This window comes from Phyllostomus hastatus, unplaced genomic scaffold (assembly GCF_019186645.2).
Source record: "Phyllostomus hastatus isolate PE091 unplaced genomic scaffold, TTU_PhHast_1.1 phas_contig_29, whole genome shotgun sequence".
NCBI classification, from domain to species: Eukaryota; Metazoa; Chordata; class Mammalia; order Chiroptera; family Phyllostomidae; genus Phyllostomus; species Phyllostomus hastatus.
The window spans coordinates 43,698,332-43,768,558 of NW_025333835.1; the positions used below are offsets into that span (position 1 = coordinate 43,698,332).

The 70,227-nt window shown below is 53.7% G+C and overlaps 1 protein-coding gene across 4 annotated transcripts; it reads right to left on the reverse strand.

Moving 5' to 3' along the window:
* Window positions 1-16,650: 16,650 nt before the first annotated feature.
* On the reverse strand, window positions 16,651-52,150 carry RUBCNL (rubicon like autophagy enhancer). 4 transcript variants are annotated; one of them, XM_045839269.1, is made up of 14 exons: window positions 51,993-52,150; window positions 38,691-39,298; window positions 35,402-35,484; window positions 34,661-34,871; window positions 32,613-32,714; window positions 32,060-32,120; window positions 31,317-31,449; window positions 29,765-29,910; window positions 27,940-28,004; window positions 24,953-25,191; window positions 23,999-24,060; window positions 20,844-20,997; window positions 19,273-19,360; window positions 16,651-18,086 (listed from the first exon to the last, which is right to left on the reverse strand). In XM_045839269.1, the coding sequence occupies exons 2-14, from the start codon at window positions 39,202-39,204 to the stop codon at window positions 17,965-17,967; spliced, it is 1,980 nt and encodes a 659-aa protein (XP_045695225.1). In that variant the 5' UTR covers window positions 39,205-39,298; window positions 51,993-52,150; the 3' UTR covers window positions 16,651-17,964. The 4 variants fall into 4 exon arrangements, with proteins under 4 accessions (XP_045695225.1, XP_045695227.1, XP_045695226.1 ...); XM_045839271.1 differs by lacking the exon at window positions 51,993-52,150 and adding an exon at window positions 50,350-50,478; XM_045839270.1 differs by lacking the exon at window positions 51,993-52,150 and adding an exon at window positions 50,312-50,439.
* Window positions 52,151-70,227: the final 18,077 nt, after the last annotated feature.

A 70,227-nucleotide genomic window follows, 5' to 3' on the forward strand; every position in this document is an offset into this window, starting at 1 on the left:
GGTGCCTTCTCCTGGGGCGCTGCTCCGTGGTCCTCGCTGCTCCGCGGTCCTCGCCCCTCGGGGAGGCTGGGGACCGTCAGGGACTTGCTGCGGAAGGCCCGGTGCAGGCTTTTGGATTTCAGCGATGGTCTAGAAAATTTCTTTCAGAGCATGTTTCCTGTAAAAAGGCAAATGGTAGCATCTTCTGCAGAAAGGCTGCACCTTGTAACTGGCCTGCTCCTGCGTCCCTTCTAAGCGAGAAGATAACACTCCGAAGTCCTCAGTAGGGGTTTTGCTTCCTAGGGTTTCAAAGTCACAGGTCCAAGTTCCCAACGTGTGTGCGTTCCGGTGGAAGTCCATCCAGGGCCAACCATCCCAACTGCAGATCTCTCTGGGGAATAAAAGATCACCTCCAGCCCTGTGTTTACCTATTGGGATTTATTACCCGGGCTCTTAGCAAATGGGCACAGCGTCTCACTGACATTGACCTTCATCTCAGAAAGCCCGACTCCACAGACGAGGGCCGGCATTCAACAGGCCTCGGCGCCGGCCCGGTGGGAAAACACAACCAGACTCCCGCCACTGCCTTGCAAAGCCACACGTGCTCGCGGTGGCGCCTGAGGCTTGAAGAGCCAGTGTTCGGGGACGGGAAGGTAGGACAGCATTCTGATGTAACCGACAGCTTCAGAATGGCACAGACTGTTTCACTTGTGGCGTGACACTTCGGCGCGGTCAGCTTGAATCTAAGATGTCACTGCTAACTAAACAGTGAGGTGAAGCGATTTAAGTGTGTACATCTATCTTATCATCAGAGAACGTCAGAAAATGCACATTCTGTCGGGGTTGCGTGTATCATTTAGCAACGTTATTTAAGTCAAAGATAAGCCAGGCAAAATGATTTTGCTGACTGTTGATTTAAATAAACTGGGATGCTTGTATTCTTCTCCTTGAAACTCAGTTTGATTTTAAGCAGAAATAAGAAAACCTTGCCTGAGAAGTATACACTGTCTTCTCCAGCAAAAAAAAAAAAATATATATATATGTGTGTGTGTGTATGTATATATGTATTTATCTATGAGAAGTAACTACCACATCACACAGGTAGTCTAGAAGAGGATATGTATAGCATGATAACAAGTAAATTCATTAAAAATGTAATATACCCATAATTATAAAGCGAGGTAAACAATAAAATTAAATCCTTGTGGCATATAGCCTATTAATACTCGCACTTGTCCCCGAAATACTCCTTACAGGAAGGAGTACATTTACTTTTAATGTTTAATGAGCTGGTCTTTGGGTTTGAGTCACAGAGTGGAGTCACACTGAGATGGGGCGTGAACCGTAAAGGATGAATTTCAAGGAAAATGAGAGCATCCTAGACCCTGCAGAGGAACACATACACCTAGGCGTTTGGACAACTGTGAAATGTACTTACAGCCCGATTTGACTGTCCCCCCCGGGTAGTAGGAACCTCGCCTCTGAGTGACCTCGTATAGGTCCTTTTAAAGATAGCGTCTGCACCCCCGCTGGGGTGGCTCGGGTGGTTGGGGGTGCCCTGCACACGGAAAGGTCGCCAGTTTGATTTTTGGGCACACCTGGGTTGTGGGGTCGGTGCCCAGTCAGGGCACATACTGGAAGCAACCAGTGGATGTTTCTCTCCCCCTCTTTCTCCCTTCCTTACCCCTCTCTAAATTTTTTTTTAAAAAGTAGCTTGTAATGTGCTTTTATGATAAGACATACTCCTTATAGAAATATTTTAAAATAGAACTAAACCTAAGGAAAAAAATCTCCCTTATAATGCTACCGCGCAATGAAGAATCATTTTGCAATGTATGTGTGTGTAAGTACACATTTATATAATGTATTACCTTTTAAAGATGGGATTATCTGCCTCACACCACACAACAATTAAATTTCAGATGCTTAAAGGTCTAAACTGAAAATATATTAAAAAATAGGGTCTTAATAAAAATTTAGAATGAGAAAGATCTTTTTAAGCAGAAAGGGGAAACCCAAAAGAAAACATGAACAGATTCACTATGTAAAACTTCTGAAATTTCTACACAGTCAAAACCACAATGAATTCACCTATTATGAAGTATCAAAAGGGAAACTAATGAACCCATCCCATTTACAATTGCATTAAAAAAATACCTTGGAATGAACTTAACCAAAGATGTAAGAGACTTATACTCCGAAAATTACAAGACACTGAAAAAATCAACTGAAGGTCATACAAATAAATGGAAGTATATGGAAGCTAATTTTTGCTGCCCATGTTCATAGGCAGCAAAAATGAACATCATTAAAATGTCCATACTACTGAAAGCAATCTATAGATTCAGTGCAGTTCCTATCAACACACCAATTGCATATTTCACAGAACTAGAACAAGTATTCCAAAAATGTATGTGGAACCACAACAGACCCTGAATAACCAGCCCCAGCAATCTTGAGAAAGAAGAACCAAGTTGGAGGAATCATGCTACCTGATGTGACTATACTATGAAGCCATAGTAATCAAAACAGGGTGGTACTGGCATTAAAAAAAAACAGACGTATAGCTCAATGGAGTAGAATGAAATGCCCAGAAATAAACCCATGCCTTCATGGTCCATTAATATGGGATGAAGGAGACCAGAACACACAATGAGGTAGAGATCATCTATTCAATGAATGATGGAAAAATTGGACAGCCACCTGCAAAAAACTGAAACTAGACCTTCTTACACTGAGTCAGGATTTAGAGGTATTCCATGGGAGAGCGGGGTGGGGGGAGGGGGACAGATGTGGCTGATCACAGCCCCCACCCCCCACCCGGTGTGGGTGCCAGGCCTGACCCAGTACTGTTCCCACTCGCTTGGCTCGGAGTGGAATTGTCACGCTGGGCTGGATGCTCTGTGGCTCTTCCTGTGGCTCAAATGGGCGGGAAGGGCCGCTGGGCCTGCCGGAGGTTTCACTCCGAGCTTCTCAAGGGCTGTGGAGAAGAAGGGGCCAGTCGCTCCACACTGGCCCCCAGTGCCTGCACCCCTCGCTGGGCACCACTCACTCAGAAGAGCAGCCTCCACCCACAGGCCCCTCGCAGCCCACACACGAGGCCGGAGCTCAGGGCCCTGGGACCACCCGTCTCTTCGGAGAGACTTCCCGCCCAGCGTCTCTTAAGAACCAGAAAGGATGTTTCCCGAGCCCCGGAGCATGAGACAAATGGGGTCGTCCTTTTCCAAGTGTCACGTCAGACTTGAAGTTGCTGTCTGGCCCTCCGGGGGGACATTTCCTCGGCGACACGCCCATGCGTGGTTGCTGGGTCACCGGGGACGTCAAAGCCAGTGAAATCTCCCCCGGGGTGCAAACACGGAAAGCTGACGTGGGGAGACTGTGCAGAAGCCAGGGAGGTCTCCCCAGAACACTGTTCGGTCTACACGTCCCCTGAGTGGGAACTTGACGGGGTCAGTCGGCATTTTCCTCAGAAACTCAGCCACGCCGTTTACCATCATTCTGCAAACTTTGGTGCGAAGCATGGGCTTCCTTGAAATGGTACAAATAATGGCTCGGTTTTCCTCTTTTCTTCTTCGCTGGTTCAGTTTCACCTAGCTTACGGGCTGCACACATTTCTTGGACGAATGAGAGATGCACACAAATTGTACTTTGTGATCCCTGAGTCACTCCTGCTTTTCTGTCATGCAGTTTTAATGGAAAAAACGAGGCCCTAAAAAGTAAGAATTTCTCAGCAACATGCAAGTAAGTCATTTGTAGTAATGCAAAATTTGGCTCCAGGAGCTGATCGATAGTCTGCGTAAGGCCTGGGGCGGGTACAGACGCAGCTACAGAAAGCCATTATCTGATTGGGAAGTATCGCCCGGACACCAGATTTCCACTGACCTTGAGGGGAGAGTCTCCTGGCCCAGACAACCGTCTCAGAAGCAGCGTCCAGACAAGACAGATTTTTTGTCATTTCATGCATCATTAAAAAACTGCCCCAACGGGAACTTTCCAATTTCATTTTCCCTCCTGTCATTTGACAATACGCGAAGAAAGAGACCCGAAAAGATCTATAGTATTTCTCCTGGCAGAGCTCAAAGAACCTTTCAATGCCCCTGCAATCTATATTCCAGCTGCATTCTCGCCACTCCGATAATAGAGGGTGTTTGTTACCTTGACTTCCAGATTTAGCTCCTGTCCCCCCTCCGACGAAACAAACAGTATTAAAGCTATCTGTGATTGTCCAGGGACAAAGTGGATACCGTGGAATGGGTACAAGACGGATATGTTTTTAAAGAGCAGGAAAACAGCGGCACTTTATAAAGGTGATGGGGACCCCAGGAAGCCTCGGCCCCACTGAAGCGTCTAGACCTTGCTCAGCTCAGCAGGACCCCTGCCCAGCAGAGTCCCCCGCATCTCTGGTGGGTTCACGGGCATCCTGAAGGGTTGTGTGGGAAGGTACCTGCACCAGGCAGGTGGACAGAAGCCAGCCTGGTGGCACTGCTGGGGGTCGCCCCTGCCAGTCTTTCCTCCAGCAGGCCCTGAACAGTGAGAGCCCAGGTTTCCCCTGCGCTCGGCTCGGAGGGGGCGGGGAGGGAGGGCCCCTTCCCTTAGAGTGTTCGGAGGCTGGGCGGGCAGTGATGCAGTGGTGGAGGCCCCATTCGGGGCAGAGGCCCCGCACCAGGCCTGTGGGTCTGCTCCTTCAGACCTCCTCTGGGTCCCCCAACAGCCTCCCCTCCCCATCCTGACTGCCCCTTCTTACTCGGGTCCCCGGAGCTGGGTCTCCATCCCATAACCACTGCTGGCAGCTCTCTCCTCTCTGTTCTCCGAAAGCAAAGGTTCCTATTGTATTCTGTCTGAACGCCATGGTTTCCTTCACCAAAGACCTTGCTTTGCCCACACCAAACACAGTCCAGGGATTACCGGCAAAGGCCAGTCTGAGCTCCCTTTGCCCTGCGGCCAGACGGGCTCTGTGTCCAGTGACATTTTTCTCTGTTCTCAGAGCTTCTGATAGACCCAAGCCATAGTCCTCCAACAGGGCCCGGTGAGAAGGGTCGAGAAGCCCACACTAAACACACAAGTCCAGGCACCGAGCGCCACTAGAATGCTCCCTAAGGAGAACACTGTTTGCCCAAAAGTAATGCGTAAAATTAACACGCAGTGTTCTTAGGTCAAAGAGTCCCTTAACCTATTTTTTTTGATGTTACGTCTGAATGAAATAGTTAACTCCACTTTACCTAACTCGGAGACATTTTAAGAGAACTGTTTTTCAGAACTGAAAAGAATAAATTCTTCAACCTGTGTCTTAATTGGCTGGATTTTTCATGAGGAAAGACTCGTGGGCATTGTGTTACCTACGCTGGCAGAGTGGGTAATGATCACCCCACCAGCACCCCTCTACCCCACCCCAGGTTGTCTACGCCCCCTCCTTGGGGTGCCCGAGAGTGTACAACGTCAGACTGCAAGACAGACTTGGCTAATGGAGTTGCTTAAAGTTGCCAGTCAGCTGACATGAAGATTGGGCGAGTACCCCGGGCCACCCAGGTGGGCCCAACGCCATCACAGGAGCCTGCGAGACTCTAACCAGAGGACCAGCCAAGCTGCTCGGCCTTTGGAAATACAGACAGTGTGAGATAATAAGTGTGTATACTGTTTAAAAAGGACAGAGAGAGAGAGAGAGAGAGAGAGAGAACTGAATGGGAAGTGGGTGGGCCGAAGCTCTCCCTGAAATGGTCCTGAGCTGTCTTCAGGCACGTGAACTTCTCAATGCCCCAAATTATTTCTGGGCCCCACTGAGGTAGTAACTTTCACCTGGGAAGATCCTTTGTATTTTTCATCAACAATTATGCCTAAGAATTGCCAGGCACACATCGTAGGCCGGTTGTCCATTGTTGATTTCCCACGTCCCTCTATGAACTAGTTTGTGCCCTACAGGCAAGGAAGCAGCAAGGACGGGTTTTTTAAAAAGGAGAGATGCTACACAAGTTTAGGGTTATAAATATATACACGTTTAAGGCTCTTGATACAGAAAGCCAATTTGCTTTCTGGAAAATGTGCACCCCAACTCCTGGACACCCCCCAGCAGACTCCAGCACCCTTACCACCACACCTTTTTAAAATTATTTAATCACTTGATAGAAGAAAGAGGTGCTTCATTGCAGCCATTTTAATTGCTATTTTAAATAGCTTTATTTAAAATTCCCTGTTTTCTAATGGTTCAGTTAGGCAATACTTATGAATTTTGTGGGGAGTAAATATGGCATAAATCTGAAATAAATGGATTAAATGCTTCACTATTTTTTCAAAGTAAAGAAAATAATTAGGCTGCAGCTGAAAGGACCCCACACTGCTACAGGTCGTTCCAGAAAGTTCTCTGTTCCTCTTCTCGCAGGCCAGCAGCGTGCGGGCACCCCTGCGGCCCCAGCAGGGCGGCTGAGGCCTGTGGGCAGGACCGTGTCAGGACCAGGTCGCACCCCACTCTAGGCCTCCTCCCCCTTTCTTGCCTAAACCCATCCCTGGAGTGGTCCTGTTTCGGGGTCTCCACATGCTGAGAATTACGTGCAGCTTGATGCCTGCGTGGCTGCCAAGTGCCCCAGTCCCGGTACCTGCGCTCAGGTACGAGGAAGCAGGTCAAACAGGAGATGGAGATCATTGTACTTGAACAGCAGTAAACAAACAAACAAACAAACAAACAGAAACAACAAAAAAAACAGGCGCTCGTACTGCTGTAACGCCGTTCACACCGCATCGGTAGGGTTGCGTCAGACAGGGGGGTGGGTGTTGCAAGGGGCAGAGACCACAAACCAGCTGCCACGGCCGCCAGGCCCTGCGGAACCTCGTGGTTGCCTCTCTCTCTCAACCTCTCCCTGGCAATTAGCATCCGACTCCCTGCGGGAGGGCAGGGCTTTCTGGAAGGCCTGCCGCTTTAAATGGTCTAGGATCAGGCCGGAGCGACAGAAAAATCCGATTGCCAGCGACAGCACCCCAGGCAAACCGCCGACTGCGACTCAGCCCCAAGCCACGACGCTGGAAGACACCGAGACGCGGCGGGAGAGGAGCCACCGTCTCAAAAGAAACCGCCTTCCGGCCTCAGCGGCGGGTTTGTGCGAGAGCCGAGGGCTGTCCCTCCCCAAGCCCCGTCTCCCTGACGGTGATGCGAAGACCACCCAAGGGTCCCCATGCAAAGCGTCCTCATTTCCGGTAGCTCCCGTGACCCATTTCCACGAAGCAGCGGCGTAAAACAACACAAACATTACCGTATTACAGCGCTGGAGGCTGAAGGCCGCCACGGATCCCACGGGGTTGAGGCCAAGGTTCCTGCTGGGGGTTCTAAGGAGGGAGTACATCGTCCTGCCTTTTGCAGCTTCTAGAGGCCACGTGCACCCCTGGGCTCGTGGCCCCATCCCTCCACCTTCCCGGCCAGCGCCGCTGGGCTTCCTCGCGCCGCACCCTTCCTCTCCGACCTCCCTCCGGGAGGGCCCCTGGTGATGACGTCAGGCCCACCCAGCCGATTCGGGATAATCTCCCCGGCTCACGCTCCGCTGATTGGCTACTCAGTTCCACCTGAAACCTTGTCCTCCCGTTGCCTGGGACACAGCTTCCAGGGGCTAGAGCAGAGGCCTCTGGGGGGGGTGTTCTTCTGCCCCCCCTCCCCCCCACGGGCAGAATCACTGCAGATAGGTAGGCATCCTGCGCTCCCGGCATCCCAGATGCGAGGGCTCTGGTTTGAATGTGACTTAGTGAGACTCTGTGGATCTCTTTCGTCCCGGCCCACTACCAACGGGCTTCCTCCACTTTCTGTGTTTGATGCTTGACAGCTCTGTCACCGTGTCGACGTTTTCAGCAGCACCAACGGACTCCCTCTCTCCACACTCTAAGTTCAGATTTTTAAAAAGATTTTATTTATTTATTTTTAGAGAGGGAAGGGAGGGAGAAAGAGAAAGAGAAACATCAACGTGTGGTTGCTGGGGGCTGTGGCCTGCAACCCAGGCATGTGCCCTGAATGGGAATCAAACCTGCGATGCTTTGGTTTGCAGCCCGCACTCAATCCACTGAGCTACGCCAGTCAGGGCCTAAGTTCAGGTTTTTAAGACAGAGCATTTGATCAACCCAGTTTATGTTAATGTCCCAGAGGTTGCTGGCTGGTCAACAGATAGCCTTCTTTTGGGTCTGGTGCTCGTTCCAGATCAAAGCAGTGGAGGACAGGGAACGAGCATGACATGTCACAAGCTGTGGCTAGGCCACTGCTGACAGGGTAGGGGACGACTTCGGTGCACAGTTGTAGGGGGTGGGGCAGCTTCCTGTAGCAGGAAACTTGGGCAATGCCGATGCCAAGATAAAGCAGCCCTGTCTTCAGACAGACTTTGAAGATTGACAAGTTAGTGATTTATTTATTGCAATCTGAAAATATTCTTAACGCTATTTGTTTAACTGGCAAAGACTAAACCTGCATTGAAATCAGAGATGGGACACACCATTTTGGTGCATTTGTAAAAAAACCTGATGAATCGGAGTGCAGAGAGGGCGGGCTCTTTCTCAGTCAATAACGATCATCCAACAAGTGAGCATTTATCGGGCACTTACTGTGTACCAGCCGCAGTTCTAGATCTGAGATGACAGAAGCGATAAGATAGGTGTGGCTCCTGCCCTTTTGTATATCAACTATGGACATTTTAAGACTCTTAAAAACATATTAGTCCGTTCTCTTAAGTAAGTAGAACAAGCAGAATTGTTCTTTGTTTGTTTGTTTTTATGGCTGAAAATGTTAAAGATGACCTTACTGAAGACCTCTGTAGATCAATACAATAAAGATGAGGAAGACAGAAAGCAGGACTATCTTTGTAAAAGTAGCGTGTCACATTTTTAAAAGGAAGAGTTGTTTTTCCTGCCTTTCCAGTCATTACAAAGCTCTGCACTGTACCCTGAGCAGCCTTCCCGGGAGCTTACCGGGAAGTGAGCCCGCAGCGGTGACAGGGAGGCTCCCAGCGCTGCCCTCTCAGGCCCGCTGTGGGGTGGGGGGAGGGGGAGGACTGGGTGGTACAACCGGTAGGAGCCTCTGGACCCAGACCACGTGGATTTCAGAACTGGCTCTTATGTTTACTAGGCCTGGGCAAGGCCTAGGGCAAGTTATTCAAACCCTGCACCTCGGTTTTCTCATCTGAAAAATGGGCACAGTAATAGCGCCTGCCCCCTGAGGTGCTGGAAAGATTCAGTGAGTGGTAAGTGTAAGGCTGCAGAGCGGCGCTGGCCACACAGGAAACACAGTACGATGACTGATACTGTCCACATTGCACTTGCATTTGGGGGTGAGAACAGCTTTGCCAGGTGCCAAGCGCTCATCACCGCAGCCAGGAGCAGTGGCCCTCGGTATCCCTCCCAACTTCCCCAAGAGCAGAGTCTAGGTGGCCAAAACCCAAACTTGAAGTGGACTGAGAAAGGCATGTGGTGTGTCCCTGCTTCTAGAAAAAGCACTTACTGTGCTCCACACCCAGGCAGAGGCTGGGCAGGACCTAAGAGGCGAGGGGTGTGTTGAACGCAAGGCAATGCTGCCCCCTGCTGTGCAGAGGCATCATTTTTTTTCCTCTTTTTTTTTTCTTTCCTAAAATATTCTAACAGTGTTAGAAATAAAGGAGATGGAAAGGAGGTACTCATCTTAGCCGATCTCCCCAGAGGCAGACTCGGTGTCTAGTTGCGACCCTGGCCAGCAGCAGAGTTCTGTTCCCCAGTCCCTGCATGTCACACCAGAGCACCAGGAGATGCTGAGGTCTCCCAGGCCCAGTGTGAATGCCCAGACCACAGGCCGCCAACTTCTCCCCGCCCCACTGCCCCCATGGCAGTGCCAGGCCCCGTTAGGGGGCTTGGACCTGAGGCCATGGGTCGCTCGGCCACCACTTGTCCCCCTCAACGCTCCCTTTCCCGGAGCGGTCACTTTCAAAGGTACAACAGAGCCCGCCGCCCGCCTTCACCCCCAGCAGAAGCAAACGCAGACTCTCACCATGGCCTGGCAGCCTTGTGTGATCCAGCCCCTGCCCGCGCCCTCCCTCCCCGGGTGCCTCCGCCCACAACCTCCTTTCTCTCCCCCGAACGTTGGTACCTCGGGTCTTTTGCGTTTGTGTTTCTTTCTGCCAGAGGATCCTGTGGCCCCAAATCCTTGCACGTCCGTCTACTCGTTGTTCTTTAAGGCTCAGAACTCATGTCACATCCCCAGAGAGACCTTTGGCCATTCATTTAAAAATACAGAACCTCAGTCTCTGCCACGTAACAGATGCGTCATAAACAGTCATGCCATTCTTTTTCCCAGGCAGCACAGGCTCCGGTGCTGCGGATGAAGAAAAAGCCACAAGCACTAAGCAGCGTCATTGCGATCCTCACCTGCCCGCAGCTCTGAGGTTGGTACAGGGCTGGAGGGAACACGCTAACCCGTCAGCATGAGCTGGTGTAGCCGGAAGATGGAGGGAGCAGTAGCAAGCGGGTGAGTCCGGCGTGTGGCGATGTGGTGCTGAGTGTCCGAGGACAAGGAGGCCTGGCCGAGCCGCATTTATGCCTAAAGGACCTGGGCCCCCCCGAGGGAAGCCTGGGCTCCAGCCGTGGTCCCCAATCACCCCCTGCCCCTGCCACGCATTTATCCTTCAGTTACCCACACCTCGGGCGCGTCTCTGCTACCACAGACCCACGTTCCCATAAAAACAAACCCCTCTGCCCTGACCAGTATGGCTCAGTGGGTTGGGCATCGTTCCACAAAGCGAAAAGTCACTGGTTCGATTCCCAGTCAGGGCACCTGCCTGAGTCATGGGGCAATACCCGGTCAGGGCGTGTGCGAGAGGCAGCCGATCAATGTTTCTCTCTCCCTTTCTCTCTTTCTAAAAATAAATAAAATCTTTTTTAAAATTAAAAAAAAAGACTCCTCCAGATTATCTCAGATTGTCTCAGCTTTCTGCTCTCAGGCTGAAGGTCAGAGGGGGAGCTCAGGCAGAAAAGCCACCCAAAGGTGGCTCTTCCCACATTAGAAGCCACCTTCCTGATGTCTTCATCAGAGCAGTGCCCACACGTCGGGGGGCGGGGGGTCTGGGAGAAGGCCGCACTCGAACGGCATTCACAGGCTGTAAATGTTTTCCTGTGCGAGGTCTCAGTGACGGGTGAATGGGCCACAGACCCAGCAGCAGAACTCAAATCCCATTCCCAAGGCATGAAAGTTGTGAGATGTCTGTTGTTCATATGTGCTTGAAGATGTCACTTTTCTCTGCTTAGAGACATCGGTGAGCAAGTCTTGGGGGGGAGCTGTGTTCTAGTTCTGCTCCAGAGCTGGAGGAGGGGCCTGCCGCTGGACTCTCTGATTGCACAGGATTTACTCTCCCACAGGTGTCGATCCGGGACGCCTCTTTCCAGGAACCAGTACGTGCCAAAAACAGACGTCCAAGTTTTCAATCCTTGGGCATATAGTCGGGGTTTCGTGGCTCGCCACGTCTCTGATGCATTCCTCCACATGCGCGTGTCACACGAATTCTCTGAGCGTCCTGTTTAGAATGAAATTAGTAGAGCCTCACCTACCCCTGTGGCTATGACGAGCCGTCATCGAGACCTGGTACAGGAGAACACCTGCAAACTGTGGAATGCCACCTAAGCAAAATCTCCTGTTAGGTACCCTGTAAACGATGTTTGGTCATCCAGGTGAGTCTAATCCAGTCCCTGAAAGGCTTTAAGAGCAAAACTGGGGTTTTCTTGAGCACGAAGGAATTGCACCTGTGGCTGGCGGTACTGGCTCTTCCTCATGGCCTGTCCTCCAGGTTTCAGATTTGCCTTGCCAGCCCCACAATCAGGCAAGCTAATTGCCTACGATCAGGCAGCCAATCAACAAACGTGTGTGTGTGTGTGTGTGTGTGTGTGTGTGTGTGTGTATTGCTGGTTGGGTTCCTCTGGGGGGAGCCCTGACGAGTGCGGTGACCCAGAGCTGCCTCCCCAGATGGTGTCCTCTTTCCCCTTGGGCCCTTGCTCACGTGAGGGGAGGGTGCCGCAGTCCCAGACAGGGCCGCCCTTGGCTCTGAAGTCAGCCAAGCACTTGGGGAGGACACCGACACCCTCACTTGAACTCTGGTTTAATGGCTTGTCCAAACACAGGTTTGTGCATGAGGAGCTGCCATCAGTCTTTAGGAGAAAGACTAACAATTAAGTGGAAAATGGGTGATGAAACAGACAACACATAAAATAATGTTCGATGGCCACAGGCTGAGATGCTCCGCCCCCACTGGTAATTACAGCGGGGAATTAGATCCGGGAGGCCTCATGTCCCGGACACGGAACGACGATTTAAAAGAACAGTGGTGAGTTTGTGTGGTTTATTATTGTGTGTCGATCACACCTCAGCATAACTAAAAAAAAATGAGAAAAAAAGAATGGCATTTGGGAGGCAGCCAGGAGTGGGAGTTCTCAAGCACATATCCATGGATTCCTCAATTCAGGAGGGCAATTTGTCGACACTCACAAAAACATTAATTGTGCTCACGCTTCGATGTAATGGAGTTTTCCCGCCAACTGCCAGTGAGCCCTTATGCATTGGCTCTGGACCGAGGGGCGGTGGCCCAGAGCCTCCGGCGCTCAGAGGGAAGGCCTGTGCTCTCCATCCGCGCCCGTGGAGCTGACGGTGAAGAGGGCGGGAGGAAAGGTTCAGACGACCACAGGCGTCCCCCTGCGTCTGGCAACCGCGCTTGCTCAACCAACAACAGCCTGTCGAACGGCCGTGTTCACGTGCTTTCAAGGTTGACATCTGTTGCAAGTGAATGGTCCCGAGGATGCACAGTGTCAGGCAGAAGCAGCCACGGATGCTTCCTTCCCCAGCCTGGGGCGGCGGCAGGAGGGCCCCGCAGGTGGACGGCCGTGACCCCAGGTGTCCAGGCAACGTCCTGGTCTTGCTGCAAGGACGCTGTGGACACGCCCAGGGGGAGCAGCCTGGGACTTCCATCCCGGACACCGGGCCACGTGTGACTTGTTAACACCAGCCACACCGTCCACAGGCAGTGTGTCGGTCTCGAGCCGTCCGAGGTCACCCCCAAACCGGGGGCGAGGGAGGGCGCTGCACGGTCTCATTCTGCAGCGGCGGCGCCTGAAAGCTGCTTCCCCAAAACAAGCCCCGAGAGGCCTGGTTCCTGGAAGAAAGAACTCCCCGGCTGGCCGGCCCGCAGTCCCCTTTCTCGCCCTGAAACCTGAAGCGGCCCTTCCACGAGTGACGTCACAGGATGTGGCAGAGGGCGCACAGCACTGGAAAATAGCGTCAGACCGAGAAAACGAGCTCCCCAGCTTCCTCGCACGTGGGAGGGCCGCTCTCCTGCCCGAGGGGACTGAGGACCTAGCGGGCTGATCTCAGAGCCCAGGCGAGTTCTCCGCAGGCCTCCGAGCCTTCCCCGGCCTCCGCCTGCGCCCCCAGGTACCCCTCCCCCTCCCCTGCATCCCGCTGGGAGTCCCGCCAGGATAGCTCCGGCTCTGCCCCTGTCCCTGCCCCCTGCTTGGGGACCCTGAGGTCCCAGAGCTCAGGCCCCGCTGTGGCCTTCCCCTGGCTCAGTCCCTCCTCCCAGGTGATGGGACAGAAGCCAAGGGGATGCGCCCACCCCAAGTCCCCACCGCCTTTTTTAGACAGAGCTCCAAGTGTTCCGGAATTCCCTCCCCGGTGGCCCCTGCACGCTTACAGGGGCTGCTCGAAACCTTCCCCTTGGCCCGCTGTCCTGCAGGTGAGCTGCGCTGTCCTGCAGGTGAGCTGCACTGTCCTACCGACACCGCAGGCAGCCAAGGGCAGCAGCTTGCTGGTCGGAGCCAGCAGTGGGCGGAGACAGGGCAGCCTCAGCCCTTCTCCAGATGTCCCTGAGCCATCGTGTTCCAGAGCAGAGTGCCCGGGGCTCTGAGAGTTGGAAATTCACACCTGCCCGCCTCCCGGGGTCTGAGGAGGGCGGCTGGCTCCTCGTGGCAGGAGGGTGGAGCACATCTGATTTTTAAACACGGAGCCGTATAGTTAGCGAGCCTGCATTTGGTCTCCTGCACGGGCTCTGCCGCTGTCAGGGGCGGGCCTTTCCCATGCCAGCCTCCCTCCCACCTGTCTGCCTCCCGCCAGCCTCCCTCCCGCCAGCCTCCCTCCCGCCAGCCTCCATCGCTTTCTCACCGAGTTGCACGTGGTCGCCAGCTCGCCCTCCCTCTGTCGTTCCCCCGCTCTCTTCCCCTTAAACTCTGGCACCTGCTTCCACCCCTCACGCCACTGCAAACAGCTCTCAGAACCCGGAGCAGCCAAAACAAATTCTCTCTCTCCCTCTCTCTCTCTCTCAGCCTCCCCCCGCCCCACTGCTGCACCTCCACAGGATTCAAAACCCCACCTTCCAAGTTCACGGCCGTGCCCTACCACCCGGGAGTAGGCGGCTCTCTCTCATGCTGGAGAGCGGAGGTAGAAGAGTCAGGTGTGTTCACTCACTAAGGCCCTGTGTTTTGGGGATCTCGGTACTGACACCCACAAACCTACAGGGGTAGGTAAAGTGGGTTTACAGTGGCAAGCACACGAGACACAGTTTATTCTTGTGTTATTATTTGTTAATGGTTGTGTTACCGCCCGTACGAACTGCTGTGACCCGGCTACTGCCTTGCCTGGTGGACACGGTACAGGCTTTCCTGTCGTTTATCTCTTCCAGAGTCCGGTTCCCGAGTCCTGCCGCCCGGAGGTGAGACGTCTGGAACTCAGTGCGCCTCTCCCGTGCCGGGCACTGGGCCAGCTCTTATCCTCCAGCGACTTAGTCATCGTTTAACCTAAGAACCCCAAATGGGAGATGCATCGGTTTCTTAGGGCTTCCGTCTGAAATTCCCGCACACGGAGTGGACGAAAACAGCGGGAATTTATCCCCTCCCAGCTGCGGGGGCAAGAAGTCTGAACTCCAGGTGGCGGCGGGGAGGGCTCCTTCCTGGGGCCCCGAGGGAGAGCCTGCTCCAGGCCTCTCTGCCCGCTCCTGCCGGCTGCCAGCCGCCCTCGGCGTCCCTCGGCCTACAGACGCATCGCCCCAATCCGTGTCCCCTCCTCAGGACGGCCTCCCCGTGACACCCGACTTCATCTGCGCCCACATTCCCATCTTCTCATGAGAACACCCGTCGCTGGACCAGGGTCCTCCCCATCCAGCACGACCTCATCTTAACTTAGTTGGCCTTCAAGCCTCTATTTCCACACCAGGTCACACCTCCAAGGAACCTTCAGTCACAACTTCAACATTTCTTTTTTTTTTTTTAAGATTTTATTTATTTTTTAGAGAGGGAAGGGAGGGAAGGAGGGGGAGAGAGAGAGAGAGAGAGAGAGAGACATCCATATGCAGTTGCTGGGGGTCATGGCCTGCAACCCGGGCATGTGCCCTGACTGGGAATCGAACCTGCATTGCTTTGGTTCGCAGCCCGAGCTCAGTCCACTGAGCTACGCCAGCCAGGGCACAACTTCAACATTTCTTTTGGGGGACACCACCCGTACCCGTAAGCATTGTTCTGGTTCTCATATTAAACGTAGACTCAGAGAGTGACTTACACAAAGACATCAAAAGGTGGTGGCAGAACTCAGTTTTTCATTTGTTGGGATGTCATTGTTTCCACCTACTGGGTGCCTGCGTGGACAGGGCCGTCCACTAGCTGCTTCTTTCTCATGTGACCCTCATGTCAACTGCATGTACTTGTTTTTCCCCCATTTTACAAGCAGGGGCTCAGATACGTCAAGTGTCTTGCCCAGAGTCACCCGGACAGGAAGCAGCAGATCTGAGAGTCTGCCCCACAGTTCTCACCCCAGCCGACCTACCCCCACCGGAACATCTGCGGGATGCCTCACGCCCCTCGCTCCCTGCACCCCCCCCACCCCGTACCATATAACGCCCCACTTGCTGCGGGGGGGGGGTCGTGACGATAAAGAACACGCCACTACAATGTCCCAAGGCAGGAAACGAATCACTGGGGTCACAGCACGGCAACTCCACGCCTCCTGGTGGGTGACGGTGTGACGAGAAAGTGCAAGTCTTCCTCCTCGTTGGGGCAGCCGAAGCGTCGCAGGCAAAAACCACATAAGGAGCGAATCCCATTAAAGAGCAATATGGGCCACGATGATCACTTCCCCGCAGGGCGCTGCCTGTGGGCTGCAGCCACTTCTCTGTTCTAGCACGCATGCTCGAAGCGGGAGGGAGTCTCTGCTGCCCCCAGGGGGCGGGGGGAGTAGCTGCCTCTCAGCCAGATCCGAGGAGTGGCTGTTTCCATTGCTTTGCTTGTGCTCCAGATTAAAAGTCAAGAGCATCGCTTCCTGGGAGCTGCTGTGCATCCCTCCTCACATCAGAGATGTGCCCCCGAGACCCAACACCCTCAGCACCTTACAAGCACAGACACCTTCCAGTGATGCGGATCCCACAGACACATCAACACCCGGCGAGGGGAGTGAGCACTCAACCCAATGCTGACTAAGGTTGGAGCAGCACTGACAAGTTCAAGTTGCTTCGGCTCGTATTATTTCAGAGGGGGAATGCAGAAGAGGTGGGGCGTAGGAGCACGGGCTTTGGGGGCAGGCCGAGTCCAGGGCCGAGCCCAGCTCTGCCATGCACCCCTCGGGGGCACCTGGGTGCGTTGTGGCTGGTTCTGAAGCCTCGGTTTCCTTACCTGTAGAATGGGGATACGGACGTGAACTTCATCAAGCTATTAGAAGGAATATCGAGGTACACCCTGCCCCTTGATTCCTAACATGGCATAGAAGGTACAGGCAAGAATAAAACATTGTTTTAATTTTGATCCTTTTCAACGTATCCCCTGTGACAATATTTCCATTTGAAAGAGACACGGCTTACATCACCAACGGGGGCACAGAGCTGGCAGAGGCGGCGGGAGGGGAAAACAAGGGGCAGGGCGAGAAGATACTGGGACGATAGGGGACACTCACGTCTTTCAAGTGCTCAGCGGCCTCCAACGGAACGAAACACACACCCAGGACCGGATGGGGGTGGGGGCGACCTTTATCACATGGCTATTGACGATAGTTTCCCACATCTTATATAAGTCTTCGAATATCTCACATTCAATTTTGCATCTACGAGACGACCTCCCAAAGGGCAGGGATGCGTTCTGCTCACCCAGGCGTCCCCTTGGCTTAGTGTGTTGGATGCAGGTGACAGAAACAGCTTTGATTGGAGCTGGGGGCTGGGGCGCCCTTGGGGGTCATTTCCTCAAAGGGTGCCTGCCAGGTGGTTAAGCAACTCGGACTCATCTTGAAACAGAGGAGCTACAGAGGAAATGGGACTTCTCTGCACAAACCCTGGGGCAATAAAAAACGGGACATCTCTACACAAACCCTGGGGTAATAAACATGGGACATCTCTGCACAAATCCTGGGGCAATAAAAACGGGACCTCTCTGCACAAACCCTGGGGTAATAAAAACGGGATCTCTCTACACAAACCCTGGGGTAATAAACATGGGACATCTCTACACAAACCCGGGGATAATAAAAACGGGGCCTCTCTAAGCAAACCCTGGGGTAATAAAGACCAGAGGGCCGACACAATACAAAAAGGCACCGAGGCCGAAAATCCAGCCTGAGCAAGGGGATTTGATTCGGGTTGTGTTTCAGTTCAGTGGAAGTTCCAACCCAGCTCACAAACAAGCTTTACAGGAAGAGGAACTGAGTAATTCGCCTTGTCAGTTACAATTCATAAAAAAAAATAAGCTCCCACATGCGTTAAATACAACCATTCAAATACAATATAAATATTTTTTTACAAAACGTCTTAGAAAAAACAGTAGCAGCGAAAACACTGAACATTTGTAAACAAAGCCGCCAGTCACAACCCTTCCGTCTTGACTAAGAGTCTGCATTCTTTGAACATATTAAAGACACAAGGAAGAGAAAATTGGCCGTCTTTCTTCTCAATATGCAATCCTCAGCATCTGAAACGGTCCTGGCGTCCGCAGGGGACGCACGCCGGTGTGCGAGAGGGCGTGTCGCGGCCCGCTGTCACAGGGCTCTGGGCGTCACGTCGCCGCCGCCGCCGCCGAGGGCAGGCTTTCCGAAAGCCGTCTCCTGGCTGCGATCCGCACGCAGCGGGGGCACCGGGAGGCCTGGAAACAGTCCTTGTGGAAGCAGGCCCTGCACTCTGCAAGCACAGAGGACGGCCGTCAGCCAAGGGGACAGGAGGGGTCCGAGTCCAGAGACCGGACTCTTGCGGAAAGAAACCAGGCAGGTGGGCAGGGGCCTGGAAGGTCTCGGACAGGTCACGAGAGGAGGGGACGCTGCAGCTCTGCCCAAGGGGCATCCCCCCGCCCCCTCCGCCTCCACCCCCCCCCCCCGCCGGCTGCTCAGCAGGTGGAGCCCCTTCTCTGGGAATGGCCCTAATGGGAGGGCACTGCCATGCTCAAGGTCATGTCCCCTTGGTAGCGCCAGTCTGTGTGAGGGATGACGGGCTGGTCAACGTGGGGTTTAAAGACTCGCTGGCCCCTTGTCTTCAGCCTGAGACGATGTGGCTTCAGAGCTCCCCATGATACCGGCTGGGCCTTCACTCAACCACAGCCGGGTCAGCCTCCCCTGCCGCCTGGCCCCACTGCCCTCTCACCATGGTGTATGGGTGCAGAGCCCAAGCACACGCCCCAGGGGGCCCTCTGCATGCAAAGCCCTGCCTCCAAGTGTCCCCGCCGAGGAGCCCCCACTGTAACCCTGCCTCAAGAGCCAGGGGAGACGCCACCTGGGCGGCCTGAGAGGAGGGCCCGCCCACATCACGGACGGAAGCAGGTTTCCGGGCCAGACCTCTGCCAGGAGGCAGGTTGGAGACCACGGGGTGTCCTGGGGTGCACAGGCAGCAGGAGCGGCTCTGCCAGCCTCTCCTGGAAGCAGCCAGACAGCAAACGTTTTTTAGGCTCTGCGGACCTTATGGTCTCCATGACAACTACTGGGCCCCGCCATCGTAAGGCAAGAGGAGCCAGAGATAGCCCTTCAGGGCTGGGCGTGATCAGGGTGCAGTCACGAAATGGGATGCTGTAGCTCATCCTGATGTCGAAGAAACAAGGCTCAGGCAAAACAGGGTCCACCTCTCTACAAACCCTGCCCCAAGAGACATTGCACTTGACCCCTGTCCCAACCAAATACTTCTCCTCCCTGTGCCCCCTAAACTCGATCAGCTCCAATTCAGCCTGTAAGCACACACCAGCATCATTATCATTGACATTAGTGTTACCTGGCTATCTTGAAGCTTAAGTTAATTCTGTGCTTGTTAATACACTTTTGTTAACTGTGCACCTCACTATTAAGCAAGCTCCAAAGCTTATGTTACTAATTTATTACGATACCTGAACACCTGCACGTTGCGGTCTGAAACGGGAAGATGACGGCTGTACTCCGGCAGAATTCGCAGATGAAGCCCTTTCCTTGACACAGCTGTGAGGGGGCGACAGTTCAGATCGTCATTGGTAATGCTTCTCTGGATGGAGAATCGGAGTCACCGCTTTTACAGAACTCTAAAGGCATCGATTTTTAAGTGTCTACACTTCCAGCATCCGGGAGGAACAGGACGTTATGTTCCACAGTGGATGGATCAGAAGCACCAGTGTGCTTCGGCATGGAGAAGTTTCACGTCGAGTTAACGAAGGCACCAGAGCAAGACCATGATTTTTTTTAAGTGTATTTTGTTGGTCATGCTATTTCAGTTGTACCACTTCCCCATCTTTATTCCCCTCTGCCCTGCACACCCCCTCCCACCCACACTCCCCCCCTTTAGTTCACGTCCGTGGGTCATACATGTAAGTTCTTTAGCTTCTGCATTTCCTGCACTATTCTTAACCTCCCCCTGTCTATTTTCTACCTACCATTTATGCTACTTATTCTCTGTACCTTTTCCCCCTCTCTCACTTCCCCGCTGATAACCCTCCATGTGACCTCCATTTCTGTGATTCTGTTCCTGTTCTAGTTGTTTGCTTACTTCGTTTTTGGTTTTGTTTTGGTTTGGCTGTTAATAACTGTGAGTTTGTTGTCATTTTAATGCCCATATTTTTATCTTCTTTTTCTTAGATGAGTCCCTTTAACATTTCTTATAATAAGGGCTTGGTGAGGATGAATTCCTGTAACTTGACCTTAGTGGGGAGTGGGTCTGTGCACGTTCTAGGACCCCATGGGTCTCTCCCACAGACTCTCCTGTGAGGCTGGGAGTTTCTCCCGCTGCTGCCGCTTCAACCCCCACAGGTGTTTTCACTCAGAGGTTTGAGGCTTTATTTCCCTGTTGGGACCTTGGGTTGCAGGCCTGTCTCCCTCCCCAGTTGTTCCTCCCAGTTTATCCGCACACGGATGTGGGACCCCCAGTCCTCCAGCCGCTGCCTCGCCAGGACCCCTCCACCCAGCTGCCCGGCTCCGCCCCTCCTGCCGGTCTGGATGAATGTTTCTTCTTTAACTCCTTGGTTGTCAGACTTCCATACAGTTTGATTTTCTGGCAGTTCTGGTTGTCTTTTGTTTTTAAATTTGTTGTTGTCCTTCTTTTGGTTGTGCGAGGAGGCACAGTGCGTGTCCACCTACGCCTCCATCTCGGCCGGAAGCCCAAGAGCGTGATTTTAAACACGGATTCTGAGTCAACCTGAGCTCCTGCACCATTGGATGCTCAGTCAACGCCGCTGTGTTTGGCCTACCAGGGCAGATGGGAGTCTGCCCCAAGCAGGGCTGGGCCCAGGTGTGCATCCCAGCCCTGCTACTTACCAGCAGGGTGACCTTGGCCTGTGACCTAACAGCCATGAACCTTGTGTCTCCCGTCTGGAAGTAGCACTGCCAGCACTTCCATCAGGGTTCATAAGGGTTAAACAATGTTCAGTGCAGGCCTTGAACACATGAAAGGCAGCTCAGGGACCCCCGCACCCCCCCCCCCCAGGAACCTCACCTCACAGTCCTCCACATGGGCAAGGGCAGCTTTCAAAACATCCTTGAGCGAGGGGGCCAGCAGCCCTTTCTTGACCTTGACCAGGTCTTCCAGGGAGAACAGATGGAGCTCCTCCGTCAGGTGTCTGGGCACCTGCTCAAACGCTTTTAATGCCCTGCCAGGGAGGAAACACGGAGGACTCAGGGACACACCCCACAGGGGCTGGGGTGGCGGCGGGGGAGCTGAGCGGCCCTCACACTTGAGTCTTTAGCTCAGACTGTTTAAAAACAGCCCCAAGAATGAGTGCACCTCACCCATCCCTTGACATCTGGCAAATTTGCTTTTGCAGGCCAAGCAGTTAAAATGCCACAAACACTGACTTTAGGCAACGAAGCCGGGAGAGAAGCGTGCCCCTTGCAGCCTGCCCATGCACGCACCGAGCAAGAGAAAACTGGATGTTGTTTCAAGTCTTAGAAACGCGTCCTGGGATGAACAACTCACTGCCTTACTGATCCTAGCTCCACTTGCAGTCTGCCACTGACGGGTGCCCCAGCTGGTGCAGAAATGACTGCTCACGCGCCGGCACGCAACTTCCAAATCCTCAAGCTCAGGATGGGCTTAAGACGTGGGCATTCAACTGCGGGCTTGTCATAGGCACTTGGCTGTCCCACGGGCTTTTGAAACCGAGTGTAACATTCCCTAGACCCTGCTGAACCCCTCCCGAATTCTCTAAATCGGGGAGCAGCACCACCACACACTGCATTCCCAAGCCAGCCACTGCCTACACCGGACTGCCCTTCTAGCCAGAACGAACCACATTTAATGCTCCGTCCAGCTCGGGGCGCCTGCTCACACTGCTTCCTCTTCCAGCTCAGCTTTGTCTCCGGAAGCCTTGGCTGCCCGCTCCCCGCCCCCTCCCTCATGAACTAAATGCCCTTCTGCACCCTCAGGGCTCAGTACACCGTTGTCGGACTCGCACCCAGCCAGGAGCTGTCGTGCTGATTTTCTTTCTGAATGTCACATGAGTCCCACTGATGTTTTAGTGTGAAGTGCAGGATGGATGTTCAAGAAGCTGCTGTGGATGGTAGGACTGTGGGCATTGGTGCATGTTACAGACAAGAAAACGAAGCATCTGAGGAATGATTAACCTGTCACCCGGTGCCACGAGGTAGACCTCAAGGCCAAGTGACAACAGGAGACACGCTCCTCCCCAAGAAATTTCACTCCAAAGTAATACATCGTCATGACGTAAAAGATCAGAAATGGAAAGAAGCCTTGAAACACAACAAAAGGACTTCAAACCTGTGCTCCTATTACAACAAAGAGTCTTAACTCCTTGAGTGACCTACTCTGTCTCCACTGAAAAATCTGTCTCTATAAAAAACTCACACCTATGCCTTTATGGGCATCACCTCCTGAAAGCCCACCCCCAGAAGTTTACCCTAAGGACATTCCTGTGGGTGCGGGCAGAGATTCAGCTACAACCTAGGTTTTTTATTTTTTTAAAAATTTTCAGTGCCACTTGACATTCAGTATTGTATGAATTTCAGGTGTCCCGCATAGTGGCTCATCTCCCTGACACGTCTAGTTTGTTTATTTTTAGACTCCACACGTAAGTGCAATCGTATGGTCTTTGTCTACTGCTGACTGACTCATTTCACAGGATGGAGGTTCCTCAAAAAGTTAAACACAGACTTTCTGTATGACCCAGCCATCCCACTTCTGGGTATTTATCTGAAGAAACCCAAACCACCAATTCAAAAAGAGGTGTGCACCCCTGCATTCACTGCAGTACTAGTTACAACAGCCAAGCTATGGCAGCAACCCAAGAGCCCATCCACAGACAACTGGACAAAGAAGCTGAGGTACATATAGTCAATGAAACACTACTCGGCCATGAAAAAGAATGAAATCTCACCATTGCAAAAACATGGATGGACTTAGGGGTATTATTCTAGGTAACTAGTTTTTTAAATAACAAAAGATTAGAAATATATTTAAGTATCTATTAAATATTAAAACCCTATTAGGTCTAATATAAAAATATTAAAATCTATTTTAATATTAAGAGATTTAAAACCTATCTGTCCTAATTGGACAATAGCTAAATGATCACCACATCACCGTCTAGAATACTATGTGGCCAATAAAAGTTTGACATGCTGCTCTCTCCGGGGCTTTGAAAGAGCCATCGGAAGCCCCATGCTCACAGAAACACTAGTCACAATTGCCGAAAAGGGAAAGCAGCCCCAGATGGACGAATGAACAAAAGGTGGTGTGTATCATACATACAATCCACCTTAAAAAGGAAGGGCATTCTGACACGGGGACAACTTGGACAAAGCTCGAGGACATTATGCTGAGTGAAATAAGGAGCCGTCACATTTGTGGATACATAAAGCAGATCGGTTATTGTCACGGGCTGCGGGGAGGAAGGGCTGGCGGGTGAGTGTTCAAGACCACAGAGCTTCAGTTTCTAGAGGCGAAAAGATTTCTGGGCATGGATGGGGGTGACAGCTGTACAGCAATGTGAGTGTACTTAACCCCACTGACTGTATACTTAAACATGGCTAAGATGGAAAATTCTATGTTATGTCTATTTTACGACAATTTAAAAATAATACAAAGGCCACTGGCTACGGTCTCTTTGTCCTTGCACTGACTCGCTCGTCTTAACAGAGTAGATGGACTCTTAGTGAGTCAGAGGGTTTAATAACTTTAAAGAGAGGGTTTGGGTGCCCAAGGAGAGAGTCAGCCCTCTGTATCCGCAGGTTGGGTTTAGCATCCAAGGAAATTCCACCAAGCCAAGATTAAAAATATTCAGGGAAAAAACCACAGAAAGTTCCAAAAAGCAAGACTTGAATTTGCCGTGTGCCAAGCACTATGCTGAATTCCAGTGAATGAAGTGATTTATCTGTAGGCATACCCAGCTATAGCCTATATACAAATGCAGGTTATATGCAAATACAGAAGAGATTTGAGCATTTTGGTAGTGCAGGGGGCAGGGAGGGTGCCTGGAACCAGTCCCCCACAGACACCAAGGGACAACTGCGCTGTGCTGAGAGGCTCTGTGTATTGGAGGGGCCGGACCAGGAGGCACACAGAACATCAGCCAGTGTGCAGGGTACGGGTCCTCCCACCTCACAAGCCCAGACCGGCCCAGCCCACAGTGGTACCTTTCAGCAAATCGGCAGGTCTTCAGTAGCTTCTTGACATGAAACAGCTGCTCCTGGATTTCCTAAGGGAAGACACGGAACGGGGTCCTCACAACATGACCAGAGACACTGGACACAGTTCTACGTCACACTGAGGTGTTACTTCTAACCTTGAAACGCCGCAACTCTGGAACCCAAGCCTTTGAAACCCAGTCTACGCAGCAGGGATGCGTGGCTGAGTCAAGATTCACGGATGGGCCAGGATGGACCCAGCTGTTGTGGACCCTGAAGTTCATACCTCCTTGAGGCCTCTAAGAAATATACATAATTCTGTATAAAAGAAGGGGGCCTTGTGATTTCCAACAAGGCAGAGGATCCCAAAGTGGAATAAGCCAGACAGAGAGAGAAGAAAAACTGCCTGGTCTCGCTGGTGTGTGGAATTTAAAGATGTTAACCTCAGAGAAGCAGAGACTTAAACGCCAGTTGCCAGAGGCAAGGCCGGGGGTGGGGGGGGTAGGTGCAGGGAGTGGGGAGACCGGGGTCCTAGGGCACACAGTCGCAGTTCTGTAGAATGAGTAAGTCTGGAGATCTGATGCACAGCGTGGGGACGCTAGTTAACACCACCGCATGGAACACTGGAAATTTCCTAGCAGAGGAGACTTCGGGCGCTCTCGCCACGCTCGGTCACTGTGTGGATATGGGAACTGGCCAACAATCATTTCACGATGTGCTTCAAGTCGTGCTGTGCACTCAGACACACCCCACTTTTATTTGTATAAAATAATAAATGAAAAAGCGCTGTGTACATGCATAACTGTCCATAAGTATAAAACCTGGCACGCGCCTTTGCACCAGCCAGCGCAGCCAGGGCCCGAGGCGTCAGCTCCACCCCCTGGACAGGCGCGGTAAGCCCGTCCCTCCGAGGGTCTGTCTGGACCGATCCCCTCTCATCCGCCCAAAAAACCAGCTGCTCACCGCGACGGCGTCCAGCTTCCTGGCCTTCGCGCACGGGCTGCGGCTGACGTTCAGCACGTTGAAAAGGGGCTGGTGCCAAATGCTGTCCAGCAGCTGCTTGGAGAAGTCGCTGACGTGGTACTTCCTGAAGTCCCAGCTGGCGAGGATGCGCGCGGGGATGCAGGACTCGGCGTAGGAGTGGCAGCAGTCGCAGAAGTACTTGCCCAGGTATTCGCAGTACCGCAGCCGCTTCACGAACTCTGCGGAGGTGAGCACGGATCCGTTGTGGGGGGCACCGAAAACCCACCTTCGTCCCTGCTGCTGTTTCCACCCAAGGGCCAGGCTCAGGGTGCTGTGGTAGCCGTCCTGCCCCCCAAGGCAGCTGGGAGAGCTGAGCAGCGGCTGCAGGCCCCAAATCCCCGCCATGCACGAGCTTTGCTCTGGGGGCACAGACACGGGGAAAGCAAAACCCTCCCAAACTACAGCGGGATTGTCACGTCTCAAGACATTTTGGGTTGAAAAGCTGCTAGTGGCCTCTGGAAAAGCTGCTACACATCCTCCCGTGCGCCAGAGGGCAGCCTCCACAAAACAACAGCGCTAAGGCTAAGAAACCCGGCTGTCAACCACGGTGGTTGTCATCTTGGGAAAAGGCAACATCCCAGGAAAAAATAGGGGGCAAAAATTCTAGGCCATTGCTGTCCAGCAGGACTCGGTGAGGATGGAAATATTCTCCACCTGTGCCGTCTGATGCAGTAGCTACCAGCCACGTGAAGCTATTCAGCACTTGAAAAGTAGCTAGGGTCGCTGAAGAACGGGATTTTTAATTCACATTCTTTTTAATTTGACGTTAAGCAGCCACAGGGGGCTGGTGGCGGCCGTACTGGACAGTGCAGTATGAGAATAAAGCCGACGGAAGAGAAATGCTAGCTGAATGCGATGGGCGAGACTTGGTGGAGACCGGGGAAGAAAACATGAGGAGCTGTGAATGACATCTGCAGGACAGCAGTGAATAAGGACTAGTATTGGACCATGTTAGAGAAGCGTTATTTCCTCTGGCGTGGTAACTGCTCACGATCCTACTGTTAGAGCGCGTTTCAGTATGAGGTATTACAACAGTTGTCTGCTGCTCTCTTGTCAAACGTCTGTGTGTGTGTGAGAGAGAGATTGGAGATGCGTCAACTAAGTTCAAAGGTGGCGTTCTGGACGGGACCCTAGAGCAGGTAAAGGTCATTCACGACATCCGGATCCAGCCTGTAGTAGCTTCACAGGAGGGCAACGATGCGTGTTTCTCAGATTTAAGAACGACACTGTGATTATTACGTTAACATAGGGAAGCTGCAGGAAGGGTGTACGGGATGTCTGTGCTGTTTTTACAACTCTTCTGTGAGCCTGAAATCATCTCAAAATGAAAAGTTTTTAAAAATGATCCCAAGAACTATGGGGACTTCACATGAATGAAAAGTCCAGAATTGTTTGCCCTGTGGACAATGCCCCTTGAGTCTGTGGGCTGCCGGCTACCTGGCTTCTCTCATTCGCATCCTCCGTGGCTCAGGTTTGCTTTGCAGTGGGCTTTGTGCGTGGTGGCTCCTCCTCCACTCCCTACCCCCCCACCCCCCACCCCCCTGTTCTGGGAATAATCACTTCCTTCCAGAACTTCTCACTCCCCCCGCCCCCCCCCCCATCAATTTCCCTCGCTACAAATCCCGGCCGGGCACTCTCGACTTTCTCTTTCATCGTGTGAGTCCTTCCTGATATTTACTCGGCTGATGACTGTGCCTTCCTGTGGGCAGGTTCCCCGAGGGAGGGACCACGGCTACTGTGTGCACAGTGCAGGCACACGTGTCCGAGTTTGAGTGGATTTGGGGAAGTACATGATGAGTCGGGGGAACCAGAGTCCTCTGTTCCTCGTTTCCGACTCAGTGTTAGGGAGGCACCCGCATGCAGGGGACCAGAGAGAGAGGGTCCCTGCCAGACCGGGAAGGTGAGGTGTTTCAGTAAAACTAGTCACAGCAGTGAGGTTTGGGGGGCATCATCCGTCACCATGGTGGAACGAAGCCCGGAGAGATCTTTAGTTCTCAGGGTGGACTCCCTCAAAGTCGCTTTCCTCCAAGACTGCTTCTCAACGGTCCAGGGGGCCCTCCTCTGCGGAGCCCCTCTTCCCCGTCTTCCTCGGGCCAGACCCGTGGGCCGCGTGACTCCCGGTCTCGAGTGGGCCACCTGCATTTCTGACTCGGGGAAGCCTGAGTTTCCAGGCCTCCGCCGGCCCAGGAATGATCCCCTCAGGCCCCTTTGCAACCCCCCTTCCTCGAAGGAGTTTTGGCTAGCTCCTTGGTGAGCTGTTCCATCCTTCAACAAATTTATCTTTTGGGGACCGACTGTGTGCCAGACACCCTTGTTAGGAGCCGGGGTGAAAGCCACGAGTGACACAGACAACTCTCCTGTCCTGGTGGAACTGAGAGCCCACGAGGGAGAAGGACGACAGTGACAAACCCCGCTAACGTCTGGGAGGGCCGTTCAGGAGGACGAGTGGTGCTGGGGTGAAACAGAAGCAGGGAGGGTCGTACAGCGTGCACATGTCTGCGGGGGGCCAGCCGGGGACACGCCAGGGCTCCTGAGCGAAGATGGAAGGAAGGAAGGAAGGAAGGGAGGGAGGGAGAGAGGGAGGGAGGGAGGGAGGAAGGAAGAAAGGAAGGCAAGCTGCCTTGGGGGTGGCTGGCATTCCAAGTCGGGAGTGAGCCTGCCGCCTCCGAGGACCGAGGACCGGCAGGGAGGCCACGGGGCTGCAGCCGAGCGCCAGGTGGGCAGGGAGCTAGCAGGTGAGTCTGAGAGGCCAGTCCCATCCCTCCGGAGGTCCCAGTGGCCCCTTCAGGAACCAGAGGGCCACAGTCTGAAGCTGTCAGACTGGCTCGCCACCAAAAGGCCTCTCTCGCACCATCAGCGCCCGGCCCGCCTCGGCCAGGCTCCGCCCTGTCGCCGTAGAGTAAGCCGGCGGTCATTCCCACACTTACTGGGTTCTACTGCAGTTCCGCAGCCTGCACACGAGAAATTCTGGGCTGCGACCACGAGCTCCCTCCTGAGGACAGAAGACAATGACAGGGGTGTCTCAGAGAAGACCAAGGGAGCGGGTTTTACTGCTTGGAACAATACACTGACATCCAGGTACTTTTCTCGGCTTGGGCCCTTAATTTTGTTGTTTTTCACTTGTGAAAGAAATAGAATCGCCCTGGCTGGCGTAGCTCAGTGGATTGAGTGCGGGCTACGAATCAAAGTGTCGCAGGTTCGATTCCCAGTCAGGGCACATGCCTGGGTTGCAGGCCATGACCCCCAGCAACCGCACATTGATGTTTCTCTCTCTCTCCCTTCCCTCTCTAAAAATAAATAAATAAAATCTTAAAAAAAAAAGAAATAGAATCATTCAGTCACGTTTTCTGGGTCTGTTAAAAGCCCCAGCTACCACTAAGGTGGAAGTCAGCACCACACAGAACACGTCCACCAGGGGGCTGGGGGCTCCCCACTGTGTGGGCGCAGGACTCCCCCTCCAGAGGGAGCTGGCAGCAGGCAGTGCAGAGCAGGTGCAGGGCACAGGCACCGGGAGGGGGTGTACTTGGGAAGTTCACGGGTGGTCCGAAGAAATTTAGATAAATGAGAGACCATGGAAGACAAAACTATACAACATTTCCGGTGAGAGACCATCTCATGAAGTGTTTTTTTCTATTGAACTTTGGTGCCATGCTTCACCCGTGATTTGGAGACATGCGATTAGTTATGAAATTTTACTATAGTTCAGTGTCATCAAAAATGGCCATGGTGAAAACATGCAGAACCCTACCCGTCAGCCTTTTCTCAACGACGGGAGCGCTCCCTGAGACTGAGTTTTCTTAAAAAAAAAAATTACTCATTGATTTTTATTTTCCAATGCATGGAAAAATAGGGAGGACTAGCCTTTTAACATTATGGTGTATGATTTTTCAGGTTCAACATTCACCCGTTTAAAAACCCCCTTCACGCCTATTGCAGTTGCGAGGCCATGCTCACAACTGAGGTCTTGTAGTTAAGTTCCCCATTTACCAAAACTCACAGAGTCCCCCCAAAGCCCATGAGAAACAGGTGCCAAAGGAAGCTGAGAGAAAAATATGCCCAATTTAGCTTTTCCTAAAACAAGAGTTTTTTGTCCTTCAGTGTATTGTTTTGTTCTTTCACCGACTTCCACAGAGCCGGGTGGGAACTGAGGCAGTTTAGGCACTTGGGCCCAGGGAAGAAAAACAATACCGGGTGGCTAAGGAGCCAAGACCAGGTGTCCGGAAGGAATGCCGAATGAGCTGACCCCAGGAATGTCACCACCCCTCCACTCCCTACTCAAAAAACACAGAGGTAGCTGGTGTTATCTCCCTTCTAATCACCTGCTCTCTCACAGGTGTTAGAACCACCGACCCACATTCACAGGGGACCAAGGTTTGACCTCTCTACGGCCGCCCTAGGATGGAGTCTCCCATTTGCCCTGGCTCAGCACAGGCGGGCACACAGTTACCAGGCAACTCAACTGCAAAATGGAGTCACTCCCCAAAACCTGCCTTTTCCCCCAAGCCTGCTTTGTGCCCAGCTTCTACGAGGGGCCGAGCAGAGCCAGCCCCCCGACCCCATTCACAGGACCTTCCTGTCCTCTGTGCTGCCTCCCTTGTGTTGGGGCATAAGCTCAATAAAATCTGTCTGAAATTTCCCTGGGGTTCCTCTCCATCTCTGTCTCGGGGACCCCAGGAGCCCCAGTGTGGGTAACAGAACCACCACAGCCTGTGTAACTGCATTGTCGGCAGCGCACACGGCGACCCGACTCACTTGGGCGGCGGGTGAACATTAAATATGACTTGAAATCGAGGGGGCGCCCAGTCCTCCGTCCCTCTGATCCTGGACTTAAACTGAATTTCCTCTCCGAACTCCTCGCTGGACTCCAAGTCTTTCTGGGCACGCTCTTCGTTCACAACCTGCAGGACACAGAAGGGGGTTTAGAAACAACTCGAACGGGCCCGTTACAATGTACCACGAGAAACTGAAACTGCCTTCAGCTGAACGAAAGGACGGGGCGAAAGCCCTGCACGCAGCCAGAGCCGTCTGCAGAACAACTGCTTAACACCCCGTCCAGCTGAGGTCGCTTCTCCTCCTTTCTGAGTTCTGTTCGTCATTTCATTTGTTTCCAGACCTCGGGTGACTGCAGGCACTGGGACCTAGGAAGCCGTTATGGGTGGCAGGAGCCGGGCCCCTTTAAATCCACCAGATGCTGCCCGTCCAAACCCTGGGGGCCGGCAGACTCGCCCAGACACAGCTCGTTTAGGAGCACTCCCCTGCTGGGCTCCCCTCTGAGCCAGGAGACGGTCCTGTTGTCATCCACCGTCCACGCTCCTGCGACGGGCATTCCGTGTGCTCTGTAACTGGGCCACGAGCATTCCACCCTCGTTTCCCAGGAAGATCAACACTGTCTTCCCCCTCCCACCCCCACTGACTCTCTCTCTCACACACACACACACACACACACACACACGCACACACACACACGCACACACACACACGCTGTCCAACCACAGCAAATCACTCTGCTCAGGAAGCACCTCACACCTGCATGGCACTTGCTCCGGCTGGCCTTTGCCTCCTTTGCATCTCCAGAGTGCTTTTTGACTACCTCTATTTCATTCATTCATTCATTCATTCATTCATTCATATTGAATTTACTGGGTTAAGGGGGCCTATTTCTGTTTTAGCCTTTGCACTGAGCTCTCCATCCCCAACGAGCGGCACGCAGTCCAAGGGCAGAGTTCGACAGGGAACCGGACTTTCGAATGAGGCCACCTGGCCCTGGCCGGGTGGCTCGGTTGGTCGGAGCACCATCCGGTGCACCAAAAAAAGGTCACGGGGTTTGATTCCCCACCAGGGCACATGCTGGGGTTGCACATTCAGCCTCCCTAGTTGGGGTGCATACAGGAGGCAACCCGATCCATGTTTCTCTCTCACATTGATGTTTCTCTCTTTCTCTCTCTCAAATCAGTACACATCTCCTCAGATAAGGACAGAAAAGAAGTTAGGCAGCCTGGGACATGACTCCTGCTCCACACTGACCACCAGCCCTGCTGGGTCTGGAACTAACACCTTAAAATAAACACGACGAGAGCCTCTGCCGCACAGGACACATCTGAGGACTGACACGGGAATTGCAGCGCACAGTCCCTGGCGCATGACAAGTGCTCGGTGGGATTGAGATTCACCCTCACCCTGCCTTTGGAGCCCTCCCGCGGCGCCCAGTGACTCTAAAGGAAACACCTCCGCGTCTGAAGCGAGCAGCAGGTGAAACGCGAATTTGGGAGCTCTCCACTCAAAGCCGGTGTACCCCGGTACTTACTACCGAGCCCCCCGCCTTCAGTGACACGGCCAGCTGATGGTGAGCGTCCGACAGCACCCAGCACCTCCGGAACACCTGGTACAGTTCTCGGGCTATGAGCTCCGCAGAATTGAAGTCTGGCTCATAAATTACACTGAAATGTAAGCGATGCAAAAAAAAAAAAAATTAAGGCCTATCTGCACGAGGAGGAGAAGCGTCTTCCTCAGGTTTTGACTCTCCTTCCCTCTCCGAAGACACAGAGGAGGTGTCGTGAGAGACCAGCACCAACCGCGGCACCAAAAGGGGTCTTTCTCCCTCTCCACGGTCCTGCCTTGCTCCACAGGGCAGCTTTATTTATTGGGGGGGGGGGCACCGAGACTGCGAGGAATGGTGAAAACGCGCTGGGTTTAGAGGGAGGAGACCCGAGTTCTGACCCCACCGCTCTTATTTCACAGCACCGGGCCCTGAGGCTCACCCTGTCCAAACCTCAGCTTCTCCACCTGTGAAATGGGGCTTTAAAACCCCCCCTGGCAGCCTATCCCTGAGGATGAAATAAGAACGTATCCTGGCGAAGGCTTTCAAACACTATAAACACACTGCAGAAACTGGAGTGGTGTTGGTGTCATTTCTACGTGGTAACCCCCTGTCATGGGAAGTGGCTGAACTTGGCCCTGGAGGTTCCGGGAGGCCCAGCGCGCAGAGCGCCCCAGAGGGGCCGGCCCAGGGGTCTGCGTGCGGGTGGACGCGCCAGGGAGACACGGTACCTCTTCGAGGGGCGGCGGGAACGCTGGCAGGTTTCCGCGGGATCTCTGAACGCGGCAAGCTCTGTGGGGGGGAGAAATCAGAGAAAGGGCGGCCAGGTCGCTCAGTCTGCTTCACGCAACCACAGTCGGGGTTCTAAGAGGAAGGCGCAGGCAGCTCCCTGCATTTCGGATAGGACGGATGCTGCAGCACCGCCACGCTCGGGGCTCTCCGGGGGTCTACCCGGAGACTCCAGCTCGGAACCCAGCACGGGCTGCCGGGACACACTGCTCTGAAACTCCACCAAAGGAGCTGGGACGTCACACAGTCGTCAGCCCACCAGGAGCCTCTGCTCCTGCACCCCGTCCTGCACGTGAGACGGGAGGCTCCCCGCCAGGACATTTGAAACACAAGAGCCTTTTCTTCGTTTTTTCACGTCGGGGACACGCTCTCATTTGGGGAGGCCCTTCTCGGAATGGCTCCGCCCCGTGGTGTTGCTCGTGAGGCCCATCGACGGTGGGGGGAGGGGGCAGGAGGGCAGTATCCGATCCCCTCGGAGGGGTCCCCGCGTCTTACCGACAATAACAAAATCTTCAAAGTCACGTGCGCAGCCCTCCTTCACCTCGTCACCGTCGGCCGGCGTCGCAGCCACCGGGCTGACCTGCAACACGGCACAGCCTAGAGGGAGAGGGGGAGGGGGTTTCACCGGCAGGAAAACAGGGGCGCGGCCTGCCTCACCCAACCGCGCAGGAACTAGGAACAAAGGGGGCTGGGAGGTTCCTTTAAAAATAATTTTAAAGTGCTGCTGCAAGAACGTTTTAAAAACGCAAGGAGCTACGTTCTGCTGTTCCTACGTTAGGATGAGTGCATCGTCACTATAAAACTGCACCCACGGAATACGCATAGACAAGGACACAGGCGTTCGTCCCGGCTGGGTAGCTCGGTTGGTTAGAGCCTCGGCCCGACTCGCCAAGGCTGCGGGTTCGATCCAGGTAAGGACCCGAAGGCTGCTGCGCGGTCCAGGTAGAAGGCAGGTGCGGGGAACGCACGAGGTGGGGGGCACCGTTCCTGAGAAGTGGGGGGCGGACTCGTGTGTGCACTGCACACAGGGGCGCCGGGGAGCGGGAGGAGTCAGAGGTCGGGCGCGGCGGCGCGCTGGAACGTCGTGACCCGGCAGCCTCTTCTCCCCCCGGGGGGCCTCCGAGGGAGGGATGGAGCAGAGTGCGTTCCCTGCCCCCGTGGGCACACCTCGCCGGCCACACAGCCAGCTGACTGGCTGCGGACGCCCGGCCGAAGCGCACCCCCCTCGGTGTTCTTCCCGGTGGCCTGGCCCCGGGGCCCTGCGGGCCGAGGCTGAGCTGCGAGGCCCCGGCAGAGCGGGCCGGGAGATGCTGGGTGACGCCGGGGCTCGCGTGTGTGTGTGGGGGGGGGCATGGAACCCGTCAGGCTGAGGAGACGGAGACGGGGGGGACAGAAGCAACTGCATGCAGAGCAGCAGCTGACGGTGGGAGGCCACAGAGCCCCAGAGCGGACGGAGGCCGGAGCTGCCCCCACCCCGGTCAGCTTCGTGCTCCCCACTGCTGGGGTCCCAGGAGGACGCTCTGCTCGCCGTCTAAAAGGTCTCCTTTTCACCTGAGCCGGTAGTGCGTCCCACGGCACTTTACTGTACACCTGTTTCACGCCCGGCGTCTGCTACACATGTACCACCGGGACTTGAGTTCCTCCCTCCTGAAAAGGTTGGCTCTGGGGTTTGTTTTGTTTTGTTTTGTTTTTGCAGAAAGGGGCTGCTCGGGAGTGACAGACATGACTAGTTCAGACGCGTTAAGTTAGAGGCCCTGGGGGGCTGTCCAGGTGGCCGTGGTGGTCCCCGGGGCCCGGTCCCAAGGAGCACGCTTGATAAGGGAGGTGCAGGACTGAAAACACACCTTGGAGAGGCCAGCAGACAGGGAACGGCGGGGAGATGCCGCAGGAGTGGGCGGGGCGGGGGGGCAGGGAGTCTCCAGAAGGTGAATACAGGGAGAGGAGGAGGTTCTGGGGCTGACAGGAGAGGACAGAGCCCAGCAGCAGGACAATGACCAGCCCTATCTGCAGTTCTCAGCTGAGGGACCCCTGTCCCCTGCAGGACAGATACCCGGAGCCTCTTCTGCTCTGCGCCCCAGCACCGTGCCAGCCCTGCCTGCCCCCCAGGGTCCCCACAGCCCCCCGGCCCCCCTCTGCCTGTGCCCCTGCGGGGGGTGAGCCCATCCTGTCGCCCGCTGATGCCCAGCACCCCACGGGCTCCCTGTCTGGGGGACGGAGGAAAGAGGACGACTTGGAAGAGAAGGAGGAGCTAGGAGCATGCACGTGAGGGACAACAAAGGGAGGGGGGAGGTCAGCCCCTGCCAGAAGGAAACGCAGGAGGAAGTCCAAGGGGGAAGACAAACCATGACAAACACACCCATCGAACTGCTGAGTGGAGCAGGCTAGTGGGTCCCCAGTCCAGCGGCAGAACTGGTGAGGGGGGAAGAGGTGGTTCGAGAAGACACTTTGGACGGAGGATTTAAAGACGCACCTCCAGATTCGACAGAGGAGGTGGGTGGGCATGCAGAGCACAGTGTGCCCCAGTCCCCGACCTGCCCACTTGCCTTCAGAGCCGCTGTCCGAGGAAGCGGACCACCCGGCCTCCTGCGGTCCGTGGGTGTGGAAGGCCGCTTCGGAGCCACGGCGGTCATCCCCCGGCAACCCGCCGGCTCCGTCTGGGCCGCAGTTCTCCTCGGGCTGTCCGCTCAGGAGGTCCCACTTCATCGTCTCCATGGCGGAGATAATCACGTCGGCCGCCTGGAAGTGCGCGTTTTCCTGCGGGACAGCGAGCGTCAGCTAAAACACCCGCCCGATCAGCTTCTCCCCATCGGGGGGTCCTAGATTCAGAGCTCAAGAAGCTGCGTTTAAGGGGAGTTAAGGCGCAGGGATGGAAATGTTCCTTTAACTGAATTATCATTGGTCGCTGAATGGAGTCTAACCCACTTCCTCCGGAGACATAAGGGTTAGCCCACTTCGATCCGATCGACAGGCAACCCGCTTTGAATCCCTCGTGGGATGAGACCCTAGGCTGCAGGCGGCCGAAGGCTGACCTCACGCCTCCACCGTGGCAGCCCTTCCAGCAGAGCGCGGGCTCTGCCTCCGAGCCTTCTCAGTTTGGGGGTGCCGGCAGCAGCCCCCACCTCTGCACGCATCACATGCTGGGCAAAACCTACTGGCCGCGCCTCGTCAAGTGATATTGCCTAATTTAAACCATGACAGCATTGTCTAAAGGATTAACACTTGCTGTGGTACAAAAAAAAAAAAAAAAAGAAGAAGAAGAAAGAAGAAGAAGAATATATACTCACCTTTTCTACATCCACAGGGAACATGAATGCTTCTGGGGAGAGGGCATTGAAGGAAATGCTTCTCCTACCAACTGGAACAGCGCCTGCCAACACAGTGAGTTATTAAAAATGGGGAATGAAGCCCTGGCTGGCACAGCTCAGTGGATTGAGCGCGGGCTGCGAACCAAAGTGTCGCAGGTTCGATTCCCAGTCAGGGCACATGCCTGGGTTGCGGGCCATGACCCCCAGCAACTGCACATTGATGTTTCTCTCTCTCTCTCTTTCTCCCTCCCTTCCCTCTCTAAAAAATAAAAATAAATAAAATCTTAAAAAAATGGAGAATGAGAGGTCCAAAGTTTATCTAAGAAAACAAAACAGTTCTAGGGAATGGTTTTTCAATGCTGCCTTTTTTTTTTTTTTAAAGCAGGATTCTAGGATGCAAAGGGTGACGGAAGGAGAATGGCCCTCCCAGTGTCGGGCCGGCAGATATGGCCTTAATGTCCACCCTTTCTACGAGAGGCCCTTGGAACGACGGGGAAGACACGGAAGAGCCCCTGCAATGGAGGAGACCCATGAGGCGAGGAGGGCAGAGAGAGACGAGGGAAACTACCCAAGGGAGATGGAGGAACAGTCTAGAAACAGAGCCATGAGGATTATGGAATCACTTCTCCACCTCGCTGCCACTGACCCAAGACTTCCTGTTGGCACAAACAAATGCCATGCTGACACATGCCAGCATCGCTTCTCTGAAATGTTCTTCCTCCCTTGAGCCACTCCATTACTGGCAGGGAGCACCAGCAAAACACCAGCGATTTCTCTCACGTGACTCCTTGCGGCGGCGGCATGTAAGGCAGAACATCTCTGGGAGAGCCAAGGGCTGGGCCGCCCCAATCGCTAAACGGGAACAAAATTCTGCCCACATCCTGAGGACTGCACAGCACTCGGGGTGACAAACGGAGAGGCCAGGGGGTCCCCCCAATCCCTAGCCTCCTCTCCAGAACGCAGCTGCTCCACGGAGAACTTTGGAGCTCTTGGCTTTGGAAGCCATCGGGGGTGGGCACGCTTCTCTGGAAAAGGATGACTACGTAGTGCATCGCGTGGGACGTAGTGCATCGCGTGGGACCTGAGATCCCTACGGCACCTCCTCCCCCTGCTGGGTTCTGCCACCGCAGGGAGAGGGCAGGGGCGGGCCAGACGGACAAAGCTTCATTTGCAAAGTCAGGAGGCTGGCTGGGTTTGCCCTGGGCATAATTTCTGGACCCCGAACACGCAGAGAAGAGCACAGAGTCGGATCAGACGGTGTGGGTTCCCGTCCCAGCAGGCCCCACGCCCCAGCTGTGCGTCTGCATTTCAGCCCCCTCATCCCTTATGGGGGTGGGGGGTTGGGGGGGACTCTCTGTTAGATTAAAGGAGGCAAAGGATGTGAAAGTGCTTTGTCAGTGCATAGACGTGATGCAGACACAGGAACTGGGGACGCGTTCTGACCGCCTCGGTCAACACGCACTAGCTCACGTGGTCTTTCCCTGCGCTAATCCGGGAGAGGAAACCCCACGTTGCCCCTGGAGACACAACGGGCGCAGGGAAGTCCCGAGTCCTGGTGGCGAAAGCCTGCTTTCCCCACTGCGGCCCCGCACCAAAGAGGGAAAGAACCAGATGGCTCAGCAGTTTGGTTTTTTTTTAATCCCATGGAATGAACCCCCTCACTGAGTTGAAGAGGCACTCCCAAAAGATGGAGTGGCTTTTTAAAGGAACTTTGCAAGGTTGCTGGGGTCGCTGGCTTTGGACGGAAGGGGCTGGGGTGCCTGTTTCCTGTAGAGCCAATGCTACATACAGACCCACTTCCTGTGCAGTGAGACCACGGAGGGTTTGGGGCGGGGGTGTCCCGCGCCTGAGGATGTCTTCTGTCACCGTCACTCTTCACGGGGGACGAGGGGTGCTGTCCCTTTTCTCCATGTTCTCCTCCTTCTCCCCTGGGAGACCACCGCTAGGAGGAGACTAGTCTTTTGCTCAGCAACCACTACATTTGCGAATCACTCTTTTCCCGAGAACCTTCCCAGCAGACGAGCAAAAACATAGAAAACAGGCCTATACTCAAGAGTGTTTCATTTTGCTCCAACGTGGATCTCATCTCAAAGTTAGCCCACGGAAATCTCCTGTTCTCAAGCGATGAATAATAAAAGACTATCATCAATCGCTGACTTTTCGAAGTTTCCAGTAGAACAGATAAACCCCAGACTTTAGGAAAGGGGGAAACTGGTTTCTGCCATTGAGAAACAACTATTCTGACACATACACACACACACATACATGCACATAGGAAGGCAGGCAGCTTTTCAAATGCTATTGACTATTTCAACTAGTGTTCTAATAGAAATATAAATTAATGCAAAGTGTGCATACAGCCCAGCAAAGATTTAAAAATAAGCATGCTGCAAATGATCACAAGAACAACAGCTAGTCTGTGGACTCTTGACTGGCATTTGCATGGATGATCTCCTGTTAGGAATGTCAGTATTTCAGAAATTCGTGCATTATGACCTCATAGCAACGGCAGCCCTTGATTTAATAAAAATAAATTTGAGAAAGGTTTTGGAGAGCCTCTGGGGAATTGCGGTTACTGTTTTTACATCTTACTCTTTTTAAATTATTATTTATTTATTTATTTTAGAGAGGGAAGGGAGGGAGAAAGAGAGAGAGAGAAAAACATCAATGTGTGGTTGCTGGGGGCCGTGGCCTGCAACCCAAGCATGTGCCCTGACTGGGAATCGAACTCGCGACACTTTGGTTCACAGCCCGCGCTCAATCCACTGAGCTACACCAGCCAGGGCTACATCTTACTCTTTCCTACTCATGCTCTGGCCAGGTCAACGTAACAGGTGAGGGGAGCCTGGCTCCCAGTAAGCGCTGGCGTGGGGCGGAACCCACTCTCCGCGAGCACCTGCCGCCAGCGCGGTGGATTGAGTGTGCTTCCAGTGCCCTCCCTGGCAGGCAGTTTAAAAAGCGGGAAGTCCCTGCAGGCACACACCTGCTCAAAGGTGGCAGGCGGCACTGGTTATCAACTAAGTTGAGCAAAGGTGGCATTTCCCTGCAATCGAAGGAGAAAGGAAATGCTGGACGCCAGGGGCTGCGGCGGCCCAGGTGGCAGCCAAAGACAGTGTTGGATGGGCTGATGGACAGGCTCCCGGTCAAAGGGACACCCACGGCCTGTTTGTCTCCTGAGGGAGACAGGGAAACAGGCTTCCGACCTTTAGACCACGGCGAGGCAAGTGTGGGAACGCACAGGCATGAGGGCAGCCCCTGACCGGCTTACCTGCACCGGCGGGAGCTGTCACGTAGGGAGGCTCGGGACACGGGCCGCCAGCCTTGGGACTCGGGGCAGCGGCCGACACCATGTAGCTTGGGGGCAGAGACATCCGAGGACGGCGTCCTGGGAGCACGACCGGCTCTCGCGTTGAGGTGAAGGCAGAGTCCCTGCTCTGCTTGCCCAAGCTGCCCGCGGAGCCCACGGTGTCCTTCCGCAGAGATGTCTCCACCGCGGAGCTCTCAAGAGAACCAGGGGAGGTGCCCAAGAGAGCGGTGGCATCCCACACAACGAGGCCGCCGCCATTCCCCACCGTGGGCACCTGGAGGGGCAAATCCTGCCCCTGCGTACCCTGGGGGTTAATCCAGGCAGCTGTGTGCCTTGCGAACTTGATGTCTGATTGGCCAGGCAGGTGGCTGGTGTCCAGGAGGCCGGGTGACCCATCAGTGTCACCAGAGTCACTGCTGACCCCTTCCAAGGGGTCCACAGGAGAATCTTGCTGGCCCGAAGACTCTGACACCATCTTCCCGGGCTCAGGGCAGATGAGAGTCTCGTTGTCCGAGCAGATCAGGGCCTGGACCGCACCACGTGGCCAGCAGGAGGGCTGCGGAGATTATCTGCAGTGAGCAAGAACCGGTCAAGATAAATAAGGGCTCCGTCACATTTTTAACTTCAAACTCCTTGGAGGATAAAAAATAAAATTAAATTAAAAGTGTGTACTTTGCCCTAAGCAACACAGTAAATCCATTTGGATTTATAAGTAAAAAAAAAAATCAGTCATAAACTAGCAGCAAACATAGAGGGTAAGAAAGGGTTTTCAAAGCACAAAAATCATAGGAGATTGCTTTTGTGGAAAGGATGAAGTCGTATAAGGATACTATTGCTAAAACAGATAAAAATGCAAAACATCTGCGTGTTAATCCAACAAAGTTAAATGTCCAACCCAAAATGGGAGTATTATCTAAAAGTTAAGACAACGTTTTCCCAGTTTCTTATTTTTGTTTAGTTTGTGTTTATATTTCAACAGAATAGACAATATCACGGGAGACTAAGGACAATCAGCTGCAGTAAAAACTTTGTTTCAGGTAACTTACATCAGCTTATATAGTACTTATTTATATCACCATGGCAATATTACAATTAGACCATAATATCGAAAGAGCACTGTAAATCTAGAATCTAAACCTAGAATCTAAAACAACAGCCCGCAAACTTTAAGCTCAGCTTTTACCTTTAGTAAATGTCAGGAGCTACACAAATGGGAAGCTCTCTGTAATTACAGACCCACACAGTGTCTTGCTACTGTTCTCCTGCTGTCCTTGACATTGGAAAGCTCCAAGCAAGCATCAACAGCAAGGTCAGAAAGGGGAACGCCTAGAGACAGAAGCAGCGAGCTCAGGAGACTTCAGCCTAAATAAAGGGCGGGTGCATGGGTAGGTTGAAGGCTGCCACGGAGATCTGTTTCTGACCTGCCCTTGAACTCTGGGCTCGCATATCTCACTGCCTATTCGACACATGTCCAGTGGGCATCACATCGTGATACGTCCAAACCGGACACTGATTTCCCCAAACCTGTTCCTCCCCAGTCCGCCTCATCTCAGAAAACACACTTTCCAACAGCTGATGTTACCAAACCTCACAGGCACCTCCGATCCTCTAGGTCCTTATCTTTAACCTCCTAGCAAGTTCATTTCTATAGTGATGCCACCCTGCTCTAAGTCACCGCCTTCTCCCGCCTCGGCCTCTGGCTATTTCCCTGGGGGGTCCCCCTGCTTCTACTCTTGTCTATTTATCGTCAAAAGGTATCTGGGGAGAATTTTTGTAAACTTCAAAAGCTGCCCATCAAATCTGGAACAAAATCTCAAAGTCTTACCTTGTCCTCACTGCATGCCATGTCCCTGACCCGCAGACGTCTGTCTTTTATCTTCGCTCCCCCCACGCAGCGAGCTCTGGCCCACGCTGTGGGAGCCGTTCCCACCCACCCCTCTGCCTGGGATGCTTCTCCTGCAAACGATCCCACGTCTGGCTCCTTTCTGTCTTGTTATGTGCCTCGGCTGATGAATTACTTCCTCAGGAAGTCTTTCCTCACTGCCTGTCTTCGAGCAGTTCCCCCGCTCCGCCCTGCCACAGCACCTTGCTTAATTGCCATCATGGGAGTTCTCACTTCCTGATGCTTGTTTAGCTCCCACCGTCGCTCCCCCTCCACCCCCCAGGCTCTAAACCGAGGCCGCAGCGGCCTTATCTGTCCTCGGCCAGGTCCCGGGGTTGCCCACGGGGGCTCAGTCGAGGTTATGGACTAAAGGGTCAAATCCAACAAAGGGGAAGTCAAGTCACGGGCTGGAGAAATCACTTCTGTGATGGGCACAGCTGCTTTATCACTGCGGCAGAGTGACTCACACAGGGATGGAGGTAAATCCGTGTTTGCTAAAGATATGCAACTTTCCCCACCGAACACTCACAGATAGACCCCCCCAAAAAGCATGTGTGAACATTCTATGAGAAATCCTTGGGTGTTGTTGATTGGGGGCGTTCGTGTCGAGGTCGTTTCTTTTGGAGAGACGCACACGTGTGTACCTGCCCCCCCGAAACCACGGCACGGACTCCGACCCCTCATGCACAGAGCATCCCAGAATGCAGCGGGAACCGGCGGCACTTGCTGCCCCAAGGGCTCAGTCCTCCTCCTCCTCCCGACTGCACATCTCCCCGCGCATGCCCATTTCTCTCCGCCGCACAACCTTCCCGCTCCAGTCATGTTTGGTGTTATTGTTGCAAAAGGAAAGCATGACTCTGTTTTTTATAAAATGGCAGAAGCCTACTCAGGGTTTCCCACTGGCAGACAGACGTGGGGTCCCTTGCATGAGAGACGGTTAGGTACAAAGATAAAGTCCGTTTCCAAAAACATTTTCAAGGTCGAGCAATCGAGTTGCAAAGCTTACCATCATTCCTACCGAGATTTTCCTATGGAGGGTAAGCACAGGCAGCAGCGAAGGCCCTGGAGACAGAGAGAGAGAGAGCCCAGAACTCCCCCGACAAACCATTGCAGATGGGCCCTCGCCCACCAGGGGGTGGTGCTGGGTGCCGACGAGAGCGACTCCACCGCCAGGGCCGCCGCGGGGCCGGCTGCAGAGATGCAACCTGTTTAAGCGGGGTGGGCGACTGAGTTGGGTGTGAGCCCCCATGACCTAGAAGCACCCCACAAAAGTCTTTCACACCATGAGCGGCCTGCACTTCCAGGGCAGAGGTGCAGCTTTAGCTCCTGACACGCCTCACGATGTCCAAGGCACTCCACAAACACTCAGATCCAGGATTTCGGATTTTCTCCGCCCAGCGCTACCAACCGAAGACGCAAGCGGGACCCTCATAGCAAAGACTCATCTGAAATGTTGCTTCCCAGGGAGGCCTCCCAGCCACCATAAAAGTAACGGCAACTGTCCCTGCCTCCCAATAGTTCCTCCCCGCCTTGCTAACTCTTACTGTTCTCTTTACTCCTTAGCACGTGCCCCCGTTTGATTTAACCTCAATGACGGAGGACACCCCTTAGAATGTAAAATCCCAAAGAGCAAGTTTTTTTAATTTTTATTTTGGAGACTAATGTGAACAGAGGTACATAATAGGTGCTTCATAAATATATTCTGAGTATCTGAGCAAAAAAAACACACAGACACGTGAATGGACAGTCTCAAAGTACGGTTATGTCGAAAAGAAGTGAAGGAAGGACGTCACCCTGTAGACTAAGCCGGAGACCACCAGCTGTCCGCCAGCCGTTCCCTGAGAAAGGATGTTGGGGGTTAGAAACCGCACACCTGAGTTGAGGGGAAAGGTAAATCTCATTGCTGTGAACTTGATGGTGTCCTCCTGAGCGTGCCCAGCAATAAACAAGCGCCGGCGGCCAGAGAGGGAACAGGTCTCTAACCACGGCGTCTGCGCCTCCGTTTGGTGGGCACGGCTGGCTCCCCAGAACCTCTTCACCTCTCTTCGTAACCACTTCCCTTGGTGCGCTGGCCTTACACAGAGGACCACATCCCCGAAGACGCTGACACACTCAGACTCGCGCAGATCCAACAGAAACCGGGAAGATGCTCAGAGGTGGGACGCCACCGCTCCCATCGGAGCGGCCAGGACTCCGCGTCCGCTGCACTCCCACACGCCTGCGCCTTCACCGCAGCGTGTGCCGAACACCGTGTCCTCATACGAAGGACCCAGGAAGGAAACACCGCAACGGGGGCGTCACGTGGAGTCCTCCACGGCCAGTGCACCCTGGGGCAGGGACCCTCAGCTGTGAGGCCTGCTGTCGGAAGAGCACAGAGGGAGGGCAGAACGCAGGTGAGAGAAATGGCGGGGGGGTGCGGCAGTGAGACAGGGAAGACCGGATGAAAGCAAGGATGACAGAATGCTGGATATTTTGTCTTAAAATACTGCTTGGTTGCCCAAGACACACAAATGACAACTTCCCGTGGTCACTGACCAGGTCACGTTTCCTGCTTGCTCTCTGCGCAATGACAACTTGCACTACTTCAGGTTTTATTGGGCCCATTTGAGAGCCGACACAGTCAGGCACCGTGAGGGGACGGGCCCAGGGCCTCACCATTAGTAACCAGCTGCTGCAGCAGCAGCAGAACACAAGTCTGACACCTGATCCAAAGCCCTTTGCACTCCATTTACATGTTCCATTGGGGCTAAAATTAGCAGGGAAGTCTCCACGTTTTGTTAGCAAAGTTATTTTAAAAGTGCTCCCCATCAGATTTGTCACAAAACAGGATTAAGAAGCACACAGTTATTTTTGATTTTATGTCGTCAGAACAGTTTTCCTTGGAACGTTATGATCACACCTTCCTATTTATAACCTTGGCACACGCATCTCTGATGCAGAACTATGTATTGATAAGCCTCCCGGATGCACCGCTATTCTAAGGCATTCTGTCATTAGCAGGCAGCGTGGCAATGGCCTTGGTTCTCACTTCCCAGTGAATCAATCGCCTCGTGCCCTGAAGGTGCACGCCGTCCACTTCGCAGACCACCGCTCAAGTCATGTCCCCTGGAAACATTTCACATAAAAGTGTAATAACAAACAAAAAAAGATGTACATAATAAGAAAACTAAGCCTTAGGAAAATTATTAATACAAAAATGTATCCAAAGTAAGGTAGGTGCCTGCACTGGAAAGATGGCTTGATTCCCATGTTTGGGCAAAATTAAAAGGGGAGCCATATTGAAAAAACTGCCTGTAGCTCCCCAGGTGGTTAAACATACGGTTTCCGTCTGACGTAGCAATTCTGCTCTTTCGCATGTGCCCAAGGGGAATGAAAGCATGAGTTTACACAAAAAGTTGTGCATGACTGTTAACTTGTAAGTTGTACAAGTTGTACACGGCGTTATTCTCTCATACACACACACACACACAATGAATATATATATAATGAATATATATATATATATATATATATATATATGAGAAATATCCAGAATAGGCAAGTCCATGGAGACAAAAAGTAGATGACCGGAGGTTGCTCAGGGCAGGCAGAGGGGGGTGGGAAGCTAGGGGGTGACGGGCAGAGGGTACAGAGTACCTTTCTGAGGTTCTAAGTGTTCTCAAACCCACCCTGGTGACGACGGCACGTAGCCGTGAGTGTGCTAAGACCACTGCGCTGTACCCTTTCCGTGGGTGAATTATTACTTGTATGTTATGTGAATTCTGTATGAACCTCAGCGATGCTGTCAAAAAATGAAACGGGAAGAAGTCCCCATCTCCCTTCCAAACATGTGGGAAGCCTAGAGGGCACTGGCATGTCACAGGTTCGGGACACCAGAGGGCCACCAGCTGGGCGTCAGGCGGTGGACGAAGGTGTTGGAAAATGGAGGGGGAAGCAGAGACCAAGTAAAGGCCGTGGACTTCAGAAGGAAGATTCACTCGACATGAACCCCAAGAGGGAATTTCTCTGCTGAGATGGACTCCCTGTGGTCAACCGAGGGACCCTGTTTTATGACTCATAAGATCCTAGGGCCACGTGCCAGCCAGGGATTCTCACCTACTCTGTGTGCCAGGAAGACCTCACGCTGAACTCTGGCTTCCCTGGTTACGCCATCGGAGTCAGCTCTTACGAGAGAGTTCCTGGCTTCCCCTTTCTGACCAGGGGGCCAAGGCTGCCCCGTCCAATCAGAACTGCGTAATTTGCATGCCTCATTCACACCAGACAGACGTAACTGGGGACTCGGATGGCAACCTTAGCGCCCATCCTCTCCTTTGCCTTGATGGAATGCAATTCAGGTTTCTGTCGGGTTGGCCAAAAAGTTTGTTTAGTGTTTTTTTTCTCTACAATGGCTTTAGCAACGCGTAGTTACCTTTAACTTCATTCGAAACAATGTTGTTAGATTGTATTGCGACAGTTGTCATATCAGCGTGCATTTTAAAAACTTAACCAAAATTGGTGAATTTTTGTGCAGCCATTTTAATATTGAAGATGGAAGGAAATAAGCAACACATTTGGCATATGGTGCTTTATTATGTCAAGAAAGGTAAAAATGCAACTGAAATGCAAAAAAAAGATTGGTGCAGTGTGTGGAGAAGGTGCTGTGACTGATCAAGTGTATCAAATTGGTTTGTGAAGCTTCTTGTACTATTGACATTTTGGCCAAATCATTCTTTGCTGTGGGGCTGTCTTATGCATTGGAAGATGTTTAGCAGCAGCCCTGGCCTCTACTGTCTAGAAGCCAATAGCAGGAGAGTAGCCAACATATGCACAATATCCAAATTAATAAAGTTATTGGTAAAAATGAAAAATGTGTCTTTTATTTTATGGAAAAAAAACTAAATGGACTTTTTGGCCAACCCAATACCAGAATCATTTGTGTCTTCTGGGCTATAGTTCCTTTTGCTAAAACAGATACATTTTTTAAGATTTTATTTATTTATTTATTTTTAGACAGAGAGGAAGGGAGGAAGAAAGAGGGAGAAAAACATCCATGTGTGGTTGCCTCTTGCTTACCCCCCACTGGGGGACCTGGCCTGCAACCCAGGCATGTGCCCTGACTGGGAATCGAACTGGCAACTCTTTGGTTTGCAGGCTGGTTCTCAATCCACTGAGCCACACCAGCCTGGGCAAAACAAATGCTTTTTATTCTTTCTTAGAATCTAAATTTCAGTGTACAAGGGAATAGTTAATAAATGTGCCTGAAATAAGACACTGGCCAGGAGGCTCAGTTGATTGGAGCATAGACGCATACACCAAAAGGTTGTAGGTTCAATTCCCTGTCAGGGCACCTGCCTAGGCTGCAGTTCAAGCCCTGGTACAGAAGGCAACTGATAGATGTTTGTCTCTCTCTCTCCCTCCCTCCCTCTCTCTCTCTCTCTCTCTCTCTCTCTCCCCCTCCCTCCCTCTCTCTCTCTCTAATCAATAAACAAATCCTCGGGTGAGGGTTAAAAAAACATGTGCCTAAAATATTTATAGAGAGGGGAGAGGAAGTCGAAGTAGAAGTGAAAATGCCACGATAAAACTGTGCAGAAAAACAAAACCAAAATGCAAGGGCCGGTGCAGACAGGCCCCCAGCATGGTGGCTGTTGGCCAGAACTGGGCGCTGACTGGCAGACCCTGTGTGATGGCTTTGGGCACCTTCCTCACCTTGAAACCGGAGCTGCTAGAGAGGTTCTGGGGTCCCGTGTGCAGGTGGGCAGCAAAGTCAAAGAAGTTAGTGCTGTGGTTACGTTTGGTTAAGTGCCTGTCTTTTAAAATGGATTGACAGAATGTCTTGAATTTGCTTTAAAATAACACAGCGCCGGGCAGTGCTGATGGGGGTACCAAGGAAACACAATTGGTCAGAGTGGTAACTGTTGAAGTTGGGGGAAGGGAGAAGTTCAGGGCTTTTCACCTACACGATTTCAAGTGGCCATCTGCACCAAAAGCTGTCTTCCAAAAAAAAAATTTCCACATAAAGAGGAAAGAGGGCAGTACTTGATGTATATTTTCAGGACTCAGTTGTTTTCTGGCCCACTATGCCTTGGTGGTGTAAGGATGAAAAGACCCCACCCACCCCACAATTTCCGTCGCTTGAAATCAACCTGAAATCAACCAGGGAGAAGCACCTGCAGGCTCTGGGCGCTCCTCCCACGTGGTCTGTGGAGGGGAGCCCAGTTCGCCATCCCACAGGCGCCCCTTTGGGACTTGGACTGTTTTAGGGCTGGTTAACTTCAGGAAACAACAGAGAAGGAGAAGCTCGGAAAAGCGGGCTGAAGTTACTGCCCTTTATGAATGGGCATGTCCCCAAGGGCATCTGTAGGGGAAATCTCCATCTTTAAAAGCGTTTTCCTCCCAGGGGCCAGGAAGCAGGAGATACCTAAATCTCTACAGAAGACGATCAGTGGGAAAACCAGGGACTGGAGTCTGAATAACAGTCTTACTCCTGCCTTCTCTGCTCTTCCTGGGAACCACCCCCTAGCTGGCTCTTCACCCCCACCGTATTTGTCTGCAGCTGAAAGTGGTCTTTAAGGTGGTGGCTTCTGCCCTGCTGGGAAGTTCCTTGGTTTTCCCGGGGTCTCTCCTGCCGCTACAGAGGGCGGACGTGTGATTGAACTTCTTCACTTGTCTTCCTCGGGCTCAGCTGTCTCGGGTCAATTTGATGACGAGACCAACCAGAAGAACCTAGAAGGGCAGAGGAAATGTTTCCTCCTTGATATGTAGGGGGAAAAGAACTTCGAGGTTTAACTTATATTTATCTCTTATAATAAATGCAGGGCAAAGGATCCTAGAAGAGAAGTAAAGTTATTTTGGGGGGGGGGGATTTTTTTTTCAACTTAACTCTTAGGCAAATCACATGAAGCGTGTCGTTGATTTTGAAACTGTGCGGAAATTTCCTTTCTTCAGTAATAACTTGTTCTCTGTTCTTTCCTCTCGACTCAAAACGGCCTGGTCCAGCCCAGGAGCCGTGGGACTCAGCCGCCGCCCTCTTTCCTCGCGCGTCCACTCCCTGAACCGCTCGGCCTTGAGGGTGTGAGAGTCTGGCCGGCATCACACAGGCTTAGGAACAAAGGCTCGGGCCCGTTGACCACAGAGACAGGGTTTTGGTCCGAGTAAGGTCAACACGTAGGCCTCCGTGGTGTTTCGGCTCCACACCCAGAAAGGCAGAACGGCCCCACCGACCGCGTCCTTGCGCAGCCAGACAGCAAGACGCCACGGCTGACATCAGGACCCAGTGCAACGATCAGCCACCCGCTCCCCTGGCTCGGACCCACCCATAGAGCCCCTGACCCCAACTTCCTCAGTCACTGTGATTTGTGATTTTTGCCCCTGTGTGACCTACCTACCCCCTAGAACCCATCAGGCAGCCAGTTTTAGAACACTAGCTCACCCGCATCTCCGAGTTTGCTGCCATTCCCTTAAATACACCTTAGCTCTCTTGGGTGCAAACTCCTGTTCGCATTTTACTGGGCTTTGATGCCTGCACGCCAGCAAACCCCTTCCGTTGGGTGATGATCTCAGCCTCTGTTCATTGGCCATTCTCCAGCCTCAAGTGACAGATGACAACAATACTGGGCCCTAAGACTTCTTTTTATCCCTGAGAATTACCTGAGAGAGATCACTAGCTGCGTCATCGTGGGCAGGCTTCCCTGTGCTTCAGTGTCTTTACGGGGTTATTGTGAGAACGCAGTGAACTGTAACACGCATCGCTCAGTCTGACACACAGTACACTCTCACACGTAGTGTTATCACCACCAGTACGACTTTATGAGGACTCACAGTTCAGCTCAAGTCAGCACAATTTAGGAGGCCTAGTTTTATTCCCCAACCTCTTTTTTAAAAAGAGATTGTATTTATTTATTTTTGGAGAGAGGGGAAGGGAGGGAGAAAGAAAGAGAGACAGCGAGAGAAACACCAAATGGTTGCCTCTCCCGGGCGCCCCCTCCAGGGTCCGAACCCCCGACTCAGGCACGTGCCCTGACCAGGAACTGAACAGTGACCCCTCCCTTTGCAGGGAGACGCCCAACCAATCGAGCCAGGACGGTCAGTTCCACACTATTTTCCGACCTCCACTGACCCTTGAACTCCTGTTTGTTAAAGGCAATGGACACACCAACCAGAGGCCGTGTGCGGAACCGGGGACAGATACAATGTGTCACTCAGGCGCCATTTCCAGCGGGCTGGGCAGGCTCGTCTGTAAATAACTGCTTACGCTTTAACAGTAGCACCGCCGACCCGGTGAATCTCTCCTTTCTCTGTCTGCGAACCTAAACTTAGTAACAGGGGAAACTATTCAAATCAAAGCGGTCAAAGCTACTGTTATCTGCACGCCTTCGGAGGAGTGAGGAGGGGGCGTCCACCCTTCTGGAGCTGTTTCCATCAGCTGTCTTTCCGGAAAGTCCACGCAAATGAAAATGTTACTCTCGGATATTTAACCGTGGCGCTGACGGAATTTTCCAGATCCGAAATCAACAACTCCAACCTCAAAGCGTTAACAATGGACTTCAAGTGTCTCTGGGGAACAGGCCTAATCAAATCTAAAGTCCCCAGAGGCCACGACTCTCAATTTCCCCTGAGTTCCTAGCAGCTCGCTGGTCTGCACAGGCCCTCGGGGGGCGGATGGAAAAGACCGAGTGTCTGTCCCCTGGTGGGGGGCGCCGGGGGGGGGGCGGCGGTTTCGCTGGGTAGTGCGTGAGGAGGAACCGAAACAAGACAAGGGGAAACAGGCAGGCCCCGCCTCTCTGCACAGGTGATCTGGAAAACTCCAGCCCCGCCCCGAAGCGGCTGCCTTTACCGTGCGCTCCCAGCAGGGTTCTGTCGGCGGCCAGGAGGCAGGTGTGGGCCGCAATGCAGGGATACCCGCATGTGTAGAGAACAAAATGTTTACTTTTCAAAACGCGCGCCTCCGTCTAGTTATCCGCGTCTCACACCAGCAACCGGCGTTCAAGTGCACACTGAGGTTCACTCCTAGCCCGCCTGAGGGAAGAGTCTAAGAAACCGAAGTGCCTGGAACCCTCCGTTCTTTGGGCTCCCCCCCCCGCCCCCCCAGCTCCAACAAAGAGGTGCTTCCAAACGCCGCGGCAATGACACAGTAAGGGCAGCTCCTGAATGCACCCTTCCCTTTGAGCCTTAATTTCTATTAGGGCTAAGTAGCTGCTCCTCCGAAAGTTCTCCAGGTTCCTTAAGCGGTCTGTTAGTTTCGCAGGGGGTCTGCCGCCAACCCCGCCGCGCGGTCAGGGTTGGCGGATACGAGGCAGCAAGCAATTCCGCTTTTTCGGCTGCAATCTCAGCAGGTGCGCTCGGTCCAAACCAACACCGCGTGCTTTCGTGCTCCAGCTCAGCTCCGTTAAGCTCAGGAGGGGGTCCTCCGCGGGCGCACTTTTGAGGAACCGAGAAGAGCCACCCAGCCAAAAGCGCGGCACCTGGAACCACGCCGGGCGCGCGCTTTGTGCCGAGAGCCCTCCTGCGCCAAAGGGGCTGGCGTTCGCGCTGCGGCCCCCGCGCACCCCAGCCCAGGCCAGCAGAGTCGCCTCCCTTGCAAGTCGACCCCTGCAGAGGGCCCGGTGCTCCACGTTTCCCCAAGGCCCTCAGAACAGCCCCGACCTACCCTGGGCCCCCGCGGGGATCCGGCGCCCCGCTCAGCACCCCGCCTCCCCAGCCACTTCTGGTGTCTACCCCATACCTCCGCCCCTCTCTCAACACCAGCCCCGCGCCGGTCACCTGCAGGCGGAAAACCGCACCAGGGGCGCCGCCGTCCGCCGCCGGCTCGTGTCGGCCCGTAGGGGCAGCGTGGCGAGAAGACGCTGCTCCCCAGCGGCTCAGAGACGGACGCTGCGCCCCGACGCCACCACGCCCCGCCCCGCGCCAGCCCCCCGAACCCCCGCCGCCCCGGCTGGCCGGCAGAGACGCTCCCCGGGAAGCAAGAAGCGAGAAGCGAAACACATCCGCGCGCCGCCAGCTCGGGGGAGGGGGACACTCTGAGCTCCCGCCCTCTCCCCTCCCCAGGGGAGCGGGCCCGGGCTTGCTCCGGAGAACCGCTGGGGCTCGGTGGAACCAAAGCCCATCACACTTCCCTCGGCTCCCTAGCTTCGCCCCTCGTCAGTCCCGGGCGGTGGCGCTACATCACGGGCACCTCGGGCTTGGTTTGCCCCGTGACCACCCCCCTCCCTGACAGAGCTTGGCCTGAAGAGGTCAAGGCACAGTGCCCCGCGGTGGCTGCGGCTTCCCACGGAGACAGCAGGAACCGATTTCACAAAGGCAGGTGAAGGGTGGTTAGCTGCCAGTCACCGGGGCTTGGAAGAGGGCAGATGGGACCGAGCTCAGACCTAACGTGTGGGGGGTTCCGTCGTCTCAGGAATTCAGATCGGCCCAGGACCCACGGGGGGGAAGGGCTTGCGTTCCTGAAACCAGACAGAAGGGGGCGTGGGTGCGCGCCTCTGTCTGCCCAGGATCCGCGCTGCCAGGCGCTTCCCCTCGCTATCCTCAGCGATCCTATATCCACACCCCGGAGAAAGACAGGCCCTCCGCTCCCACTTGGCGGGGGAAGCACCTTAGAGAGGCGAGGTGACTTGCCCACGGTCCCGCCACTAGCGCGTGGCAGAGCCAGGCCCTGAAGGCACCTGCGTGGAACACCAACACCCGTCCTCGCCGGCAAGACGGAAGAGCAGGGAGACGCAGGGGCCGAGTGAGAGCCCGTGTCAGGATGGCAAAGAGACGGCTCCAGAAGACGCCGAGAAAAAGAACCTTAAAACACGAGCAGATGTCACGCAGAGTAAATCGTGGGGGCGGGGGGGTGCTAGCCAGACAACGACCGACGGCACCGGGGTAGCAGGCTGGGCACCGCCAAGGCCCGGGCCGCGTGCTCGGAGGGAGACCAGGAGATTTGGGGCCCTGACGGTCAGATCCAGTTAGTTCCCTCCGAAGCGGCTTTGAAATGGCCTTAAGCAGAGCCGGCACGGTGGGGCCTGTGCCCTGCTGTGTGTGAGGCACCCTGCACACTTGAGCGTGTACACACACACACACACACACGCACACACACGGCCCCGAGTCTGGGAGGGCAGCTCTGGAACTAAGCACGGACAGTCGAGGACACAGTGTGCCAGTCAGGAGCACCCACTGGAGATCCACTCTGTCTCCCGTGGGGTCTGGGAGCAGCACTTTCCCCGCACGCTGATTGCTGAGGGGCGGGCTGTCCGAGGCAGCCCGGTGGCTCAGTCGACTCCGAGAAAGCCACCGGTCATCAGGCACCCGGCACCACGCAGGGAAAGCGGAGGCTGGTTGGGTTTCTGTTTTCACGGGGAAAGTCGTCTTCCAGAGCTCAGCGCGCTCCCAGAGGCGGGGCTGCAGGGTCGGGCACAACTCACCGCTTCAGCCAGGCCGGCCGGTCGCGCACAGGGCTCCGTGGTGGCCGGGACAGCCTCCTAGGTGACAGGAGCTGCCCGCCCAGACCCCGCCAGGCTCCAGAAGCCGCGGTTCGTGCCGTGAGCGAGCAGAGACGCGACCCTGCGTCGGAGTCCGCAAAGGGGAACTCGGTCTCTGAGCAAAACAGGAAGGCCGGGAAGAGACGCACTGCACAGTGAGCTGCAGGAGGGAGCAGTGCTGACACACGGCCATCCCACCCGGCGGCCGGCCGGGCGGTCCCGCGTGGGAGGGAAGCCCGGCGTGGGCGAGGGAGGGAGAGAACCGGGGAGGCTGCCTGTGGCTTGTCTCTCTGCCTGCCCGTCAGTCTGAAACACCCGGCGTCCCCAAGACGACACATTCGTTTAATGTTGCTTACTTGAGGGACCCAGAATTGGCAAGTGCTTAGAGACAGAAAATGCAACGGCATCGCCGAGGGTTAGGGGAGGGCCGTGGGCGTTGCTGGTTTCTGGGCACAGGTTTCTGCTGGGACGAGAGAAAGTTCCGGGGCTGAGTCGTGGTTCCGGGTGGGCATCACTGCGCGTGGACTTCATGCCATTGACGCGTACACTTAAAAATGGTTAAAATAGTAAAGCTATATATATATATATATATATATATATATAAAATTTTTTTTGGTCTTAAAAAAATTTTTTTTAAATATTTATTTATTTATTTTTAGAGAGGGAAGGGAGGGAGAAAGAGAGAGAGAGAAACATCAATGTGTGGTTGCTGGGGGCCGTGGCCTGTAACCCAGGCATGTACCCTGGCTGGGAATCAAACCTGCGACACTTTGGTTCCCAGCCCACGCTCAATCCACTGAGCTATGCCAGCCAGGGCTTATATATATATATAATTTTATGTTATGTATACATCACCACAATGTTTAAAATCTACTATCATGATGTAATACTTCTTTGGAGTGAGAGCAGTGTGATAAGAGAGGGCCCCCACCGCGGGAGATTCTTTCCTTGCATTTTTATCAGTCTTGCCCTGTTCTGCGGTCCTTTCGGGGTGTCTGAGCCCAGTTTATGGTTGTGGCACTCCCCGTTCAGGAGGGACCGTCCTGCCATCTTGCTGTTTGCTTCTGCTGGTGACAGGTCGTTCGGGGCCAGGGGGGTGTATTCAGAGAGACCACGCCCTGAAAGAGGCTCTTGACCTTTAAGAGGTAAAGTGAACGCAACCAGGACTGGGGACTCAGGCGAAAATGCGGTTCACTTCCGACCACCCCGGGATCCCAGGCACGCCAACCCCGCCGGGTGGGGAGGCCCTGACCCGAGGGCCGGCCTTCCCCGTGGAGACGGCAGGGCAGGACGGGGGCCACGCGCCTGTGGTCTGGCGGATGCGCAGCCTTGTCCTCTGTCCCCCCTGCACCCCTCTCTTGTCCCACAGTTCCACCGTTTCCCTTCGAAGGTGCCTTCCGCCGGGCCAGCAGAGACACCAGAAGCTGCTCCTGTTCTGGGGTCTGCGTTCTCGATGACCGCTGCGGACCACAGGGGACACTGGGGGTCTCGCACGTGTGTGGTTGTCGGCAGGGAGCTGCTGTTCGAGCTGCAGATACTGCGGTGTTCGTCTTCTGTCCTGCCCACTAGCTCTCCGGCCCCGGAGGGCCTTACTCAGCTCTGAATTCCTTCCCCTGCACCCCACCCCCCACCTCCGCCCCAGGACCTCGCCCTGTACTTCATCTTGGGGGGGACTGTTGCTCTCAAACCAGTGTTCAGTTTCTTCTTTCAATCCCGCCTCCTTTGCCCGGAAACCCGCGGCGGGCCCCGACGGCTTGGAGAACAGTCTGCACATGTTTCTACCTTCATGCGTTGCACCACTGACCACACCTTTATATATATATATATTTTTTTTAAAGATTTTATTTATTTATTTCTAGAGAGGGAAGGGAGGGAGAAAGAGAGAGAGAGAGACAAACATCAATGTGTGGTTGCTGGGGGCCGTGGCCTGCAACCCAGGCATGTGCCCCGACTGGGAATCGAACCTGCGATGCTTTGGTTCGCAGCCCTCGCTCAATCCACTGAGCTACGCCAGCCAGGGCCACACCTTATGTTTTTTTACGTCTGCGTCCCCAGACCTGACCCGGTGCTTCAGGGTTTCTGTCTCACATTCATTAGTGTTTATAGCAGCCTTCTGGCCCCGTTCAGACCGTTTCCCTAGACTTTTCCACCCGGACTCTTTACTAAGGAAAGGTCGAAACCCCCAGATAAAATCCTGTGTGGCTGGTATGGACTTTTCTCTGTGACTCTGGTGCCGAAAAAAACCAATTACCTTATTTTTCTAACATTTTTCAAAATCGAACTAAGTTGACTTGGTATCTGTATTTGAACAAGTGGCAAGAGAAAACGCTGTCCTGTGTGGGAGAGCCTTGCCCCTCCCGGGAGGCACGCGAGAGCCCGGGCGGGCGCGCAGCATCGGAGGGGGGGAGGTTCCTGCACCTGGCTCCACTGCGGTCGCTGCCGAGATCCTCACGTGTGCAGTCTGTTCACGGGAGCAGTTCCGTTCGCTGGGCCAAACTGTGGGCACAGGGGTCCTTCCCCAGGCTCCCAGGGGTTCAGTTGCTCAGCACCCAAATGTGGCCCCTCCAGGGCATCTGTCTCTTTCTCACAAACCCTCTCCACCCTTCCCATTAAAAAAAAATCCCTGGCCCTGGCTGGCAAAGCTCAGTGGATTGAGTGGGGTTGCAAACCAAAGCATCACAGGTTCGATTCCCAGTCAGGGCACATGCCTGGGTTGCGGGCCACGGCCCCCAGCAACCGCACATTGATGTTTCTGTCTCTCTCTCTTTCTCCCTCCCTTCCCTCTCTAAAAATAAATAAATAAAATCTTTTTAAAAATCCTTTTTCTTAGCTTCCACTTGAAGAAGGTACTTTCCACTCAGGTGACTCCTGCCTTTCTGCTTGCAGTCCCGCAGCAGCACAGTTGAGCTGCATACAAACATCTCCGAACTCTGCCTGAGGGGACTCAAAGCCCGGCCGGCCCTCCCAGGGGCGGTGAGAGGAAAGGGGTCTCCTCTAGTCAGGGAAGGAGCGTGGCGATCTCAGTGTTGGCGATCTCAGTCTGCCCAGAGGACCCGGGTCACCTCTGCGTACACAGCCCCCTGCTTGGGCTTGTGCAGCCTGGCTCGGCCAGGGGAGCCAGCGATGCGGAGTGATGGAGCATGCAGTCACCAGGGGCCGGTCACCCCCTGTACGCGTGGCCATTGGCCCCGGCCTGGGACAGGCTGAGTCTGGGTCTGACATGTAACCGATGTAAATGACTCATTCCAGGGGACAGCCAGTACAAGGAGGGGTGACGAAGACAATGCTTGTATCAAGGAGGAGAAATTCACATTTGAGAAGACCCAGCGCTATTTTGTCTTTAATTCTCGTAGGACCTGATTCCTGGTCCATCCACCGCTAAGTAACGAGGAACCAAATATGTTCTAGAACCAGCATCACATGAACAGAGCAGATGCCCTGTGGTTAATGCCGGCCACGAGAGAACCCCGCCCGCCATGGTGTGGGTTACACACAGACGAGAGCATGTTCTGGTGTCCGTGTCCCTGGCACGGCCATGTCACTCCTCCCTTACCCTGTGGGGTCGCTGAGAGGATGTCACTCAGACAGGCCCCTGGCTCCTGAGGGACAGGGGCTATCAGAAGCAGCAGTAGGAAGTCCACAGGCCAAGACTTGCAGCGCCCGAGAATCATGTTGATGTTTGTCTTTAAAGCCATAAAAAAAAAAAAGGAACTTAGAAAGCGTGTCCCTAAAAGGACATTAGCGGTCAAAATAACACAGGGTGTCCGGTTTTCATTTCCATAGTTTCCTCCCCTTCCTGTAGCACTTTTTAATTTCTCAGCCTTGTATAAATTTCTTTGTGGGGTGTCCTGAAGCCATGTTGCTAGTTCGGCTTTGTCCCCCTATTTTTAATGTTTTTTAAAAAGATTTTATTCACTTATGTTTAGAGAGGGAAGGGAGCGAGAAAGAAAGAGAGAGAGAAACATCAATGTGTGGTTGCTGGGGGCTGTGGCCTGCAACCCAAGCATGTGCCCTGACTGGGAATTGAACCTGAGATGCTTTGGTTCTCAGGCTGGCACTCAGTCCACTGAGCTACGCCAGCCAGGGCTAGATTTTTTTTTTTTTATGTTGTACCCTAGTTCCTCCTCCTCATCCTCCATCTCTCCCTCTTCTGCAGTAGAATTCAGTTGGACCTGGAGGGAGTTTTGCCTTCAGGTTGTTGAGAGGAAAGACACTCTCCATTCCTGACTTCCTTTTATAAGACTATGTGAATAGTATCAGTAAAACCATAAGCATCAGACACCAGCCACCAAATTAGCTGTGTTATCTACTGAGGAGTCACTTTATTTAGATCACAGTTAGGAACTCGAAGACAGAATTGGAAACTAAAGGAAAAAGAAAGAAAAGCCTTTGATATTGTCCCCAAGGTATTTACAACCTAATAGTAAAATACGTATTTTTACAAAGTGACTTTTCAAATGTTGAACTAGAGGGTGGCAGAGGTGGCTGCGGCGCAGTTGGACACGTCGCCATAGCAACCAGCCTGCGGGCGTCTTTCCTGCTCCAGGGAGGGAGGGAGGGAGGCGGCCGGGGAAGCCTGTTCTCTCTGCGAGGCCTGGCGGCTGAGGTCTTAGCCCCTGACTCGTCACTGGCCGAGGCGAAGCTGCTGGTGAACACCCCTCCTCCCCAGGGGCCGGCGCAGACAGGAGGTTGGGGGGGGGGGGAAGAGCCCTGTCCCCGAGGGAAGGCCGCAGTGAGCGCGCGCGGGAGCCACCCGTCTGAAGTAGCAACTGACTGAAGGGCCGAATGGAGGAACCCGAGACTCATCCCTGATGGCCGGTGGAGAGCTCTGACTTCCAGAGAGAGGACACGTGCGTTGATTCTGGAAGAGACCCAGACTTTGGCCAGATCCGTAAGTGCAAGGCCATTTCCCAGATTCTCCTGGATCCCGTTTCTCTCTCTTTACACTGAAGTTTTTCGGCGCTGTCCCTGCTGGCTTCTGGGCCGGAGAATCCTCGTGGTCGGTCAGCCGCTGCTGTCCCGGGCACTGCGGGGCGCTCACCAGCGCCCCTGTGGTCCCTCCGCCCTGGACGCCAGCAGCTCCTTCCCCACCGGCCGCGGCAGGAGACACGTCTCCGCAGGTTGCCCAAGGTCACCGGGGGCAGAGGCACCCCGGGCTGCGAACTCCACCCAGCAAGTGCTCTGTGCTCGACAGGTGTGGGCTCCGGTTGCCCTTGGCAGAGGCCACTCTCCAAGATGAGGTCGGACCGTCATGGAAAATTCTCTGATTAACCCAGCGTTTTCGAACACCGCCCCCCACCCCGGCCCGGTCGGGCGGTCCTGGGTGCTCCCTGCACCCCCCCCACCCCCCCACCCCGTCTCAGCCCCAGGGGGGACGGCGCCCCCGTGTGGGCGAGAAAGGAGGTGCTCCGGCACTTCGCCCACGACGCAGCAGAGTTTCCAGGCCCTCGAGCTCCACGGCGGGGCCTGTCTCCCGCGTTACTCCCGCTTTCTCTGCCCACGCACAGCCTCCCGTGCGTGCGTGTGTGGACTGCGGACGGCCGAAACGCTGGTTCGAGAGGAAGCGGGATGCACGGAGGCCGTCCGGGTGCAAAAGTGAGCCCTCCGATAAATACGGACCCTGGAGGAAATAAATAGCCCAACGCGTAATAATCATAGAGCGTGCACCTCGCGGCAAAAGGCCTCTCTCCACCAGGCATTTGTTCAGTGTCTACACAGACACGTGGCAAACACTCGGTCCAAACGGCTGTTCTCAGCATTATTTCTGCAATTACGTCCGCTCTAATCACGCTGTGGATGAGTCACGTGTGGCCCTCCGTTACGAAAGCGCAGTCTTCGTCATAAGTAACCACACACGTCCAGAATGTTGAAATCATGACAACGAACCCTTCTGCCACGGGTTTGCGGCAGACCACCACCTGGGTGCGCTTTCTCTCTCTGTCCCCCAACAGAGCAAGGCCCCCTGGGCAGCCTGAGGGACGTTGGAAAAAAAAAAAAACAGCTTCACCTGTGTTTTCACTTCTTGCCATTTCTCCAGGAATTCCAGGGTCAATTTGTTTTTTTTTTTTTTAGGCTTCGGCGTGCCAATGCAGATGATTGCTCGCCCCGTTCACCCGCGTTTTGCGGTGGCGCCGGGGACTTCGGCAGCGGCTGCTGTGATGGGCGGATCTGGGGTCACCGTTCCCAACGCCCTCCACGCCTGTGGTGCAGCCGAATGACCCCCGGGACAGGCAGCAGCCAGGGGAGGCGGCGGGACGCTTCCGAGAAGCAAGCTTCTCGTTTTTTAACTGGAACGCTCGTCCCGTTCTGGCATTCCGGAATGTTCTGCTCAGCGTATTAGGGTGCGCATCTTTCCTCCTTGCAGCTTGAAACGAATATCAAGCATTCACATGTTAGGTCCTGTCCGTGCAAGTCTGAAAAGTTTGCTTGCCTGTAAAGACACGTTTGATATGGGCCACGTCTGATATCTATCCCCCAGGGACCGCGGGGCTGCATTGGCCGCAGATGCGGGGACCACGGTGGCCACACCTGCCTGCCTGCTGCTGGGCCGGCCCCGCCGCGCGGAGACGCCGCTCCGCCTCTTCTCCAAGTCTGCTCCGCCACCTAGTGGCGGGCTCTGGCCGTGCCGCCGCCTGACCCACGGCGCTCAGCTGAGATAAATCCTGGCATGAATTAGGGCAGAAGGCGGGCCGCCCCCAGCAAACGGGGTCAGTGCGGAGGGAGAGCCAGCTGCAGGCCCTTTGAGGCGCGTTGGATTCCCGACAGGGGGGAACCACTGCTAATCGCACTTGGTATAAAGCAAGGTTGCAACCCCCAAACAGGGGGTGCTGCTCCCCTGGCTCTTCATGGTTAAAATAATGACAACAAGAGGTAGAGTGGTAGTCATGTAGACTTCCGTTAAAAAAGCGAATTGCTCCATGTCTGTTGGTTCAGGAGGTTTAAGAATGGACAGCCCCCCCAAACCCTGTTTTCAGGAAGGCCCTGCCAGGAGGCTGCAGGGGTGTCCAGCCCGCAGCCCGCGGGCCGCTGGCGCCCAGGATGGCTGTGCATGCGCCCAACACAACATCGTAAATTTACTTAAAGCATGATGAGATTTTTTGGTGATCACATGTCACAATGTATTTAATGTTTATACAAAGACATGAACACAAATAAAGAAGCTTTATCTGAGCCCTGGCTGGCATAGCTCAGTGGATTGAGCTCGGGCTGCAAACCAAAGCATCGCAGGTTCGATTCCCAGTCAGGGCACATGCCTGGGTTGCAGGCCACGGCCCCCAGCAACCTCACATTGATATTTCTCTCTCTCTCTCTTTCTCCCTCCCTTTCCTCTCTAAAAATAAATAAAATCTTTAAAAAAAAGAAGCCTTATCTGTATTAGCCCAAGACTGGAAACTAATGTCCATCAACAGGTGAACGGATAAGCACACTGTGTTGTATTTATGGTATACCCACAATAGAATACTCCTCAGGAACAGAAAGAGCTATTGATGTATATTCCAACATGAATGAGTCTCAAGGTCAAAATATCGATAATTAGGCCAACTAAAGGAAGCTAGATTTTGTTAAAAGTATACCATACATGATTCCATTTATATAAAATTGTTAAAAAATGCAAACTAATTTCTGGCAATGAGTTAATGGTTGCCCGGGAAGAAAGGGACAGGAGAGATGGTGAGGAGGGTTACAGAGGAGCAGGAAGAAATTACTGGGAACAGATGGGTCTATTATCTTGGTTGTGGTGATGGTTTTGGAGTATGGGCTGATGCCAAAACTTACCAAACTATATACACTTTATTTTTTTATTTTTAAAAAGATTTTATTTATTTATTTTTTAGAGAGGGAAGGGAGGGAGAAAGAGAGAGAAACATCAGTGTGTGGTTGTTGGGGGCCGTGGCCTGCAACCCAGGCATGTGCCCTGACTGGGAATCGAACCTGCGATGCTTTGGTTCACAGCCCACACTCAATCCACTGAGCTACGCCAGCCAGGGCTACACTTTAAATGTGTGTAGTGTGTTGTATGTCAGTTATATCTCAATAAATTCTTGTCAAACTAAAGAGGTGTCTTTGCCTGTGTACATCCAAACCCAATAAAATGGGAACAGTTTGCAGAGCAAAGAAAGCAAAAAAGCAAGGGAGGGAGGGAGGGAGGGAGGAAGAGAAAAGAAAGAAAGAAAAAGAAAGAAAGGAAGGAAGGAAGGAAGGAAGGAAAGAGAGAGAGAGAAAGGAGAGAGAGAAAGAAAAAGAAAGAAAGAAAGAAAGAAAGAAAGAAAGAAGGAAGGAAAGAAAGAAAGAAAGGAAGAAAGGGAGAGAGAGAGAAAGGAAGGAAGGGAGAGAGAGAAAGAAAAAGAAAGGAAGAGAAAGGAAGAAAGGGAGAGAGAAAGAGAGAAAGAGTAAAGAAAAGAAAGAAAGAAAGAAAGAAAGAAAGAAGGAAGGAAAGAAAGAAAGAAAGGAAGAAAGGAAGAAAGGAAGAAAGGAAGAAAGGAAGAAAGAAAGAAAGAAAGAAAGAAAGAAGGAAGGAAGGAAAGAAAGGAAGAAAGAAAGAAAGGAAGAAAGGAAGAAAGGAAGAAAGGAAGAAAGAAAGAAAGGAAGAAAGGAAGAAAGGAAGAAAGGAAGAAAGAAAGAAAGGAAGAAAGGAAGAAAGGAAGAAAGAAAGAAAGAAAGAAAGGAAGAAAGGAAGAAAGGAAGAAAGGAAGAAAGGAAGAAAGAAAGAAAGGAAGAAAGGAAGAAAGAAAGAAAGAAAGAAAGGAAGAAAGGAAGAAAGAAAGAAGGAAAGAAAGAAAGAAAGAAAGAAAGAGAAAGAAACTCAATGAAACGACGCCAAGCCCAGAGACACGGGTCAGCAGGCCCTCCACAGCCTGCCTCTCCGACGGCTCTGAAGTCTAGAGCATCGATTCTGCAGGGGAGACACCATCGGCCCTGGTTCCTGAGGGGGGTTGGGGTCGTGGGTAGGGGTCGTGGATCATGGCATCAGGTGCCCATGCCAACAGTGTCGTTGTGTCTGGTTCCTCGAAGGTGTGGTTCTTAGGTGGTTCAGCTTCCCTGCCCCTGGGACAAAACGCAGCGGAGGTCCAGGTGTTATCTCCAGTTTGCAGGAAACGCTGCTCCCCCAACCCTGAGACTTGAGGCTCTTCCCTGAGGACGGAGTGGTGGCGACCGGGACCTGACGTCCACAGGACTGATGTCCACGCAGGGAGTGGACGGGTGGTGGTCACACAGGCGGGCGGGTCTGGTCGCCGGCAGGCAAGGGAGCCCCGGCGCTGTCTGACCGGACAAAGCTGTCTACAGTGAAGGGAAACAATATATTAAAGAAACGGAGTTTCTGTGCGGCTATGTAACCAAACTCAGGTCCAGCTTCCTGTCACCACAAAAGCCAGACTTGTATGATGGGCGCTGGTGGGGAGGAAAGCGGTGTGTTCTGGTGCTGGCCGCCTAAGAAGTTGGGGGACCCTGGTCCCAAAGCCCATCAGAACGTCCCAGTGCAGGCGGAGGGTTTTAGGAAGAGGGAGAGGGAGGGCAAGAGGTCAAGGAGGGGCTGAAACGTTCTCTGAGACCTGCAGACCAGCACCGTGCATCCCCACAAGGACCCTGGAACCGGCCAGCCGAGGGTCTGGTGTGCGTCAGCCCGGCCTTCTGGTTAAATGTCAGCCGACCGCCCAGAAACCGGCATGCCCGCAGGTGTGGGTCTGAACCTTCTGAAGTTAGTTCTTGGGATTCTCACACAACCATGCTGCTTATCTACAAGCCACACGATGCTCAGCGTCCGCACCCACAGAAACAACCTCAGACAGAGGGTGGTTACAGTGCCTACTGTTACACTGTGTCAGTTTAATTCCCAGCCCTGCCGCGCAACCTGGAAGGGAAGGAGGGAAGAGCAGGGGCTCAGAGGCAGCCCCGCGAGTCTACATTCCTGTGCACTGTTCCCGATGCCCTCCCCCCTGGCCGTGTGGCGGCGTGGTGAGTGGTTTTGTTCGTCTGTTTTCCTCGGTGGGTCTGCTTTGTGTTTAGCTTCCCGTAGTTGAAGACTAGAGGTGGGGGGTTGGTTAAATGGCATCTTAGTATTTACAGAAACATTGTGTGCACGCAGACCGTTGAAATGTCAGATGCGGGCGCAGGGCGCTTGGCCGGAGGAGGCGCTGCACTGTGTGACGCTGGGACCACGAAGCCGGGAGGCGGGGCCCACATCCGGTCCTGGCTCCCCCGCCCGTCAGTCAGTCAGTCGTGCGGCTTAGGGCGAGCGCAGTCTCTGAGCTCACTCTCGGTAGCAGTACACTGGGCCCAGTCCTCCTCCAATACTCACATGGGAGCAGTCAGGCAGAACTTCTAACTCACTCAGGCTTTCAGCTACTACATTAAAGTTTTTTTTTTTAAGATTTTATTGATTTATTTTTAGAGACGGAAGGGAGGGAGAAAGAGAGAGCGAGAGAAACATCCATGTGCGGTTGCTGGGGGCCGTGGCCTGCAACCCAAGCATGTGCCCTGACTGGGAATCGAACCTGTGACACTTTGGTTTGCAGCCCGTGCTCAATCCACTGAGCTACGCCAGCCAGGACATTAAAGTTTTGATGTGACTCAACACTTTTCAAAGCAGGTAGAGAGGCCAAGGAAAAGGTATCTTTTCAAGCCCGATGGGTCTAGGGCAGCTATTTTCCACCTTCACCATCACATGGCGCTTGTAAACTAGTTAGTAAAACTCTGCCACACACCCCCAAAATACGTTACATTGTTTGCCAGCCCGACAGAAAAACAGGTGCAGCTTTGGTTCATTCACACCTGATGGCTGTTGTGGCGGCAGTTGTCTTTTTTTATTTGACAACAATCAAAGGGGAGAAGGGGTCCGGGCTCCTGACTAGTCTTCCGTATTTTAAAAATTCTTGCGGCACACAGGCTGAAAATCGCTGGGGTCGGGGGTCGGCAGGCACCAGGGGAACGACATTCCCTTTTGAGTTTTCTACTGAATAGCAGACCAGTGAGGGCTGCCTGCCCTCACCTGTAGACAGTTTGTAGAACAATCTATTTAAGCCCCAAACAGGATACACCTGGAAGCAAAGTCTCAGTAGACGGGAGATCAGTGCTTTGGGGAACCTGTCTGCAGTTTCTTCTATGCATTGGAATGAAAAGGGGAACCCTAAGGAAGGTCGGGAGGAGGTGGGAGGAACCTGGGCGGGGACTGGGGTGCAGGACAGCTGCCAGGAGTCTGTGTGCTCTGCCGTGAGGGTGCATCGCAGGTGTGCTCACCTAGACGCACAGGCACCATGCAGAGGGCGTCCTTGAGGCGCCCATAAACCTTCCACTAAAGAAGTTACGTGCTTGAGGCCTGATGACCCACTGAGACCTGCCTGGTCGGAACTCTCTGATCAGATTATGTTGTGAGCCTGCTTTTCCCCGCCCCCACCCAGCCCCCATAGTTTTTGAACACAGAGCAAAAGGGAGGAGATTCTTGGGGCTCCTGAAGACAGCTACCAGTTTTTTGTTTTTTTTTTTGTCCTTTGCTTCCATTATGGCTTTGGGCTTGACCTTCAATTTGCAGTCGATAAAGCAACATTTGTTGCACCCCTGGGCTAAGCACTGGGTGAATGGGAATGAATACTTGCTTTTTTCCCAAGAACTAAAGCCTGGCATCAAGGAACACAGCCGTTGATTAAGGACTTAGATAAATACAGAGCTAGATAAAATAGCTGTCCGCCTCTAGGAGGTGGGGCACCAAGAAGAAAAAGACACTTTTTAAAACCCAAACAATGGTTATCAAGGAAACGACACTTAGCAGCCTTGAGCTGGTCTGGGGGTGGGGGGTGGGGTCAGAAAGGTATAGGCTGTGGGACATTTACACAGTGGAATTCTATTCGGCTATAAAGAAGAAGAAAATTTTACCCTTGGCAACGGCATGGATGGACCTGGACAGCATGATGCTAAGTGAAAAACGCCAGTCAGAGAAAGGAAAATACCACGTGATTTCACTCGTATGTGGAATCTAAGGAACACACTGAACTAACAAGCACAATAGAGACAGACTCGTAGATGGAGAGCTGGAGGACAGCTGAAGGGGTAGGGGGTGGAGGGACTGAGCAAAAGGAAAAAGGACTCACGGGCTCGGACAACAGTGTGGGGGTTGCTGGGGGAGGGGTGTTTGAAGGGACTAAGGGTAACAGAAAAATACAATGAAGATTATAGATTTATGAAGAAACGAACGGGAGCGTGGGGGTGGAGCGAGCGCGAGAGGAGAGACGAGAAGCCCGACAACTGCTAGACCGTGAAGGTCCTTATATGATCGTGGACTTGACCTTCCAGGATTGTGGGGGGATAAAAGGTTTTATTATTTTTTTTCTTATTTAAGTGTATTCTCTTTCTTCACAGCAACTCCTTAGGACCTCAAAGCACCAGCTCTGGCTACTAACAGAAAAATCACCGCCAGCCTGACTGCCTTCGGCAGGCGGAACATTCTGAGTTGAAGCTTTGAGAGACAGGAGAGCATTAGCAGCAGTGTCTCCAGGAAGTCTTCCTCCAGAGAAAAGCCACATGCTCTTCAGTGAATAAAAATTTCCCAGCAGAACTTACTGAATTTCTCGCTTAGAAATGAAAGGCCACCAGAGGGCGCCAGACTCCACTTTTTCTAGACTAAGACCCAGGGAGCGTAGCGTGGTTTAAGGGGCATTTTTGTTCCCAAATAAAATCAGATATACAAATATTTGTAACATTTTGCATACATATGAGTATTGGTTTATTTTTCCAAACTCCTACTTTGGGTTTAAAAAAAACAAAGAAACAAAAATACATTAAGAATTACTCCTTAAATTTGGATTCAGACCCCATTACTGAAAGACTGATAAAAAAAACTCCCAAACTAGTATTTTCTTGATACTTATCTTCACAACTGAGCACACTATGCCTGCTTATGGAGGTCTGTCTAGTAATGCATTCATTTAACAGATGCTTGTTCATATTCTATTATGTGCTGGGTGGGCTGCTAGGTGTTGAAATATAAAGGTAAAAAATACACAATGAACAGATAAACAAACTGTGGTGCCTACAATCGGTGGGTCGCTTTCAGGGGTACAGAGAAAGGAGCCATCAGGTTGTAGGAGGATTTGGAATGCATGTCACTAAGTGAAAGAAGCTAATCCGAAAGGGCCACATCCTGTGTGATTCCCACACACGACTTTCTAGAAAAGGCCACGCCAGGGAGGCAGAGAGAAGACCAGCAGTTGCCAGGAGCTGGGAGGGTGGGGGAGGGAGGCGGAGCACAGAGGGTTTTTAGGGCAGTGAGACCACTCTGTGTGTGACACTAATGGTGGACACGCAACGTGGCAGATTGGTCCAAACCCACGGGAGGGCCGACACGCAGAGTGGGCCCTGAGATAAACCACGGACTTCGGGTGATGGGGGCGTGTCAGTGTAGGGTCATCAGTTACCAGCGTGTACCCTCGGTGCAGGACGTTGCTAATGGCGCACAGGGGGTATGTGTAAAAGACATCTCGATGCATGAAGTTCAACTTTGCTGTGAACATTACATTTCTCTAAAAAAATAAAGTCTTTTCTAAAGAAATAAATAAATCTTGCTCTCAAGGAGCTTAGAGTCTGGGGGGAGCGGACAGCTAAACAAAGATGCCGTGTGGTCCTCACTCTAACGCGGGGGGAGGGGGATCTTGATGCTGTGGGGAGCCCTGGGTTGTCACCTCTGCTGTGGGGGCAGCTGTGGCTGGGGGGCCGGGAGGCCTGGCGTTCCTGTCCTGGCTGAGGCTGCCCCTAGGTGTGGGCTGCAGGGTGAACCACCGTACCTCCTGGCCTCAGTTTTCTTATCTCTGAATTGACACTATTGCTCCCGACAGTCTGGCGGGGGGAAGCGGGTGCCTTTCTAGCGTCAGCGTGGAACTGACGATTTCGATGTCGATGCAAAGTTCTTATTTTTACTCCTTTTATCGGAACCTGAACGCTCCCTGCGTGCCGTGCATTGGGGACCAGGAAGTCAAGTAGGCCAGGTGCGGTCTTCATTACCACCACCTGGCCGGGCTCCGCGCCGCGGCTCGAGACGTCAGATGTCCGCGAGGAGGACACCAGAGCCAGCTTGTTCGAACGGTGTTTGATTGCTGCCTGACTCCATCCAGTGAAGCGAGAGACACGTGGGTGACCGTGGGCCCGAAGACGAGGTAGGGACTGGCTTTGAGCGCACTTGCCAACCCCCCAGTGAAAGAATACGACTTCGTCTCCCGGGCGCCTCGGCTGGGAGACTCTCCCGGGGGTCTGCAGTGGCTCCAGCCCCCCCCCCACACGGTCTGAACACTTCCCGGGAACGGGGCGCGAGAGGCGGGCCTGGGGCGCCCGGCAAGGTTCACTCACCCCCAGACTAACCGAGGTCCACGTGCAGAACGGAGCGCAGCAAGCACTGCTCCAGAGCTCCTCCCCCTTGTCCCTGATTGGAGAAAAACTGGAAACACAGGGTTTCCTATCAGCACACCTTGCGTGCCTGGTGCCTAAAATAAACCAGGCGGGTGCAACAGGAAACAGACGAAACAGATGGCAAAACTGTTGCCCCCGGACCTTGAAGCCCAGTTGTGCGGGGAAGCGCCCCAGGGGGAGCGTGGGGGTGAGGCGTAGGGCCTCCGGGTTAAATGCCGATTCGGCCTTCCCTGGAAGAGCAGTTTGGGGCGCGCGAGGGCGATCCCCCGAGGCTCAGTTTTCTGCGGGACTGAGGGGACGATAATGTCGCAGGGTGTCGTGAGAATCGAATCACACGATACAGGCAAAGCCCCTGGTAGACGGGTCCTAGTGTCGCTGGCATTGTCGTTGTTATTCCCGAATGACTTTAGAGCTGGGTCTGTTTTGCTCTGCGCCTGCTGCTCTGGAAGCAGACACAGGAGGTAAGCGGCATGCTGCAGAAAAAAGCCCGAGGCCTGTGGCCACTGCCTGCCCTCGGAGGAGGAATCACTGCATCTCTAACCCCGAAGCTTAGCTCCATCATCTGCATTAGGACCATGAAGCAGGCACGAACGTGACCCCACCAACCTGGGTGTGCTGGGTCCAGTTGCCTTCCGTTACTGTTTTATTCTGTTAACAGGCCCAGCTACCTCTGACCAGGGCCCCACCTGGGAGGCCGGAGGTTAGTCTTGTTGCTGGACTCCTCGCTTCCCCTCCAACAGCTGAGAAGCGCCCCTCGGTCTTTGGTCCCCAAGCTGCGCAGGCGCTGGGTGCTGTGTCCCAGCCCTTTGGAGCTGGGTCCCTCTGACCCTTCTCTGCTGGGCAAATGGAGGGTCTTCGTGGAAAATGGCAGCCAGCCCCCCCCACCGCCCCGAGTCTCCACCCGCCCTGGGTGTTCTGCCCAGACACAAAGTTTGGGAAAGAATAAAAGAGACCGTGTGTATAAGCCAAACAGTATGACTTTTAGAACTCTTTATAAAATACTGGCAGCCCCTGGCAGACCCCTTCCTGCCATCAGTGACGCCCACGCCCGGAGCACGAGGCTGGGGGGGTGGTGTTCCGGGGAGGGGGGCGTTCCCACCGCTACTCCTTTCCCGCCTCTTCTCGCCTCCTCGGCTTCACCTCCAGACACCTTCTGGTGTGACCTGCGTTTTAACCGTCCTTTCTTTACTAGGCAGGCTCTGCAGGCGCTCCCCCTTTCCTGCCCTCCTTTCGGAGTGAAATGGAGATCATTGTATTTTCCGGGACCCTTCCCAGAGGGGTTCCCCTATGGGGTCGGAAGGACGTGGTCCACGGCTGGGACTGGGAGTGCAGGTGGGAAAAAACGTTCCAGTTCTGTGCTCAAATAGCAGGTTAAATGGCTCCACTCTTCCGGGGCGCAGGTGAGGAGCCGCGGGGGGCCTGGGTGGAGGGAGGGCGGCAGAGGGGCCGGGGGTGGGGGTGGGGAGCGGCCCTGGAGAGACGCTGGTTCTCTGGGGGCTGCTGTGTTGTTGACAAGTGTCCGGAAGCTGCATCAGAACTTGCAGAAAAAAAAAAAGTTCCATGATTGACTCGCACTGTCTTCCATGGGGAACGGGGTTACGTCTTTCAAGAATTTTCCATCACCGCCCACCTGCGTCGTCGCCCTCACCCCGAGGCGAGTTTACGAAATCCTGTGCTAGGGGAGTCTGATGGCTCCCTCTCGTGTCTCGTCCTTACAAAACATTGGGTGGGTTCTCCTCTGCTCACGACTCTCCTTGGTGCCCCAGGATGACTTCAGAGACCTCCAAAGCGGCCCTCTGGTCTCGGGCAAGGGCGTCAGGAGGGGGAAGTAGAGATGACCTTGGGGGCTCACCAGACACCTGGGGAGGTGGCTCCTCCTTCCCCGCACCTGTCCCTCCACGCATTGCAGCCTGTCACAGCTGTCCTGCACACACTCGGGGGTGGCCCTTGAGTCTCCTCTCCGTCATGGGCCCCAGGTCCTCCATGGTCCCCAGGCCTCTGCCCCCCCCCGCCCCCCCCCCAGGCGAGGCTCCTAGCTTTAGCCACGGGGCCTGCTGTTAGCAGAGGGGACTGTAAGTTGCTGCTCCCGAAATGGCTAATAATAGCAGCGTGATTTATCTGCTATTTATATATATTGACCCTGGGGGTGGGTGCCTCCCACACATAGTTTCAGTCCATCTTTTCGACAGTCCCGTGGGGTGAGTGCGCTGTGTAGTACCGTCACAGGACGCGAACTGAGCGTCACGGGGCTGGTGTTCCGTGGGCTGGAACCAGGACCCTGACCAGGCCCTCGGGGAAGCTCAGGAGAGCAGCTCAGGCTGTGGGGCGACAAAAAGCACCTGCCGGGGTGTCTGTCTGCCTTCCTTCTTTCGCTGCAGGTTCCCCCTTAAAAACAGAGTGTGTGTGAGTTATTACTGAAAAACCGGTTGCCTGAGGCTGATTTCAGACTGATCGATTCTCTCTTTTGGTCTAAGAATAATGGTGAAGCAATCACGCTGTCACTACAGAGTAAACCTTGGAGTGATTAATATGTCGGTGTTTCTCTGTGTTTATCTTGTCTTCCTGTTTGTGGTGTTTTGAAGTCACAGCGGGGTCTTGTCCATGTAGAGGCCAGCCACTGAATGACAGAGTCACTATGTTTGGGTCCTGCGGAATCATGAAGGGGCGGTAATGACAGTTGCTTCACTGTCACAGGCAGCGCATGGGAACTGCAGCATAAAGCAAGTGGCTGTGTTTTGTATTTTTGAATTATTTTGTAGATATCTGTGCTGTCAGAAGGACTAGTAATTTGGTACGGATGTTATTCACTACCAGTGCTGTGGGCTCTCGGTTCTGGAGTCCAGCAAAGAAAGGATCCGGAGCCGAGGACTGGAGTGCCAGAGGAAGCTTAGTGGGCATGCACAGGGGAAGTGCACTCAGAGAGACTGGAGCGGGCTGCTGCCCCGAGAGCCGCCCTGGCCTTTTAGAAAGAACGTCATGGAGGCAGATGGAGTGAAGTGAGCCGGCTGGGCTGCATGGACTGAGGAAACGATTATACAGGCAACAGAGGGGCCCCTGCAGACAGGTCCAGGGGGTCAGCCTGGGGCAAGCTGCCACTGCCCACTGCTCCCCTGGTTGCAGGTCCCCTGGGGACCCTCAGAGCTCAGGAGAAAGAATCAAAGACACACACCTGAAGAAAGAAGGCACGGGGTGCGCTAGAGAGAGGGTACGCACTAGGTCCTTCATCTTAAAGGGTTTTGTCTCCTTTCTAAAGGCAGGATTTTTAGGGGAGGAATCTCAGTAGGACATTCATCAGCTTTCCAGGTGTGTCCTTGAATATGAGGATTCATCAAGATGAGCGTGTGGACCTGTGGTCTGTGCTGATTGGTCAGTGCACCTGGTCCTCACGTCAACCACGGCGTCTCTTTGTCTGGTTTTGCTACTTTTCTGGGCCTGGAGCTGCAACATAGCTGAGGCCCAGCTGTTATCTCTGGTGTGACCAGAACTCTGTCTCCGTGGTCAACAGACCCGAGGCTTTGTCCTTCAGATTACTGCATGCGGGTCAGAAGCTCGTTGTCCTGAGGGTTTCATGCTCAGGGGAGGGGTCGTGCAGGGAGCAGGAGGCAGGTGAGTCCGTGTGCTGGACGAGGCCAGTCTGAATCAGCTGTCTGCCTCAGTCTCCCCACTCCACTTGCCAAGGGTTTTTTTTTCAGCTCCTTACTGTCCTGACTCACACTGATCTTATTCTGACTTAGAAGAAACATGTTTTATTCATTCATCTGAGAGTTATCATGAAGGTTAACCATCC

Bases quoted from the DNA above. Each gene is read 5' to 3' on its own strand.
- RUBCNL (XM_045839269.1), bottom strand. From the start codon at position 39,204: ATGGTGTCAGAGTCTTCGGGCCAGCAAGATTCTCCTGTGGACCCCTTG. The intron at 29,911-31,316 runs GTAAGTACCGGG...TGTGTCCTGCAG, and splicing joins TGAAGGCGGGGGGCTCGGTA to GTTGTGAACGAAGAGCGTGC. The intron at 25,192-27,939 runs GTAAGTGTGGGA...TCACCTCCGCAG, and splicing joins CGGAACTGCAGTAGAACCCA to AGTTCGTGAAGCGGCTGCGG.